Source organism: Arachis stenosperma, chromosome 4 (genome assembly GCF_014773155.1).
Source record: "Arachis stenosperma cultivar V10309 chromosome 4, arast.V10309.gnm1.PFL2, whole genome shotgun sequence".
NCBI lineage: Eukaryota > Viridiplantae > Streptophyta > Magnoliopsida > Fabales > Fabaceae > Arachis > Arachis stenosperma.
The window spans coordinates 44232268-44304356 of NC_080380.1; the positions used below are offsets into that span (position 1 = coordinate 44232268).

The 72089-nt window shown below is 35.0% G+C and overlaps 5 protein-coding genes and 2 non-coding genes across 7 annotated transcripts; 6 read left to right on the forward strand and 1 right to left on the reverse strand.

The window, feature by feature from the left end:
* The first annotated feature begins 2589 nt into the window (after positions 1-2589).
* Positions 2590-3057, forward strand: LOC130974930 (extensin-like). Its single transcript, XM_057899769.1, has one exon. The coding sequence runs from the start codon at positions 2590-2592 to the stop codon at positions 3055-3057; it is 468 nt and encodes a 155-aa protein (XP_057755752.1).
* A 5944-nt stretch (positions 3058-9001) lies between these two features.
* LOC130978864 (small nucleolar RNA R71) lies at positions 9002-9105 on the forward strand. The gene has a single exon (XR_009086473.1). It is a non-coding gene; the product is annotated as a small nucleolar RNA R71 (small nucleolar RNA).
* An 11737-nt stretch (positions 9106-20842) lies between these two features.
* LOC130977619 (small nucleolar RNA R71) lies at positions 20843-20946 on the forward strand. The gene has a single exon (XR_009085305.1). It is a non-coding gene; the product is annotated as a small nucleolar RNA R71 (small nucleolar RNA).
* Positions 20947-32545: 11599 nt separating this feature from the next.
* Positions 32546-35211, forward strand: LOC130973607 (succinate dehydrogenase subunit 6, mitochondrial-like). Its single transcript, XM_057898225.1, has 4 exons — positions 32546-32697; positions 33146-33329; positions 34548-34650; positions 34840-35211. The coding sequence occupies exons 2-4, from the start codon at positions 33171-33173 to the stop codon at positions 34983-34985; spliced, it is 408 nt and encodes a 135-aa protein (XP_057754208.1). The 5' UTR covers positions 32546-32697; positions 33146-33170; the 3' UTR covers positions 34986-35211.
* Positions 35212-38544: 3333 nt separating this feature from the next.
* LOC130974931 (protein FAR-RED IMPAIRED RESPONSE 1-like) lies at positions 38545-40377 on the forward strand. The gene is made up of 3 exons (XM_057899770.1): positions 38545-38607; positions 39323-40068; positions 40155-40377. The coding sequence occupies exons 1-3, from the start codon at positions 38545-38547 to the stop codon at positions 40375-40377; spliced, it is 1032 nt and encodes a 343-aa protein (XP_057755753.1).
* Positions 40378-40392: 15 nt separating this feature from the next.
* LOC130974932 (protein FAR1-RELATED SEQUENCE 5-like) lies at positions 40393-41966 on the forward strand. Its single transcript, XM_057899771.1, has 4 exons — positions 40393-40555; positions 40834-41138; positions 41185-41796; positions 41892-41966. Exons 1-4 carry the CDS (start codon positions 40393-40395, stop codon positions 41964-41966), a joined length of 1155 nt encoding a protein of 384 aa, XP_057755754.1.
* Positions 41967-61032: 19066 nt separating this feature from the next.
* Positions 61033-63500, reverse strand: LOC130973160 (glucan endo-1,3-beta-glucosidase 14-like). Its single transcript, XM_057897587.1, has 3 exons — positions 63212-63500; positions 61873-62927; positions 61033-61764 (listed from the first exon to the last, which is right to left on the reverse strand). The coding sequence occupies exons 1-3, from the start codon at positions 63273-63275 to the stop codon at positions 61681-61683; spliced, it is 1203 nt and encodes a 400-aa protein (XP_057753570.1). The 5' UTR covers positions 63276-63500; the 3' UTR covers positions 61033-61680.
* Between the last annotated feature and the right edge of the window lie 8589 nt (positions 63501-72089).

Consider the following 72089-nt stretch of genomic DNA (forward strand, 5'->3'; position numbering starts at 1 on the left):
AATAACAAAAAAAATTTGGGTAAATTTGATCCAAAGGCTTATGAGTGTTTGTTTGTAGGATATTCCACAACTAGTAAAGCATATAGGGTTTATCATCAAGATGCTAGAATTATTGAGGAGTCCATACATGTTACATTTTGTGATACTAACTTGGTGCAAAGCATTTTGGAAGATTGTGATGCAGGAAATCAAGCTCAAAAGGAGGATGAAACTGCTCAAAATCATGGAAAAGAAAATTCTGGACAAGCTGAACCAGAAACTGTAAATGTTGAAAATCAAGAGACAATTCCATTTTGTCTCATGAATCTGAAGGAAATCCTGCAGCCAGCAGCGCTCAGAATCCCTTGGTGACTGAATCTGCCTCCAAGTCCACCAGACCTCGTGAGTGGAGATTCTTGAAGAATTATCCTGAGGAATTTGTCATTGGGGACGTCTCTCATGGAGTGCAAACAAGGTCTTCCACTAGAAAGGCAAATGAAGGATCCAACATTGCCTTTCTATCACAAATAGAGCCTCAAAACATCAAGGAAGCACTTAGTGACCCTTTTTGGGTTAAAGCTATGGAGGATGAGCTTCTTGAATTTGAAAAGAACCAAGTATGGACTTTGGTTCTAAGGCCAAGTGGAAAGAAAGTGACCGGCACCAAGTGGATATTTCGGAACAAGTTGGGAGAGGATGGTAGCATTGCAAGAAACAAGGCAAGGCTAGTGGCTCAAGGATATGACCAAGAAGAAGGAATAGACTTTGATGAATCCTTCGCCCCTGTTGCCCGAATGGAAGCCATAAGACTTCTCTTAGCTTATGCTGTATTTTGTGGTTTTAAATTATATCAAATGGATGTGAAATGTGCATTTTTGAATGGTGTGATAGATAGAGAAGTGTATGTGGAGCAGCCTCCTGGTTTTGAAAATAAAGAACATTCTAATCATGTTTTCAAATTGTCTAAAGCTCTCTATGGTTTAAGACAAGCTCCTAGAGCTTGGTATGAGAGACTTAGCTCTTTTCTTTTGAAAAATGGTTTTCAAAGAAGCACCACTGACACAACTCTATTCATCAAGAACTCTAATGATTCTTTTATTCTAGTCCAAATATATGTTGATGACATTATTTTTGGATCAGCAAATGAATCCCTTTGTTCTGAATTTGGAAAACTCATGACAAGTGAATTTGACATGAGTATAATGGGTGAACTTAATTTCTTCCTTGGGCTGCAAATTAAACAAACTGAAAAAGGTATTTTCATTCATCAAGAAAAGTATGCCAAGGAATTAGTTAAGAAATTTGGTATGGAAAATGCCAAACCCATGGGAACACCCATGCATCCTAGTTCTAAATTAGATAAGGGAGAAACTGAGAAAGATGTTGATGAGACTAGGTATAGAGGAATGATTGGTTTACTTATGTACTTAACTTCCTCTAGACCCGATATTGTGCAAAGTGTTGGATTGTGTTCTAGGTTCCAATCCAAACCTAAAGAGTCACATCTTTTTGCAGTTAAAATGATCATTAGATACGTTCATGGCACATCTAATTTTGGTCTTTGGTTTTTTAAGATTGATGATTTTTCTGCAGTTGGTTATTGTGATGCAGATTTTGCTGGTGATAGAGTTGATAGAAGGAGCACTTCTGGTTTATGTTGCTTCCTTGGAAAGTCCTTAAATGTTTGGTCAAGTAAGAAGCAACCAACAGTGGCCTTATCCACTGCAGAGGCTGAGTATATAGCTGCTTCTTCTTGTTGTTCTCAGCTCTTATGGTTAAAAACACAGCTTGCTGATTACAAATTAAAGGCTAAAAATATTCCCTTGATATGTGATAATATGAGTGCCATTAATATTTCTAAAAATCCAGTTTTGCACTCAAGGACGAAGCATATTGAAGTGAAATTTCACTCAATAAGAGAACATGTCCAAAAAGGGGATATTAGTATTCAATTTGTTAAATCTGAGGAGCAATTGGCAGATATTTTTACAAAACCATTAGCTGAGAATAGATTCTGTATGCTTAGGACTTGTCTAGGAATTTTGAGTTATGATTCTTTATTTGAAAATTGCTGATGTATTTGCTGGAGATTTTTGTCTCATAAACAGGTATGAGACAATTCTGGGCAGGTGATGAACGTCTCCATCAAGCCAGCGTGTTCTGAACTTGTTTCAAATGAAAGATAATCTGGGCCAATCTCAAAATCAGATCTAGAGTGGTCCATTGTGTTTCCTTAAATCCAACTTTCTCTGGGCCCATATGTGAATGTTACATTTTTTTTGGGTGATGGGCTGTGTGTTTATTTTTTAATAATTTTTCATTTAATGTTTATAATCCAAAAAGATTTTCAGTTTATCTTTTGGTTTTTTTTCAAAATTTAAAATTCATTTCCTGTTTTTATTTTCAAATCAAATCAAATCTTAAATTTATGAGGTCAGGTCTTTTCATGTCATTTTAAAAAGTGATGCAGTTGCATGGTTTTGAAAAACCACTTTTGGGTACGGTTACCAACACTCCCTCTCTTCCCTCCATAACTTCTCCTCAACCCTTCGGTTTCTTCCCTCTCACTCCACTGTCTCTCTTCCATCAAAAGCCTAAATCTAACTAAAAATGGGGAAGAAAGTTATTGCCAAAAGAGCACCGCGTGAGAAAATTCATAAACTTCCAGGATATCCTAGACCATCAACTCGTTCTCAAGACACCACTTTTACTCCATCACCTTCTCCTCCTACCTCTCCTCCTCGCACTTCTCCCATGGCACAGACCAAGACTACACCGAGGTACCCTGCTCCTGCCAAGCCGACACCACCACCAAAGGCCACAACTTCCAAGCCAGGCTCCTCAAAACCTGGTTCTGCGAAGCCTAGCTCCTCCAAGGGCAAACATCCAGTGCCTGAGGAACCTGTTCCCGAACCAACACAACCCAAATCCAGGTCGGTTCCTGTGCTCTCTCAACGAGGTAACCCTCATCTCCCTCTTAAATCTGTTAGAGAACCCGACATTAACCCTTTTGCTCACAAATCACACTTCATGACATCTCACTCAGACTATAACCCCATCATTTCAAATCTGCCATGAACCATGACTTTTATGGGGGAGTTATTTAGTACCGTAATCTATGTCCCTCTTTTCTTGCTGATTTACCTGATTTGAAAAAGAAAGGTTTTCCTTTTGTTGAAAATCTGGAATTTTTCGACTGGAATCACCTTTTCAAAATCAAAAAACCTGTTTATCCTCAGTTAGTCAAAGAATTTTATGCAAACATGACTTACCATGAAGGAAGTGTGCATTCTTATGTTAAGGACAGAGACATTATCTTGAATAATGAAACTATCAGTGCTTCCTTGAAGTACACTAATGTTGGACCGTGTGCTTATACATCTGTGAAGTGGGATGAAGGTGTTGGTATCTCTTACCATGATTCTCTGGCTCACATTTGTGAACATGTTTCTTTAATTGATGGCATCACACCCACTCACAAAGCCCTAGGATATGAACGTGCTCAGTTGCATCGTATTATCAACCACATCTTAATTCCTCAAAGTGGTTCATATCAAAGGGTTTCTTACATGGACACACTTGTTTTGTATGCCCTAATCACTAAAACAGAAATCTCTTTTGCCTATTTGATGGCTAGATACATGTTTGATTCTGTTAGAAGTGTGAAAGATAAAGTGGTGCACGAAATTGTGATCAATACTTTTCACAGCTCAAATAATCCCTAGTAATGGCTCCAAAGACTTGGTGCTCAATACCATGGCATAAACACAACTTCGCACAACTAACCAGCAAGTGCACTGGGTCGTCCAAGTAATACCTTACGTGAGTAAGGGTCGATCCCACGGAGATTGTTGCTATGAAGCAAGCTATGGTCACCTTGTAGATCTCAGTCAGGCAGACTCAATTGGGTATAGTGATAAACGAATAAAGCATAAAGATAAAGATAGAGATACTTATGTATATCATTGGTGAGAGCTTCAGATAAGCGTATGAAGATGCCTTCCCTTCCGTCTCTCTGCTTTCCTACAGTCTTCATCCAATCCTTCTTACTCCTTTCCATGGCAAGCTCGTGTAGGGTTTCACCGTTGTCAGTGGCTACCTCCCATCCTCTCATTGAAAGCGATTGCATATGCCCTGTCACGGTCATAGTGGAATTCATCTGTCGGTTCTCAATCAGACCGGAATAGAATCCAGTGATTCTTTTGCGTCTGTCACTAATGCCCCGCCCTCAGGAGTTTGAAGCACGTCACAGTCATTCAATCATTGAATCCTACTCAGAATACCACAGACAAGGTTAGACCTTCCGGATTCTCTTGAATGCCGCCATCAGTTCTCGCCTATACCACGAAGATTCCGATTAAAGAATCCAAGAGATATTCACTAGAGCCTCGAATGCTTGTAGAACAAGAGTGGTTGTCAGTCACTTTGTTCATGAGTGAGAATGATGATGAGTGTCAATCATCACCTTCATCAAGTTGAAGAACAAGTGATATCTTGGACAAAGAACAAGCGGAATTGAATAGAAGAACAATAGTAATTGCATTAATACTCGAGGTACAGCAGAGCTCCACACCTTAATCTATGGTGTGTAGAAACTCCACCGTTGAAAATACATAAGAACAAAGTCTAGGCATGGCCGAATGGCCAGCCTCCCAAAGAGGGTTCAATCATAAAAACATGATCAAAAGATGAAAATACAATAGTAAAAGGTCCTATATATAGAGAACTAGTAGTCTAGGGTGTACAGAGATAAGTAAATGACATAAAAATCCACTTCCGGGCCCACTTGGTGTGTGCTTGGGCTGAGCAATGAAGCATTTTCGTGTAGAGACTCTCCTTGGAGTTAAACGCCAGCTTTTATGCCAGTTTGGGCGTTTAACTCCCATTTAGGTGCCAGTTCCGGCGTTTAACGCTGGAATTTCTGTAGGTGACTTTGAACGCCGGTTTGGGCCATCAAATCTTGGGCAAAGTATGGACTATCATATATTGCTGGAAAACCCAAGATGTCTACTTTCCAACGCCGTTGAGAGCGCGCCAATTGGGCTTCTGTAGCTCCAGAAAATCCACTTCGAGTGCAGGGAGGTCAGAATCCAACAGCATCTGCAGTCCTTTTGAGTCTCTGGATCAGATTTTTGCTCAGATCCCTCAATTTCAGCCAGAAAATACCTGAAATCACAGAAAAACACACAAACTCATAGTAAAGTCCAGAAAAGTGAATTTTAACTAAAAACTAATAAAAATATACTAAAAACTCAACTAAAACTACTAAAAACATACTAAAAACAATGCCGAAAAGCGTACAAATTATCCGCTCATCACAACACCAAACTTAAATTGTTGCTTGTCCTCAAGCAACTGAAAATCAAATAAGATAAAAAGAAGAGAATATACTATAGATTCCAAATTATCAATGAAACTTAGCTCCAAATTAGATGAGCGGGACTAGTAGCTTTTTGCCTCCGAACAGTTTTGGCATCTCACTTTATCCTTTGAAATTCAGAATGATTGGCTTCTTTAGGAACTCAGAATCCAGATAGTGTTATTGATTCTCCTAGTTAAGTATGATGATTCTTGAACACAGCTACTTATTGAGTCTTGGCTGTGGCCCAAAGCACTCTGTCTTCCAGTATTACCACCGGATACATACATGCCACAGACACATAATTGGGTGAACCTTTTCAGATTGTGACTCAGCTTTGCTAGAGTCCCCAATTAGAGGTGTCCAGGGTTCTTAAGCACACTCTTTTTGCCTTGGATCACAACTTTATTTTTTTCTTTTTCTTTCTTTTTCTTTTTCTCCCCCTTTTTTTTCGTTTTTCTCCTTTCTCTTCTTCTTTTTTTTTTTTGTATTCACTGCTTTTTCTTGCTTCAAGAATCATTTTTATGATTTTTCAGATCCTCAGTAACATGTCTCCTTTTTCATCATTCTTTCAAGAGCCAACAATTTTTAACATTCATGAACAACAAATTCAAAAGACATATGCACTGTTCAAGCATACATTCAGAGAACAAAAGTGTTGCCACCACATCAAACTAATTAAGCTAGTTTTAAAGATAAATTTGAAATCCTGTACTTCTTGTTCTTTTGTAATAAAAACAGTTTTCATTTAAGAAAGGTGATGGGTTCATATTCATAGCTTTAAGGCATAGACACTAAGACACTAATGATCATAAGACACAAACATGGATAAACATAAGCACTAAAAATTCGAAAAACAGAAGAATAAAGAACAAGGAGATTAAAGAACGGGTCCACCTTAGTGATGGCGGCTTGTTCTTGCTCTTGAAGGTCTTATGGAGTGCTTGAGCTCCTCAATGTCTCTTCCTTGTCTTTGTTGCTCCTCTCTCATGATTCTTTGATCTTCTCTAGTTTCATGGAGGAGGATGGAATGCTCTTGGTGCTCCACCCTTAGTTGTCCCATGTTGGAACTCAATTCTCCTTGGGAGGTGTTTAGTTGCTCCCAATAGTCTTGTGGAGGAAAGTGCATCCCTTGAGGTATCTCAGGGATCTCTTGATGAGAGGGGTCTCTTGTTTGCTCCATCCTTTTCTTAGTGATGGGCTTGAGGTCATGCCTTCTCAGTTGAACTGGCTTTGGATGCCATAAATGGTTATGGAAAAACAAAAAGCAATGCTTTTACCACACCAAACTTAGAAGGTTTGCTCGTCCTCGAGCAAAAGAAGAAAGAAGAGAGTAGAAGAAGAAGAAATGGGGAGAGGGAGATGGCTTTGTGTTCGGCCAAAGAGGGGGAGAAGTGGTGTTTAGTTTGTGTGAAAATGAAGGAGTGAAGAAGGGTTTATGGGGATGAGGTGTTGAGGTGATTGGTGATTGGGTGAAGAAGAAAGAGGGTGGTGGGGTTGGTGGGGATCCTGTGGGGTCCACAGATCCTGAAGTGTCAAGGAAAAGTCATCCCTGCACCAAATGGCACTCAAAATCACGTTTTGAGCCATTTCTGGCGTTAAACACCGGGCTGATGCCCATTCCTGGCATTTAACGCCAGGTTCTTGCCCTTTTCTGGCGTTTAACGCCAGTCTGGTGCCCCTTTCTGGCGTTAAACGCCCAGAATGGTGCCAGACTGGGCGTTAAACGCCCAACTGCTAGCCTCACTGGCGTTTAAACGCCAGTGGGTTCTTCCTCCAGGGTGTGCTGTTTTTCTTCCTGTTTTTCATTCTGTTTTTGCTTTTTCAATGGATTTTGTGACTTCTTATGATCATCAACCTACAAAAAACATAAAATAACAAAGAGAAATATATAAAATATAATCATTGGGTTGCCTCCCAACAAGCGCTTCTTTAATGTCAGTAGCTTGACAGAGGGCTCTCATGGAGCCTCACAGATGCTCAGAGCAATGTTGGAACCTCCCAACACCAAACTTAGAGTTTGAATGTGGGGGTTCAACACCAAACTTAGAGTTTGGTTGTGGCCTCCCAACACCAAACTTAGAGTTTGACTGTGGGGGCTCTGTTTGACTCTGATTTGAGAGAAGCTCTTCATGCTTCCTCTCCATGATGACAGAGGGGTATCCTTGAGCCTTAAACACAAAGGATTCTTCATTCACTTGAATGACCAGTTCACCTCTATCAACATCAATCACAGCCTTTGCTGTGGCTAGGAAGGGTCTGCCAAGGATGATGGATTCATCCATGCACTTCCCAGTCTCTAGGATTATGAAATCAGTAGGGATGTAATGGCCTTCAATCTTTACCAAGACATCCTCTACAAGTCCATGAGCTTGTTTTCTTGAGTTGTCTGCCATCTCTAATGAGATTCTTGCAGCTTGTACCTCAAAGATCCTTAGCTTCTCCATTACAGAGAGAGGCATGAGGTTTACACTTGACCCTAAGTCACACAGAGCCTTTTTGAAGGTCATGGTGCCTATGGTACAAGGTATTGAAAACTTCCCAGGATCTTGTCTCTTTTGAGGTAATTTCTGCCTAGACAAGTCATCCAGTTCTTTGGTGAGCAAAGGAGGTTCAATCTCCCAAGTCTCATTTCCAAATAACTTGTCATTTAGCTTCATGATTGCTCCAAGGTATTTAGCAACTTGCTCTTCAGTGACATACTCATCCTCTTCAGAGGAAGAATACTCATCAGAGCTCATGAAAGGCAGAAGTAAGTCCAATGGAATCTCTATGGTCTCATTTTGAGCCTCAGATTCCCATGGTTCCTCATTGGGGAACTCAGTGGAGGCTAGTGCACGCCCATTGAGGTCTTCCTCAGTGGCGTTCACTTCCTCTCCTTCCTCTCCAAATTCGGCCATGTTGATGGCCTTGCACTCCACTTTTGGATTTTCTTCTGTATTGCTTGGAAGAGTACTAGGAGGGAGTTCAGTAATTTTCTTACTCAGCTGTCCCACTTGTGCCTCCAAATTCCTAATGGAGGATCTTGTTTCAGTCATGAAACTTTGAGTGGTTTTGATTAGATCAGAGACCATGGTTGCTAAGTCAGAGGGGTTCTGCTTAGAATTCTCTGTCTGTTGCTGAGAAGATGATGGAAAAGGCTTGCCATTGCTAAACCTGTTTCTTCCACCATTATTGTTGTTGAAACCTTGTTGAGGTTTCTCTTGATTTTTCCATGAGAAATTTGGGTGATTTCTCCATGAAGAATTATAGGTGTTTCCATAGGGTTCTCCTAGGTAGTTCACCTCTTCCATTGAAGGGTTCTCAGGATCATAAGCTTCTTCCTCAGATGAAGCATCCTTAGTACTGCCAGGTGCATTTTGCATTCCAGACAGACTTTGAGAAATCAAATTGACTTGTTGAGTCAATATCTTGTTCTGAGCCAGTATGGCATTCAGAGTATCAATCTCAAGAACTCCTTTCTTCTGACTTGTCCCATTGTTCACAGGATTCCTTTCAGAAGTGTACATGAATTAGTTATTTGCAACCATTTCAATTAGCTCTTGAGCTTCTGTAGGCGTCTTCTTCAGATGAAGAGATCCTCCAGCAGAGCTATCCAAAGACATCTTAGATAGTTCAGAGAGACCATCATAGAAAATACCTATGATGCTCCATTCAGAAAGCATGTCAGATGGACATTTTCTGATCAATTGTTTGTATCTTTCCCAAGCTTCATAGAGGGATTCTCCATCCTTCTGTCTAAAGGTTTGGACTTCCACTCTAAGCTTACTCCATTTTTGAGGTGGAAAGAACTTTGCCAAGAAGGCATTGACTAGCTTTTCCCAAGAGTCCAGGCTATCCTTAGGTTGAGAGTCCAACCATATTCTAGCTCTGTCTCTTACAGCAAAAGGGAATAGCATCAGTCTGTAGACCTCAGGGTCAACCCCATTAGTCTTGACTGTGTCACAGATTTGCAAGAACTCAGCTAAAAACTGATGTGGATCTTCCATTGGAAGTCCATGGAACTTGCAATTCTGTTGCAGTAGAGAAACCAACTGAGGCTTAAGCTCAAATTTGTTTGCTCCAATGGCAGGGATAGAGATGCTTCTCCCATAGAAGTCGGGAGTAGGTGCAGTAAAGTCACCCAGCACCTTCCTTGCATTTTTGGCATTGTTGTTATTTTCGGCTGCCATGAGTTCTTCTTCTTTGAAGAATTCGGTCAGATCCTCTAAAGAGAGTTGTGCTTTGGCTTCTCTTAGCTTTCTCTTCAAGGTCCTTTCAGGTTCAGGGTCAGCTTCAACAAGAATACCTTTGTCTCTGCTCCTGCTCATATGAAAGAGAAGAGAACAAGAAGATATGGAATCCTCTATGTCACAGTATAGAGATTCCTTGAGGTGTCAGAGGAAAAGAAAAATAGAAGAAAGAAGAAGGGGAAGAATTCGAACTTTAATTGGATGAAGTTCGAATTGTGCATTAAGAAGGAGTAGTACTCCATAAATAGAAGGATGTGGGAAGAGGGGAAGGTAATTTTCGAAAATTAAATTAAAAATATTTTGAAAACATTTTGGAAAACACTTAATTGATTTTCGAAAATAAAAGTGAGAAAGAAATCAAGTGATTTTTGAAAAAAAGATTTTGAAATTAGAAGTTAAAAAGATTTGATTGAAAACTATTTTGAAAAAAAATGTGGTTAAGAAGATATGATTGGTTTTAAAAAGATGTGATTGAGAAGATATGATTTGAAAACAATTTTAAAAAGATATGATTTGAAAAACATTTTAAAAAGATTTGATTTTAAAAATTAATGACTTGCCTAACAAGAAAAGATATGATTCAAACATTAAACCTTCCTCAACAGAAAAGGCAACATACTTGAAATGTTTAATCAAATCATTAATTGTTAGTAAGTATCTTTGAAAAAGGAAAGAAATTAATTTTGAAAAAGATTTGATTGAAAAGATTTGATTTGAAAAAGATTTGATTTTGAAAAACTTTGAAAACTTGAAAAAATTGATTTTGAAAACAAAATCTTCCCCCTTGTGCCATCCTGGCGTTAAACGCCCAGAATGGTGCACATTCTGGCGTTTAACGCCCAAACTACTACCCTTTTGGGCGTTAAACGCCCAGCCAGGCACCCTGGCTGGCGTTTAAACGCCAGTCTGTCTTCTTCACTGGGCATTTTTGAATGCCCAGCTTTTTCTGTATAGTTCCTCTGCAGTATGTTCTGAATCTTCAATTCTTTGTATCATTGACTTGAAAAGACACAAATTAAAAATATTTTTGGATTTTTAATAATGAGGAATAATCAAAATGCAACTAAAATCAAATAACAATGCATGCAAGACACCAAACTTAGCAGTTTGTATACTACTGACACTAACAAATTGAGAATGCATATGACAAACAACAGAAATACTCAAGTCAATAGAATTCAAAGATCAAAACAAGGAAATCATCAAGAACAACTTGAAGATTAATGAGGACACATGCATAAATTTGAAAAATGCAAGAGGAACAGAAACATGCAATTGACACTAAACTTAAGATGAGACTCTAGACTCAAACAAGAAATATTTTTGGATTATATGATTTTGTAATTTTTTTTGGATTTTTCGAAAATTAAGTGGAGAAGAAAATAAAGGTATCAAAATTCTTAATGAGAATTCCAGGAATCATGCAATGTTAGTCTAAAGCTTTAGTCTAAAGGAATTAGACATAGCTAGCTAAGCTTCAGCAGGACATTGCATTCAAGAGCTAAATTGATGATGATCAATCAGCTTTGGTGATGATAAGAACATCACCTTGAAACACTAGAATTCATTCTTAAGAACTCTGAAGAAAAATAATACCTAATCTAAGCAACAAGATGAACCGTCAGTTGTCCATACACAAACAATCCCCGACAACGGCGCCAAAAACTTGGTGCACGAAATTGTGATCAATACTTTTCACAGCTCAAATAATCCCTAGTAATGGCTCCAAAGACTTGGTGCTCAATACCATGGCATAAACACAACTTCGCACAACTAACCAGCAAGTGCACTGGGTCGTCCAAGTAATACCTTACGTGAGTAAGGGTCGATCCCACGGAGATTGTTGCTATGAAGCAAGCTATGGTCACCTTGTAGATCTCAGTCAGGCAGACTCAATTGGGTATAGTGATAAACGAATAAAGCATAAAGATAAAGATAGAGATACTTATGTATATCATTGGTGAGAGCTTCAGATAAGCGTATGAAGATGCCTTCCCTTCCGTCTCTCTGCTTTCCTACAGTCTTCATCCAATCCTTCTTACTCCTTTCCATGGCAAGCTCGTGTAGGGTTTCACCGTTGTCAGTGGCTACCTCCCATCCTCTCATTGAAAGCGATTGCATATGCCCTGTCACGGTCATAGCGGAATTCATCTGTCGGTTCTCAATCAGGCCGGAATAGAATCCAGTGATTCTTTTGCGTCTGTCACTAACGCCCCGCCCTCAGGAGTTTGAAGCACGTCACAGTCATTCAATCATTGAATCCTACTCAGAATACCACAGACAAGGTTAGACCTTCCGGATTCTCTTGAATGCCGCCATCAGTTCTCGCCTATACCACGAAGATTCCGATTAAAGAATCCAAGAGATATTCACTAGAGCCTCGAATGCTTGTAGAACAAGAGTGGTTGTCAGTCACTTTGTTCATGAGTGAGAATGATGATGAGTGTCAATCATCACCTTCATCAAGTTAAAGAACAAGTGATATCTTGGACAAAGAACAAGCGGAATTGAATAGAAGAACAATAGTAATTGCATTAATACTCGAGGTACAGCAGAGCTCCACACCTTAATCTATGGTGTGTAGAAACTCCACCGTTGAAAATACATAAGAATAAAGTCTAGGCATGGCCGAATGGCCAGCCTCCCAAAGAGGGTTCAATCATAAAAACATGATCAAAAGATGAAAATACAATAGTAAAAGGTCCTATATATAGAGAACTAGTAGTCTAGGGTGTACAGAGATAAGTAAATGACATAAAAATCCACTTCCGGGCCCACATGGTGTGTGCTTGGGCTGAGCAATGAAGCATTTTCGTGTAGAGACTCTCCTTGGAGTTAAACGCCAGCTTTTATGCCAGTTTGGGCGTTTAACTCCCATTTAGGTGCCAGTTCCGGCGTTTAACGCTGGAATTTCTATAGGTAACTTTGAACGCCGGTTTGGGCCATCAAATCTTGGGCAAAGTATGGACTATCATATATTGCTGGAAAGCCCAAGATGTCTACTTTCCAACGCCGTTGAGAGCGCGCCAATTGGGCTTCTGTAGCTCCAGAAAATCCACTTCGAGTGCAGGGAGGTCAGAATCCAACAGCATCTGCAGTCCTTTTGAGTCTCTGGATCAGATTTTTGCTCAGATCCCTCAATTTCAGCCAGAAAATACCTGAAATCACAGAAAAACACACAAACTCATAGTAAAGTCCAGAAAAGTGAATTTTAACTAAAAACTAATAAAAATATACTAAAAACTCAACTAAAACTACTAAAAACATACTAAAAACAATGCCGAAAAGCGTACAAATTATCCGCTCATCATAAAGCACCACCTTATGGCATGTTTTTAACTTGCATATTTGAAAATTTTTGTGTTGACCTGTCAAATGAGGATTATGAAAACAGACATTCATACCTAAAAGCGGGTGGTTCAGTGAAACAGCAAAAAGGGCCAACTAGATCTGAGAGAGTGGTTCTAGATGATGATGATGATGAGTACCTCCCAGATAACTCTCCTCCTCCTTCCACTGAGGGTACTTCCATTTCTACTGGGAAGAAATCCGCTTTGCTGAATGTGGTCAAGGATGTCACTCAAGAGTTTGTATCACAATCAAATCACATGATTGCCATAAGCAAGGAACAAAGGAAGCTAGCAAGCAAGCATGAGAACTTCCTAAAGAAATCAAGGGATAGGGTGGCTGTGCTCATGACCTTCATCGATAATCTTCAACATGATGAAGACATTGCCACTGATGTTGAGGAGGAAGATGCTTCGGAGGGAAATGGTTCTGATGCCTAGGATTTGTCTCATAAAAACTGATGTTGCTGCTCTCTTTTTGTCTCATGAATTCTGTTTCTTTAGTTACTTTTGAACTGTTTTATTTTGGATGACTGTAATAACTCTAGATATTGCTGCACCTTTGGTAGTTTAGTCAGTACTTTGCACTATGGACTAACTCTTTTCTGCAGGATGTAAGACTTAGTTTTTGTTGATCTTGCTTATTATCCACCCTTGATGACAAAAGGGGGAGTAATAGCAATAGGATAATAGATTCAAGTACTTCTTTTGGGATTTTTGCTGCATTAATACTTGATTTCACATGTTGAATCAGTTTGCTCTCTTTAAAATCAAAGAAAATTAGGAACCAAGAGGAAAGCACAAATTCAGGGGGAGCTAATCTTGAAAAGGAAAGGGGGAGCAAATAAGAGCAAATGACAAAAATCAAAGGGAGTTTCTAAACCTTACTCAAATATATTTCCTTTTGATTATTGCTTAAATTATGTTTGTCATCAAGGGGAGATTGTTGAGTTAAGAAATTAACTAAATTAATTAGTGATGACAAACATTATTTTTGGGCAAAATAAATAATTGGTGTTGATTAATTATATTTATTTTTTACTAATTTTTTATTGTTGCAGGCCAAAATATCAATAACCCAAATGAAATAAAAAGCAATTAGCAAGGATGATTGGGCTGAAAGCAAAAATCAGAAGCCCAAGAAAAAGCAAAAGATAGAAGCCAAAGAAATCAGATGGGCCAAACGGGTTACACGAACCAAACCGATCCAAGCCCGTATCCATCTGGTGGACGAAATTGTGACCATCTTTGTATTTGCATGAGATTTATTTAATGGCTATTGGCTATGTGTGGACACAACTCCGTTCAACTTAACCAGCAAGTGTACTGGGTCATCCAAGTAATACCTTACGTGAGTAAGGGTCGATCCCACAGAGATTGTTGGTATGAAGCAAGCTATGGTCACCTTGTAAATCTCAGTTAGGCAGATTAAATGGTTCATGATAGGTTCGAAAATTAATAATTAACAGAAAATAAAATAGGATAGAAATACTTGTGTAAATCAATAGTGGGAATTTCAGATAGGCGTATGGGGATGCTTTGCTCCTCTTGAATCTCTACTTTCTTATTAAATTCATCCAATCATTCTTACTCCTTTCCATGGCAAACTGTATGTAGGGCATCACCGTCGTCAATGGCTACTTTTCATCCTCTCGGGAAAATGGTCCTATGCGCTGTCACTGCATGGCTAATCGTCTGGAGGCATCACCCTTGTTGATGGCTACATCCCATCCTCTCAGTGAAAATGGTCCAAATGCTCTGTCACAGCACGGCTAATCATCTGTCAGTTCTCAATCAGGTTGGAATAGAATCCCTTGATTCTTTTGCGTTTGTCACTAACGCCCAGCCTTCAGGAGTTTGAAGCTCGTCACAGTCATTCAATACCGGAATCCTACTCGGAATACCACAGACAAGGTTAGACTTTCCGGATTCCCGGAATCCTACTCGGAATACCACAGACAAGGTTAGACTTTCCGGATTCCCTTGAATGCCGCCATCTATCTAGCTTATACCACGAAGATTCTGTTGGGAAATCTAAGAGATATGCGCCCGGCCTAAGGTAGAACGGAAGTGGTTGTCAGTCACGCGCGTTCATAGGTGAGAATGATGAGTGTCACGGATCATCACATTCATCAAGTTGAAGTGCAACGTATATCTTGGAATAAATAAAAGAGAATTGAATAGAAATAATGGTAATTGTATTGAAACTTGAGGTACAGCAGAGCTCCACACCCTTAATCTATGGTATGTAGAAACTCCACCGTTGAAAATACATAAGTGAAAGGTTCAGGCATGGCCGAATGGCCAGCCCCCTAAATGATCAAAAGACCGAATGGCCAAAAGATCCCTAATAAACTAGTAAAAAGTCCTATTTATAATAAACTAGCTACTAGGGTTTACATGAGTAAGTAATTGATGCATAAATCCACATCCGGGGCCCGCTTGGTGTATGCTTGGGCTGAGCTTGATCTATCCACGAGCTGAGGCTTTTCTTGGAGTTGAACGCCGAGTTATAGCGTGTTTCTGGCGTTTAACTCCAGACAGCAGCATGTACTTGGCGTTGAGCGCCACTTTACGTCGTCAATTCCCGAATAAAGTATGGATTATTATATATTGCTGGAAAGCCCTGGATGTCTACTTTCCAACGCCGTTGAGAGCGCGCCATTTGGAGTTCTGTAGCTCCAGAAAATCCATTTTGATTGCAAGGAGGTTAGAATCCAACAACATCAGCAGTCCTTTCGTCAGCCTTTTTCAGAGTTTTGTTCAAGTCCCTCAATTTCAGCCAGAAATTACCTAAAATTACAGAAAAACACACAAACTCATAGTAAAGTCCAGAAATGTGAATTTAACATAAAAACTAATGAAAACATCCCTAAAAGTAGCTTGAACTTACTAAAAACTACCTAAAAATAATGCCAAAAAGCGTATAAATTATCCGCTCATCACAACACCAAACTTAAATTGTTGCTTGGCCCCAAGCAACTGAAAATCAAATAGGATAAAAAGAAGAGAATATACTATAAATTCCAAAATATCAATGAATATTAATTATAATTAGATGAGCGGGACTTGTAGCTTTTTGCTTCTGAATAGTTTTGGCATCTCACTTTGTCCTTTGAAGTTCAGAATGATTGGCTTCTCTAGGAACTTAGAATTTCGGATAGTGTTATTGACTTCCCTAGTTAAGTATGTTGATTCTTGAACACAGCTACTTATGAGTCTTGGTCGTGGCCCTAAGCATTTTGTTTTCCAGTATTACCACCGGATACATAAATGCCACAGACACATGACTGGGTGAACCTTTTCAGATTGTGACTCAGCTTTACTAGAGTCCCCAGTTAGTGGTGTCCAGATCTCTTAAGCACACTATTTTGCTTTGGATCACGACTTTAACCACTCAGTCTCAAGTTTTTCACTTGGACCAGCATGATACAAGCACATGGTTAGGGACAGCTTGATTTAGCTGCTTAGGCCTGGATTTTATTTTCTTGGGCCCTCCTATCCATTGATGCTCAAAGCCTTGGATCCTTTTTACCCTTGCCTTTTGGTTTTAAGGGCTATTGGCTTTTTCTGCTTGCTTTTTCTTTTTCTTTCTATTTTTTTCGCCATTTTTTTTGCAAGCTTTTCTTTTTCACTGCTTTTTCTTACTTCAAGAATCAATTTCATGATTTTTCAGATCATCAATAACATTTCTCTTTGTTCATCATTCTTTCAAGAGCCAACAATTTTAACATTCATAAACAACAAGATCAAAAATATGCACTGTTAAGCATTCATTCAGAAAACAAAAAGTATTGTCACCACATCAATATAATTAAACTAAATTCAAAGATAAATTCGAAATTCATGTACTTCTTGTTCTTTTGAATTAAAATATTTTTTCATTTAAGAGAGGTGAAGGATTCATAGAATTTATTCATAGCTTTAAGACATAGTTACTACATACTAATGATCATGAAGTAGAGACACAAAATATAGATAAACATAACATAGAAACCGAAAAATAGAAAGAAATAAGAACAAGGAATGAATCCACCTTAGTGGCATCTTCTTCTTGAAGGACCAACAATGTCCTTAAGCTCTTCTATGTCCCTTCCTTGCCTTTGTTGCTCCTCCCTCATTGCTCTTTGATCTTCTCTTATTTCATGGAGAATGATGGAGTGCTCATGATGTTCCACCCTTAATTGTTCCACATTGTAGCTCAAATCTTCTAAGGAAGTGTTGAGTTGTTCTCAATAGTTGTTGGGAGGAAAGTGCATCCCTTGAGGCATCTCAGGGATTTCTTGATGATGAGCTTCCTCATGCATCTCTTGAGATCCGTGGAGGGTCTCTCTTGCTTGCTCCATCCTCTTCTTGGTGATGGACTTATCCTCTTCAATGGGGATGTCTCCTTTTATGATAACTCCAGCTGAGTAACATAGATGGCAAATAAGGTGAGGAAAAGCTAGCCTTGCCATGGTGGAGGGCTTTTCGGCTATTTTGTAGATTTCATTGGAGATGACTTCATGAACTTCTACTTCCTCTCCAATCATGATGCTATGAATCATGATGGCCCGATCCACAGTAACTTCAGATCGGTTGCAGTGGGAATGATGGAGCGTTGAATGAACTCCTGCCATCCTCTAGCCACAGGCTTGAGGTCCAGTCTTCTTAGTTAAACTGGCTTGCCTTTGGAGTCTCTTTTCCATTGAGCTCCTTCCACACATATGTCCATTAGGACTTGGTCCAACCTTTGTTTAAAGTTGACCCTTCTAGTGTAGGGGCGTACATCTTCTTGCATCATGGGCAAGTGGAACGCCAACCTTACATTTTCCGGACTAAAATCTAAGTATTTCCCCCGAACCATTGTGAGATAATTCTTTGGACTCGGGTTCATACTTTGATCATGGTTCCTAGTGATCCATGCATTGGCATAGAACTCTTGAACCATTAAGATTCCGACTTGTTGCATGGGGTTGGTTAGGACTTCCCAACCTCTTCTTCGGATCTCCGAATACTCATTTTTCTTGAGCTTGAAAGGGACCTCAGGGATCACCTTCTTCTTTGCCACAACATCATAGAAGTGGTCTTGATGGCTTTTGGAGATGAATCTTTCCATCTCCCATGACTCGGAGGTGGAAGCTTTTGTCTTCCCTTTTCCTTTTCTAGAGGATTCTCCGGCCTTAGGTGCCATTGATGGTAATGGAAAAACAAAAAGCTTATGCTTTTACCACACCAAACTTAGAATATTGCTCGCCCTCGAGCAAGAGAAGAAAGAAGAGAAGAAGAAGAAGAAGAAAATATTGAGGAGAAGGGGGAGTGTGGGTTTCGGCCAAGGTATAGAAGAGGGGGTTGTGTTGTGTGAAAATGAAGTGGAATGGAGGGGTTTATATAGGGAAAGGGGAGAGGGTAGGTTCGGCCATTTTAGGGTGGGTTTGGGTGGGAAAGTGTTTTGGAATTTTGAAGGTAGGTGGGGTTTATGGGGAAGAGTGGATGGATGTGAGTGGTGAAGAGGTGATGGGGAAGAGAGATTGAGGTGATTGGTGAAGGGATTTGGGAAAGAGTGTTTATTGGGAGGAGAGATTCAGAGGTTGTTGGGAAGTGTGACATGGGGAAGAGTGTTATAGGATTAGGAGGTAAGGTGGGAATATGTTAGGTGGGGATCCTGTGGGGTCCACAGATCCTGAGGTGATCCTGTGGGGTCCACAGATCCTGAGGTGTCAAGGAATTCCATCCCTGCACCAAATAGGCATGTAAAATGCCTTTGCATACCATTCTGGCATTTAAACGCCGAGGTGATGCATGTTCTGGGCGTTCAACGCCCATGTGAAGCATTTTCTGGGCGTTCAGCGCCCATATGTAGCATGTTTCTGGCGTTGAACGCCAGTTCATTGCTTGTTACTGGCGTTCAGCGCCAGCTTTTCTCAAGGCACATTCCTGGCGTTCAAACGCCAGAATGTTGCTTGTTTTCTGGCGTTCAGCGCCAGATGCTCTGTTCTGGCGTTGAACCAGCCAGATGCTCCTTACTGGCGTTGAACGCCAGTCTGTCCTTCCTCCAGGGTGTGATTTTTCTTCTGCTGTTTTTTATTCTGTTTTTAATTTTTATATTTTTTTCGTGACTCCACATGATCATGTACCTAATAAAACAAAATAACAATAATAAAATAAATAAAAATTAGATAAATAAAATTGGGTTACCTCCCAACAAGCTCTTTTAATGTCATTAGCTTGACAGTGGGCTCTCATGGAGCCTCAAAGGTGATCAGGTCAATGTTGTATAGTCCCAACACCAAACTTAGAGTTTGGATATGGAGTCTTAACACCAAACTTAGTGTTTGGTTGTGGCCTCCCAACACCAAACTTAGAGTTTGACTGTGGGGGCTCTTCTTGACTCTGAACTGAGAGAAGCTCTTTATGCTTACTCTCTTTTGTCACAGAGGGATGGCCATGTGCCTTAAACACAAGGTAGTCCCCATTCAATTGAAGGACTAATTCACCTCTGTTGACATCTATCACAGCTCCTGCTGTAGCTAGGAAAGGTCTTCCAAGGATGATGCATTCATCCTCTTCCTTCCTAGTGTCTAAGATTATGAAATCAGCAGGGATGTAAAGGCCTTCAACCTTTACTAACACGTCATCTACTATTCCATAAGCTTATCTCAATGACTTGTCTGCCAATTGTAGTGAAAACAAAGCAGGTTGTACCTCAATGATCCCTAGCTTTTCCATTACAGAGAGTGGCATAAGATTTATCCCTGACCCTAGATCACATAGAGCTTTTTCAAAGATCATGGTGCCTATGGTACAAGGTATTAAGAACTTGCCATGATCTTGTTTCTTTTTGAGGTAAAATTTGCTGAATCCAGGTATCTAGTTCATTAATGAGCAAGGGAGGTTCACTTTCCCAAGTCTCATTACCAAACAACTTGGCATTCAGCTTCATGATAGCTCCTAAATATTGAGCAACTTGCTCTCCAGTCACATCTTCATCCTCTTCAGAGGAAGAATAGTCTTCAGAGCTCATGAATGGCAGAAGGAGATTTAATGGAATCTCTATGGTCTCTATATGAGCCTCAGATTCCTTTGGATCCTTAATAGGAAACTCCTTCTTGCTTGAGAGACGTCCCAGGAGGTCTACCTCACCAGGATTTCCGTCCTTTTCCTCCCTTATGAATTTGGCCATAGTGATTACATCAATGGCTTTACACTCTCCTTTTGGATTCCCTTCTGTATTGCTTGGGAGAATACTGGGAGGAGTTTCAATGACTTTCTTACTCAACTGGCCCACTTGTGCCTCCAGATTTCTGATGGAGGATCTTGTTTCACTCATGAAACTGAAAGTGGCTTTTGACAGATCAGAGACTAGATTGGCTAAATTAGAAGTGCTTTGTTCAGAATTCTCTGTCTGTTGCTGAGAAGATGATGGAAAAGGCTTGCTATTGCTCAGCCTATTGCGTCCACCATTGTTAAAGCCTTGTTGAGGCTTTTGTTGATCCTTCCATGAGAAATTTGGATGATTTCTCCATGATGAATTATAGGTGTTTCCATAAGGTTCAACTATGTAATTTACCTCTGCTATTGCAGGGTTCTCAGGATCATAAGCTTCTTCAGAAGCTGCCTCTTTAATACTGTTGGATGCGTTTTGCCATCCATTCAGACTTTGAGAGATCATGTTGACTTGCTGAGTCAACACTTTGTTCTGAGCCAATATGGTATTCAGAGCATCAATTTCAAGAACTCCCTTCCTCTGAGGTGTCCCATTATTCACGGAATTCCTCTCAAAAGTGTACATGAATTGGTTGTTTGCAACCATGTCAATGAGTTCTTGAGCTTCTGCAGGTGTTTTCTTTAGGTAGATGGATCCACCTGCAGAATAGTCCAATGACATTTTCGAAAACACAGATAGACCATAATAGAATATATCTAATATGGTCCATTCTGAAAACATGTCAGATGGACACCTTTTGGTCAACTGCTTGTATCTTTCCCAAGCTTCATAGAGGGATTCACCATCTTTTTGTTTGAAGGTCTGAACATCCACTCTAAGCTTGCTCAGCTTTTGAGGAGGAAAGAATTTATCCAAGAAGGCCGTGACCAGCTTATCCCAGGAGTCCAGGCTATCCTTAGGTTGTGAATCCAACCATATTCTAGCTCTGTCTCTTACAGCAAAAGGGAAAAGCATGAGTCTGTAGACTTCAGGATCAACTCCATTCGTCTTTACTGGTAAGGATCTTCAGATGGAAGTCCATAAAACTTGCAGTTCTATTGCATTAAAGCAACTAGTTGAGGCTTAAGCTCAAAATTGTTAGCTCCAATGGCAGGAATGGAGATGCTTCTTCCATCAAATTTGGACGTGGGTTTGGTAAAGTCACCAAGCATCCTTCTTGCATTATCATTATTGGGTTTGGCTGCCATCTCCTTCTCTTGTTCGAAAATTTCTGAAAGGTTACTTCTGGATTGTTGTAATTTAGCTTCTCTTAGTTTCCTCTTCAAAGTCCTTTCAGGTTCAGGATCAGCTTCAACAAGAGTGTTTTTGTCCTTGTTCCTGCTCATATGAAGGAGAAGAAAACAAGAAAAGAAAGAGGAATCCTCTATGTCACAGTATAGAGATTCCTTTATGTTAGTAGAAAAAGAAAGGGGAGAAGAGTGAAGAAGAATGAATAGTCTGTATAAAGAGTAAGGATAGGGGAGGTGAAGAGAAGTGTTAGTAAATAAATAATTAAATAGAATAAGAAAAGAGAGGAAAAATTTCGAAAATAATTTTGAAAAAGAGGTTAGTATTTTCGAAAATTAAAGATAAGATAAGATTAAAATTATAATTTAAAACAGAAAAAAAAAAAGAATTTTTGAACAAGAGATGAGATATTTTCGAAAATTAGAGAGGGAAAAGTAGTTAGGTGGTTTTGAAAAAGATAAGAAACAAACACAAAGTCAAAGAGTTAGTTGAAAAAGATATTAAAATCAAATTTGAAAAGATAAGAAGATAAGAAGTTAGATAAGATATTTTAAAATCAAATTTTGAAAAGATAAAATTTTGAAAAGATATGATAAAAAGATAAGATAAGAAGATGTGATAAAAAGATATATTTGAAAAAGATTTAATTTTTAAAATTAAAATTAATTACTTAACTAACAAGTAACTACAAGATATGATTCTAGAATTTAAAGATTGAACCTTTCTTAACAAGAAAGTAACAAACTTCAAATTTTTGAATCAATCACATTAATTGTTAGCTAATTTTCAAAAATATGATATAAAGATAAGAAAAAGATTTTGAAAATATTTTGAAAAAGATTTTTGAAATTTTCGAAAAATAGAAAAAAAATGAAAAAGATATGATTTTTGAAAAAGATTTTGAAAAGATAAGATTTTTAAAATTGAAATTTTGACTTGACTTGTAAGAAACAACTAATTTTGAAAATTTTTTGACCAAGTCAACTCAAATTTTCGAAAATTATGAGAAAAATAAGGAAAAGATATTTTTTTTATTTTTGAATATTTTAATTGTGAAATAGAAAAACACAATTATGACCCAAAACATAAAAATTTTGGATCAAAACACATGATGCATGCAAGAACACTATGAATGTCAAGATGAACACCAAGAACACTTTGAAGATCATGATGAACATCAAGAACATAATTTTGAAAAAATTTTTATGCAAAGAAAACATGCAAGACACCAAACTTAGAAATCTTTAATGCATGGACTCTAACAAACAAAAAATGCATATGAAAAACAACAAACAACACAAAATAAGAAAACATCAAGATCAAACAAGAGGACTTACCAAGAACAACTTGAAGATCATGAAGAACACTATGAATGCATGAATTTATTCGAAAAATGCAAGAAAAATTTTTAAAGCATGCAATTGACACCAAACTTAAAGATTGACTCAAGACTCAAACAAGAAACACAAAATAAATTTTTTTATTTTTATGATTTTATTAATTTTTTGGATTTTTATTAATTTTTTTCGAAAATAAAGTTTGGAGAAACGAAAAATAAAAGAAAAATTTTGAAAAAGATTTTTGAAAAATTTTTGAAAAGAAAATTACCTAATCTGAGAAACAAGATGAACCGTCAGTTGTCCATACTCGAACAATCCCCGGCAACGGCGCCAAAAACTTGGTGGACGAAATTGTGACCCTCTTTGTATTTGCATGAGATTTATTTAATGGCTATTGGCTATGTGTGGACACAACTCCGTTCAACTTAACCAGCAAGTGTACTGGGTCATCCAAGTAATACCTTACGTGAGTAAGGGTCGATCCCACAGAGATTGTTGGTATGAAGCAAGCTATGGTCACCTTGTAAATCTCAGTTAGGCAGATTAAATGGTTCATGATAGGTTCAAAAATTAATAATAAACAGAAAATAAAATAGGATAGAAATACTTATGTAAATCAATAGTGGGAATTTCAGATAGGCGTATGGGGATGCTGTGCTCCTCTTGAATCTCTACTTTCTTATTACATTCATCCAATCCTTCTTACTCCTTTCCATGGCAAGCTGTATGTAGGGCATCACCATCGTCAATGGCTACTTTTCATCCTCTCGGAAAAATGGTCCTATGCGCTGTCACTGCATGGCTAATCGTCTGGAGGCATCACCCTTGTTGATGGCTACATCCCATCCTCACAGTGAAAATGGTCCAAATGCTCTGTCACAGCACGGCTAATCATCTGTCGGTTCTCAATCAGGTTGGAATAGAATCCCTTGATTCTTTTGCGTCTGTCACTAACGCCCAGCCTTCAGGAGTTTGAAACTCGTCACAGTCATTCAATACCGGAATCCTACTCGGAATACCACAGACAACGTTAGACTTTCCGGATTCTCGGAATACCACAGACAAGGTTAGACTTTCCGGATTCCCTTGAATGCCGCCATCTATCTAGCTTATACCACGAAGATTCTGTTGGGAAATCTAAGAGATATGCGCCCGGCCTAAGGTAGAACGGAAGTGGTTGTCAGTCACGCGCGTTCATAGGTGAGAATGATGATGAGTGTCACGGATCATCACATTCATCAAGTTGAAGTGCAACGTATATCTTGGAATAAGAATAAAAGAGAATTGAATAGAAAATAATGGTAATTGTATTGAAACTTGAGGTACAGCAGAGCTCCACACCCTTAATCTATGGTATGTAGAAACTCCACCGTTGAAAATACATAAGTGAAAGGTTCAGGCATGGCCGAATGGCCAGCCCCCTAAATGATCAAAAGACCGAATGGCCAAAAGATCCCTAATACACTAGTAAAAAGTCCTATTTATAATAAACTAGCTACTAGGGTTTACATGAGTAAGTAATTGATGCATAAATCCACTTCCGGGGCCCACTTGGTGTATGCTTGGGCTGAGCTTGATCTATCCACGAGCTGAGGCTTTTCTTGGAGTTGAACGCCGAGTTATAGCGTGTTTTTGGCGTTCAACTCCGGGTTATGACGTGTTTCTGGCGTTTAACTCCAGACAGCAGCATGTACTTGGCGTTGAGCGCCACTTTACGTCATTAATTCCCAAATAAAGTATGGATTATTATATATTGCTGGAAAGCCCTGGATGTCTACTTTCCAACACCGTTGAGAGCGCGCCATTTGGAGTTCTGTAGCTCCAGAAAATCTATTTCGATTGCAGGGAGGTCAGAATCCAACAGCATCAGCAGTCCTTTCGTCAGCCTTTTTCAGAGTTTTGCTCAAGTCCCTCAATTTCAGCCAGAAATTACCTGAAATTACAGAAAAACACACAAACTCATAGTAAAGTCCAGAAATGTGAATTTAACATAAAAACTAATGAAAACATCCCTAAAAGTAGCTTGAACTTACTAAAAACTACCTAAAAATAATGCCAAAAAGCGTATAAATTATCCGCTCATCACAACACCAAACTTAAATTGTTGCTTGGCCCCAAGCAACTGAAAATCAAATAGGATAAAAAGAAGAGAATATACTATAAATTCCAAAATATCAATGAATATTAATTATAATTAGATGAGCGGGACTTGTAGCTTTTTGCTTCTGAATACTTTTGGCATCTCACTTTGTCCTTTGAAGTTCAGAATGATTGGCTTCTCTAGGAACTTAGAATTTCGGATAGTGTTATTGACTTTCCTAGTTAAGTATGTTGATTCTTGAACACAGCTACTTATGAGTCTTGGCTGTGGCCCTAAGCATTTTGTTTTCCAGTATTACCACCGGATACATAAATGCCACAGACACATGACTGGGTGAACCTTTTCAGATTGTGACTCAGCTTTGCTAGAGTCCCCAGTTAGTGGTGTCCAGATCTCTTAAGCACACATGACTCGGTCTCATCTCTTCTTCCCAACTCTCTGCTCTATCCGATCCGAAAATGGCATTCAAGGGAAAGTTGTGCTCTGCCCTATTCTGCTTCACATCTACGGTCACAAGTGATACTTGGGGACCAAGTAGTTTTTCAATGTCTAAGATCAAGTTGACCATGAGAAGATTTCTATGGTTACTGCTTTGTGGCTTTCGGTCAAGATGAGGAAGTCAGAGGGAAAGTTTATACTCTGGGAATTAAGGTGAAAAAGTGAATCTGTGGGTTGGTGAAGCTCAAGGCTCAAGGTGTTGACCTTGGAAGAAGATCCAAGCAACATGCAAGGAGAATAAAAGAAGACTTCTTGTTCATTCAGAACCAAGGAGAGAAAACCAGAGAGTGAGAACAGTGTTCTGTTAAGAAGTTCCTCTACTTGGATAATGCTTTCTTTCAAAGAAGCATTCGGCCAATACTGAAGAACTGCATCTGAGGTTTGCGAATCTGGTTTTGCACATAGCAAAGAGGCTGCTGATGAAATTAATCTCCTTCATGTTTTACTGATTGTAATGTACTTTTCCAAGTTTATCTTTCTGTAATTTCTTATGAGAAAAGGCATTGTGAGAAAGCTCAAGTAAAAGCCATGAGTGAAAAAAGGCTGAGTGATACACTTGAGAGAAAAGCCTAGAGTTAATTTTCTGATTTTTTTAGGTTGGCTAAATGTCTTGTATCTTGTACCTGTTTAGTATCCCTTTCTTAGTTGGGTTAGCACTAAGAGTGAATAGTTAGGAGTTAGCATAGCCAATGTCAAGTTAGGATAGAACTTGAGTGTGAAATTGGTATATGTAATTATGTTAACTATAGTGAAATTCTTCCATTATTGTGGAGGAGACTGGATGTAGGTTGCATGGCACAAGGCAACCGAACCAGGATACATGCTGGTGTTCGCTTTTCTCTTCTCTGCTGAGTTCTGTTTTCTGATATTCATGAAACAAAAATAAATTGTCTCATAAATTTCCGTTGCTGAGTTCAAATAGAATCAGAAGTGTAATTTTATTTAAAAAGGTCATAACAGCAACTTAAAAAGAAAGGCATAGATTCAACCCCCCTTCTCTAAGCCTACCACAACCTTCATTTAGTACTCTTTCTGTATTTAAATATATCTTTTCTAATAAAATTTAAATTAAAAAATATCTTATAAAAAGATAAGTATTAATAAAAAATGATTAAAAAATTTATATAGATAAGAAATATTAAAAATTCTATCTAAAAAATTACAATAATATACATGAGTGAACCTTTAAAAAAAAACTCTAATTTATTATTTATGGTGAATGAGTTTAAATCCAACCTGATGTATGCGTTAAAAGAAAAATAGTCAACTAGACAAAAAAAACTAAAAAAAACTATGCCCTTTCAAAAAAATTAATTGTGTTTTTTATTTTTTTAACGCAGTTGTCAAAAACGTCCTGATTTTACTTTTTTCAAACAATTTTACTCATTATTCAACTAACCTTGTTTAAAACCTAAAAAATAACTTTAAATTAATTAAAAATCTAAATTCACTCAACTCTAGAATCTTCCTGTGAAAGTCTCTTCACATCATGGCCTAAGCCTCAATAAACCTATCTTTCAGAACCATCATCACATCTCTCATATACTCACCCAAACAACAACAAACCACTCCATGCCCATGTTGATTTAGACCAATCTTCTCCTAAACAATATCAGAACAACCGACCTGCTTGGGACCTGGAACATAAAACACCTTGCCAGACTGCCAACAACGATGGAGGTTGAATTGAGAAAATTCAACTACTTCGTCATCAACAAAGGAAGGAACATGACACTATTCACTTCCTTCGACGAGGCCAGTGCTCAGGTCGTGGACTATCCAAATGCCACATACCAGGCCTTCAACTGTCAGGCCCTAGCCCTTGGTTCCTACACGGCGCGATTAAAGGCAATCGAGAAAGACAAGGAGGCGCTTGATGAGATGACGCATCAAATGGGCCAACTGGATGAGTCACCACCAAAAAGCCCTCCAACTGTCGTCACCGAAAATGGCCGTCGGGCCCCTCTTTGTCGGTGTAAGTCTTTCTTCACCTCAATACATACCATAGTCTGTTAAATTTACACCCTTTTCCAAGACATGCCTAACGCATAACTTTTCAACTTTCACACAGGGATTAACTGCATCCCACCTAGCGAGGTTGCCTCCGGTGCCTATGCCGTCAACCTCGGGATGGAAGAATTGCTCCATAAGGTTTGCTACGGCTCCTCCTTGCCACCACTTTCCTACTTTCGTATTGAGCTGGGTGTTCGTGACACAGGAGTCGTGTATGCTTTCTCGGTCGTTCTACTTGGGAGCCGACGTCCACACCAAGGGAAGGTACAACCCTCTCGAGACGGATGCTAAGAAAGATGCTGCTTACCACATGCTTCAAAAGGTCCTTAACACCACGGATCAAGAAATACGAGACTTCAACTACTTGAAAGCAAAGATGCTAGAGAGGGCCAACAATGCACTTTCTGAAGAGGTTCAACGCCTTGAGGAGAAGTTTCGTCTCCACGGCTACAACAGCAGTCTGGACGATGTATCACGATAGTACTCTTCCCCCCTTTATCCAATTCAGCTGCATTCCACAGATCAATCGTCACATTATTAGCAAGGCTTTTAATTAGTAACGTTACCAGAAATATATTTCTATATTGCATACTGATGTCGCTAATTGTTATGGTAAGCTTCCATGATCAATCCAACTTGTGTAATCCACTTTATTATGAATGAATTCTATTATGATCCAAACACTAATTTGCTCAACACTCAAAATCAAGTTATAAAAATTTCACCCACATGATACACCGATAATGACCCACGCCAAAGTTCATGTCTCAATATGCCACACATCCACAAACTTTTATTTACAATTCTAACTTTCAACACCTTCTATTTTCGGCTATCACCTGTAATTTCGACCACTAAATCTCATTTTATCTTTTATTATAATTTTACAACTATTTTTATTATTAAATTGGCACAACCCCAAACCATGAATAAAAAACTTTGGGATAAAAAATTAACACAATAACGTTTATTCATTTATTTGAAAAATATCACTTTACATTTTCTCAAATTACCTTAAAGTTTGTAAATTCCGATTAATTAGTAGATAATTAGTTACTAAATTAGTTTTTAATAAAAAAGATTAGAAATGCAAATATTATATCAAATTAGGATAGAGCTCATCGAAACGAAAATTTTGACACTAATTTCGAAGAAAACGGTCCAAGATTGGACCGAACGGACGCGAACCGATTGAACCGGATCCGAACTGGACCGTCGGTCCAACCGGACCAACTCATTAATTGAAGCCAAACTCCTTTCTCTCCCTCATTTGGCTGCAGCAGCATGAAACGCTTCTAGGGAGGGGAGAAAGCTTCCGAAACCCTACGGTAACATTCCGATCCCCGTAACTTCTTCGTCCGAGATCCAATCGCCGCACCGTTTGTGGCCACGCGTTCACCGCGTTGAGCTCTATATTTTTACCGGAAAAATTTTACTGGTAACTTGTTTAATTACTCTTGACCCTCTTTTCCCCCAATTTTCAAATTTTTAATGGAAAGGTTGAATTTCTTTGATTTCTGATGTTTTAGGATCCAATTAGCTTGAGAAAAATATTCACTCTTGCTTATGTAAAGTCTGGGTAAGGTGAGGATATGATAATTTTGGTTTAATTTCATTAAATTTGAGCTTAGAGTATTAAATTGGATATATATGTGTTATGAATGTGTATTAGGTTGTGAATAAATAATTGGAGCTTGAAATTGTGAATATTGGAACTTGGAGGAAGCTGATTAGTTGAATTTTGAAGGGGCTGCCTTGGTTTTAAATAATTTGCTTTGGTCGTTACATGGAAATTGGCCAAGGTATGGTTTAGATTTCTTGCATTTAATATATAATATTTTGTGAAAACTTAGGCTAGATGACCACAAGATAAGTTGGAATACAGGTGTATGTTAATGTTTAGTAATTTGTTGTCAAATATATTTGGTTGGTTCTTGTGGATTAACTGGTGATTTGGTGAATTATTGATTTAAGGTATAACTATTGTGGAGGTTGTTGTGATAATGAGGTATTTTGTATTAAAAGCCTAGAATTTGTGAACTATGATTCTTAGTTGAATTTTGGTTGTTAGATTTGAATATTGTATGAGTATAATTGTTGATCTGAGGAAGATTTATTGTGGTGATTGTTATGATGATGAGGAAGGGTGTGTTGAATTGAAAAGAATGCAGGTTTGGACCCGAAAAGGGTAGCAAAGTCCGAGTTTTAGACGAGATGCTGCCAAAATTTTATAAAAAAATTAGAGATTTTGTTTATATGATTATTTAAAAAGATTTAGATTCAAAGCTTATATGGTTTGATTTTGAGTAATTAAGAAAATGAGTATGTTTTAAGTTTGATTCATTTAGAAAATAATGAATTAAGTTTTGAATTGGAACTATTGATGGACGGAATGGGAGGTGTGATAATGAAGGATAAGGATTGAATATGATTGATGTATGATGATGAATGAGATGCAATTGAGAATGATGTGGATGTTGATGAATTATAATTGAATTATTTATATGGCTTATGAATTTGAATAATCTAATATATGAGATTTCCTGGATTAAGTGCTGTGGCTTGCCACCACGTGTACCAAGTTGAAAACTCGATACTCTGTTGACCCTACGACGTAAGTGTGACCGGGCACTATATAAATTCCCGGGAATGTTACCCCATTGAGCAATATTGATTATTTGATAAAAATCTATGCATAGACTCTTGGGGATGCACGTTGGGGGACAGTCTAAGTACAATTCAGACTTGTCGGGTTGGCTGGATAACCGACAGATGAGCCTCATCAGCCATAGGACAGGCATGCATCATATGCATATTACTGGGGCTACTTGCTTGTGCTTTAATTGGGTATGCCTATATGTACTTGCCATGCTAAATGTGTATTTGTTACCTACAGTAATTGTAACCTTCTTGTGTTTGCCTTTATCTATTTATTTGTCTGTAAAAATGCATGATGGAACTGGAGGTATGGAGGAATGGCAGTATGGGACTTAGAATTAAGGTTAAGTTAAGTTAGGTTTAAATATTCTTAGAAAACCACCTTTTATGACTTCTGTTTAATACTTTAAGCTCTATAATCTGAGAGTCGACGTTCTAGGATTGCCTCTGGCATTTCCAGGACCTTATATATTATGTGTGTGGTACCTTTACCATACTGAGAACCTTTGGTTTTCATTCCATACTATGTTGTTATTTTTCAGATGCAGGTTGGGAGCCATCTCGCTAGGCGTCTGGACTCTTAAAGCGGAGAGGTTACTGGATAGTATTGTTGTATAGTTTTGTTGTACAGTGATGTATATATATATGTATTTAGCTTTCTCTCTGCATAACTTGTCCTTTTTTATCCTCTTAGAGGTTTATGGAGAGGCAGGATTGTGTATATGTACTTTTGGGTTTTGGATATGTATGTATATATGTGTAAATATTCTCCGGCCAGTCTTGACTTCGCAGGCTGAGTTAGGAGCTTGTTATTTTGTATCTTTGGCACTCTATTCCTACTTCTGTTATCATATGTTTAATAGTTATGGTTTTCTTAACACGCAAGTTAACTCGTTCCTTGAGCGTTGCGCTTTTATTTTGCGATTTTTATTTTCTCTATTTTTCAAGGCTCCTAGCATATTATAATTCTTCTTCTATTATATGTACAAATTTTATTTTAGAGGTCGTAATACCACACCACCTCTGTTTTATGACTTAAGCGTAAAGTTTAGTGTGGTATGGTGTTACAAAGTTTAATTAACAACGAAAAAATCATAACAGGAATTCAAAAGGAACCAATTTGTATCAAACTTCTTCTTTTTTTGGAAACAATTACTATAAAAAACCGTTAACAAGATTTAATTATTAAAAAGGATGTTTAGTAGTGAAATTATTAACGGGTAAATCTTTTTATAGTATTTATAATATTTAAGAAAAAGAACCAGCTCTTTTTATAAAGAAACAAATATATCTTTAATTATTTTTTTATTTTTATTTTCTTTATTTCTTCTAAAATTTTAATAATTTTAATTAATTATCTATTTCTTATTTATTTTTAGTTTTTATGATCTTTTGTCTTCTTTTGTCAACGGATAAACATCACAAGAACAAAAAATAAATGAAATTAAATAAATAATAAAAAATTACTAAAATTTTAGAAAAAATATATATCAATATCAAAATTATAACACATAAATAAAAGATAATTAAAGATATATTTATCTTTTTATAAAAAAAATTATTTTTTTTAATATTATAAACAAATTTTGTCTTTATTAATGATTTTGATATTAATTAAATATCCTTTTTAATAATTAAATCTTTTTAACGGTCTTTTAGAAATTTTTTTTGGATTATACATCAAACTCTACTTAAATATATTCACCCATAATAACAGAAATAATATTCTTTAATTGTGTTTTTTCGTATGTACTTACTCTTCTTTTAATTGGCATTTTAAATAAATTTTCAGTTCACCTCCATCAACTTCAAAAAAAAAAATTATAACCACCTAAGTTACCTAACCCAAACTGAATCATTTAAAAAAAATACTCTTAAGCCAAAACTTAGATAAACTAAATTTTATTCATGGACATAAGTTTTATTTTTCGTTTTCATTCATATAGATAAATTATTTTCCCTTACTCATGGACATAATTAACTAGTCCATTTTCCATGGTTTCCACCCAAAACTTTAGAGATGGCCCATTGAATCGGATTGGCTCCCCCTCTCTTCATTCAACTCCGCTCGAAGCAATTGTGCTATGCCCCTTTTTTTTCAATGTTACCCATAATGGATATTTTCACATAACCTTACTCCACAAAGTCCTAGCCGGTGGAAAGTGCAACATACACCCTCCTACCTTAATATTCACAACAGTCACCTTACCTAGGATTTGAACCATTTGAATATTTAACAATAAATCAATCTCAAAAAATTATAACCAGCATTTTAATTTTCAATCAATTTTAATTATGGAAACATTTTTTACATTTTTATTTTATTAGACAAATTAATGTTAAAATTTATAAAAAAGTTTTAGTAGGAAAATAAGTCTTTATTCTTATTTATTAAAAATATAAAAATATTTTAAATTTTTAGATAAATTCCTCTATATAGAAAAGGATTTGATACAAAAACTGATTTGTTTACGAAATAAAAATTTGTTAAAAACAAAAAACATAAAAAATAATATATTTCGATAAACATTCTTCAGAAATAAGTTGAATTTTCTTTTAAAAAATGCCACTTAGATCTTTATTAAAAAAAAAAAGTACAAGACGCAATGAATGGATCTGCGTCTGGGATTCCATTTACAAAACCTAAACAGTAGCACACGACCCAAGCTGAAGAAAACGACTGTCCCATTCACCATTCACGTTTGTCAGCGTTACTTTCGCTCCTGCTACGCTTAGGTAACACTCTTCTGTTCTTCTCCGTATTCACCTGTATTCGCTTTTCTTTGATTCAAGCTCTGATTTCTCAACTCATGATTATGAATTGACTCCGTAATTGGATTAAATGCCTTCACCACATTTCATTTCTTTATTATTATTATCATAAGTATTCGGATTCACAGTCATCGATTTTGTTGAAATCATTATCAATTTGTGTGTCCACGCTATTACTTGGATTCCTGCTTCATTTCTATCCTCTACACCTGAAAATAAAGAGGCATGGATGTAACAACGAAATATTACAATGAGTAGTTTGCATCAACTTTAGTTAAACTGTGAATACCGATTTTTCTCTTTTTTTTTTTTTTGGCTGCTTATGATTATTTTCAATACTTGATTAAGTGCAAATATTTTTGTTATAGAATTGACTGAACCATTGGATTTGATTGGTTTCTTGTAATTGCAGAGGGAAACAAGAGAAATTGGGGGTGATGGCATCTTTCTGGGATAGCTACAAGGAATTTTGGTCGGAGAGGTTCTCCTTCCTTAGCAACTATTCCAACGCTATCCAACGCGATAGGCCACTCCATCCTTGGACTGATTCTGATGTTCATCAGTTCATTGCTTTGGATCCTGTTCATGGACCTGCTGTAATGATTCTATCACTTTATTTATCCGTATATATGTAATTTGATTTTGTTTTGGTTTTGATGTTTTCTGCTTTGATTGATGGGGCAATGTGATATTGTGCATATCTTTAGAGGACCCAAGTCGATATACTTTTCAATTGGAAGAAAAAAACTCCCTCTTTTCTTGGTTAATTTTGAACTCAAAGAACATTAAGTTGTGTTTGGCAAGTGTATCATGACAGGAAATATGGTGACAAGATAGAAAAGTTAGATCCCTATTCCTTGTCCTTAGTTTTTGGATGGTTAGAAAATCACGCAAATTGTCGGACACAGAGAAATGTTGCTTGTTTCTGTCTTTATTTCGTTGTCCAAATAAGTTTGTGTCTCCTATTGTTTAACCTGAAACAGTTACCAAACAAGCTTATTAATTTTTCAGTTCATATTACTGTAATTAATGTATTGTAAATTATTGGAAATTCAGATATGTCATGTTTCCTTCTGTGTCAATTATTAGATGCTATGGTGAGTTGGTGAGTATCTTGTGGAAAACTGGTTCTTTCTTTTCCTTCAGGCAACTCTTAGTATTCAATAAGAATCCGTTTCTATGTTTGTTGAATTAAAATTAGAATATTCACGTTGTCTCTTCTTTGTATTTGTATGTTGTATGACACTTCTTTCACGTTTGCGTCACACCATCTTTTGGGAGGCTCTATTTATAGTTTATTTGATATTCAGTTGTACTTGAATTATTTTTTTCCAAATGTTTTCTCTCTTGCACATATGTTTATGTTGGCCTCCTTTTCCATCATTAACTCTAAACAGCATTGTTGTCATCACATAGTATAGAAGAGACCTTAATCTAAGGGTGATCATTTTTTCTATGATCCAAGTGAACCAAAGAACTGAACCTGTTTCCAATGCCAAAGATGATTGTTGATCCTGTTGAAATGTCCTTTTGCTCTTCCAAGAAGAGGAAAAAGAACATTGTGTAATGCTAAGTAGCTCATGTCAAAGCTTAGTTTCTTAGTAGATAGCCAATAACATGAAATGATAGTTGCTGATCCCCCACCCCTTTTTTCACAATAATTCTTTATGGTTGTCGAATTCTACGATATAGTTTACTAAATTGTCTTTCTGTGTTCGATAATTCATGAGCTGAAATATATAGTCGGTCTTATGCTTTTACCTCCGTTAGCTGTCATCTGAAGCACCAGAGTGTTTTTCTTTTTTCCATCTCAGTTGAAAAGTGCTAGAGATGCAGTACAATTTGGCATCACTGGAAGTGCTTTGGGAGCAGCATTCACTGCAGGCTACGCATGGAAATATTCCAGAAGTTTGCATGGTAATCCCCTACTTTTCATAGCATTGAAACATTTTTTCTATAACATACTATGCTTTTGATTGATCTTAATTTGATCATCTTATTGTAAGCAAAGCTGTCATCATCCTGGCTTGTTTAGATACTTGTCTTGGTTGAGTCTAAATTAGTTCTATAATATTTTACTTTTATTTTCCTGATTGTGTTGCACAGGTGCTGCACTTTCTTTTCTAGCTGGAGGTGTATTTGGGTGGACGTTTGGGCATGAAATTGCAAATCATGCACTTCAACTCTACAGGTTAGATACACTGGCTGCAGAGGCAAAGTTTTTGGAGTGGTGGAAAAATAAGAGCGAATGAGGCTATTAGATCTATTAGCTGCTGGTGTGTCAGAGTGCAACTTCTGTTCTCCTTTCAGGGAGTTTAATCTCAGTGTTTGCTGTGCAAATTTATTTTAATTGAATAAATGCTTCTTTGTGACATAGGTCAAGCTTTTCAACTAGTTTGATGCATCACCATAAAACAAATTGTGACTTTAAGTGCCAATTCCGCCCTATTCTATTCTTAGTTATTTGCATTATCATCAGATCTGTCTGGTCTTTTTAATAGTTTGTCTAGAAACCAATAGACCATAGCAGTTGGCATATTAAATTTTGGCGAGCACTCTGGTGTAGATTGATACAAATTTCTACACATGTAGAAATGTGTTGGCGAAGGGCAGAATGCGACAGGTGGCAGGGACAGTTGAAATCAGTTAGGATGACATGGTTGATTTGTTGGGCGAGGACGTTTTCAGGCTTCAGGTTGTCGTAGCTGATGCTGATGGAGTGAAGATGCTCGAGAGCGCAAAGGATCTTGGTAACGTAGAAGCGGATGACGACTAGGGAGAAGAGGTGGTCGATTTGGCAGTGGCAGTCTGGCAGAGGACGTTGAGGTCGCCATCATGGCAGTAAGAGATGATATGGCCAAGCAAGTGGTCTGCTTCGAAGGTGCCGAGGAGCAAGGGGTGGGTTGGCGGGGATGGTGTGAGATAGGGATGTTCGCGATGCGGTTTGGATTGGTTTTGAGTTAAAAGCTCATCTGAACACTAATTTTACTTGCGATGTGGTTTTGGATTGGATGATTTTTTGTTAAGAAATTCGATTTAATTTCAAGCGGTTTGGATTCGATTGCATTTACGGTTTTGTAAATTAACAAAATTAAATATACATAACAAGTCTCAATATTAAATTTTAAAAATCAATAATGACATAACAAATTTTAATAATATTTTTAAAAACTAATAATAATATTATAGAAGTAAAATTATAGATTATTAAAAATAAATAAATAAATTTTATTTTTAACATAAAATATTTATTAAATAATAATAATATATGAATAATATAACAATGTATAACAAATTAAATATATTATAAATAAAATTGTCCACTATTTCGATTGCTTTTTTCAACTTTTTTTCCGAACCAATGTTCAGTAATCACTTCAGTTTTTATATGAGCGGCAACAGCGACATTGTTCGTTGTACTGATAGCTTGGATGCGAGGTCGAAGGTGTCTGCCAACTTGGACTCCGAAAAAGAAGGAATGAAGCACTCAGTGTATATTTCAAATGAGAATTTGCATATGATGTCGAAAGAGAATCTTATCATGATGTCCTAATGTTCAACAATCTATATTGCTTGACGGAGAATGGAGAAAGACGTGCCATTGGGATAGTTGTGGAACTTGGTCTTGAGGATGTCGTGAATGTTGTCGGGGTTAGAGGTGATGTTATTGAAGACGGAGGAGTGGATGCTTCTGGTGGGTGAAGTGCAGAGGAAGTAGATGTACCAGTCACAAAGATTTAGGAAGTGTGTGGTCTATTTTGTCCTTTGGTAGAATTGTCAGGGATCATTTTGTCCCATGTTAGAGTTGTCAGTGACTATTTTGTCTTCCTTTAGAGTTGACGGAGACAAAGACCTAAGTGACTGACGGAATTAATTGTTAAAAACTAATCGAATAATTAATTTTAGTTGGAAACTAAAGTGTGATTTAAAATTTTTTAAAGACAAAAATAAATATATACTCTTATAAAAATTATTATCATATTATGTATATTTTATTCCACTCATAAAATTTTTTAGATTCGTCACGTCTTAAATTTTAGTTATAAATATTTAATGTTCTTGGGCATTTTTCTAAACCCTATTAAAACTCTTTTTGGTCGTCGGACCCTATTAAAACTCTCTCAGGTAATTTAGTAGGGTTCACATTTTGAAACTCTAAATCGTGATGAGGACTTGGATTTTAATAAGATTTGACGTGTTCTATGTTAAATTGTTGGGAGCATTTCGGTTTTGGTTGGTGTGTGGGCTAAATCATATTGAATGCTTGGACACATGCAGGTTTTAGTATGCCTATTTTTCTCTGACTAAATTGTGGGAGTTTTTTCATTTTGATAATGTTAAGTTGACAAAAAAAATCAATCTAAATTTATCTTATTTAATATTTATTAATTATTATAATAATTAATGAATGTTAAATAGATAAATTACGATTATTTTTGACTAATTTTTTTTAATTATAAAAATTTTTGTTTTATTTTATGTTAAAATGTGATATTCATATATCCCCACGATTTACCGATAAAAAATAAGGACAAATATATAGAAAATGTTCGATTAAGGACAAACGTGTAATATAGATTGTAATTTATTTTATTTATGTAACTTTTCTTAAATTAAAATTAAAATGAATATAGTTATAAATATTAAACTGTTACATTTTTTATTTTTAGAAATAATTTTACCAAAGGTTCTTATTACATGAGTTAAGTTTACAGTCACGTCTAAAATTTGATAGTATTGTTAGCAACTTGTTAAAAGGTACTAGAAATACAAATTATAACTGCTAATTTAAATTGTGTTTGTTTATAGGAATGAGACATTAAGATAAAAAAAAAAAGATAAAAAATTGTGTTTGCCAGAAAAGATATGGACAGAAATATTATGTCCAAAAATATTAAATTAATTGAAAAAGTATATGGAATCAAGAGGTGACTAACCAAAAAATAAACAAAACCACATTAATTTAGATTTCAATCTTAATTAATTTAATTTTTTTTTAATTTACAAGATTTGTTATTAATTACTATTTAATTAAAATCACATTTTGACTAATATGTTTCAAAAATTGCTCCTGAGATCACAGAGGCAGAAAATCAAGCCCGATTCAAACTTCCTTTTTCCTTTGACGCAGTGCATGGTTCTCTCTACAGATCATTGACGGCGCCGACCTCCTCCATTGGTCCATCCAAGCACCGCTCGATTCTCAAGTGAAGTATACGCTTCCGATTATTCATCCTATCTCCCTCTCGGCGGTTACAGTGATTGGTTCGCTCTTGGTTACATCAGCGGCGCCAACCTCCTCCAACGGACCATCCAAGAGAAGGGTGCGGTGCAACACTTCCGAAAGAGAGCTTATTCCATGACGTTTTCAACCTCGGAAGGCGGATCGATTAGTACATTGATCAATCCAACACAAGGCGATGAACAATTCAGTGTGGGTGAAGTAGTTATTCAAAAACAAGAAGGGTCAAAGGTATGTTGTATAAGCTTCTCCTTCGTTGTAAGAAATTTCATAACAATGTGTTATTTGAATGTTTATTATTCATGCTAATTATATGTTTTTTCAGTTCAAAAAGTATATTCATTTGAAAAATTCTGGCACAGTGATATATTTAGTTGAGCAAAGTATGCTTAAAATCGCTATTAAATACTTACCCAGCATGTTCGAATCATAAGAATTGCCATCATTAAAGTCTGATTGAATCCCAGATTTGTTTTGCAATATTTTTTTATAGTTTTTATTGGACTCATTCATTATATAGTAAGAAAGGATCTTAACTTGATAATGGTTTTTTCCGGTGTCTTTAATTGATGGTCGACGAAATAATCGACATCGTTGTGACTAGAAAGGATGAGTTGAACTACGGACACGAGGTTTGAATGTGCTATGTGAATGTTTCTAATTCATGCTAATTAGATATTTTTTAAGTCACATTACGTCTTTCACCGTGTTAATTTTGTATTATTGACTAAGAAAGAATATATGCTCTTTTTGGTAGTATTTATGCCTTTGCAAGGTTTTGATGAGAATATGCTTTAATTTTACTTTTCATTTACTTTCTTAGGGTAGTTTACATCAATTCGGTATATGCTTTCAATATAGTATAACTATATTAGTGAGTGCTATATGAATCCTGAAGTGGTATCAGACCATTTAATGATATAAAAGAAAAACAAAAATAGAGTAATGATTGTACACTTTCCTAAAGTTCAAATATCATTTCTATATTTATAATAATAGGATTTTACTAAAAATCTTCGCAGGTTACTATATAAAGGTGTTTTGTGATTTGTGAACCTATCAAATATATTGGTTCCTTATGTGATCAACTCGTTAACCTATAAATTCAAACCAATCCAACATTCAATATATTGGATTGGGCTAAAATTTTGGTGAGTATTTATAGTGAGACAAATCTGTATAATATAGATATTTTTAAAATTCAAAAAGCTCATTTTTTTGAAAAATTTGGGTACAGTTAAATATTTATTTGAGATATTATTAAAGTATGCTAAGAATTGGTATTAAATACATACTGTGTTAGGGCTAGTTTTAATTCGTATCTAATTTTGTGTATTGACGTTACAGTTACCGGATCATAGTGGCGTCGGTGAAGAGAAAATTCCAGTCATAGGAATGAGTTTTGGTTCGTTGCCTCTCGCACAGCAATTTTATGCAAACTATGCAAAGAAAGTTGGGTTCGTTACTAAAATCAGGAACACGAATTTCGACAAGACGCGGAAGAAATCAAAGATACCGGTTAATCAATCTATTTACTGCACGCGAGAAGGTTATCGAGAGTTTAGGGTGAACGCAGCAACTCGAGCAAACAGAATTACAGTCACGAGATGCAGAGCAAGGATGTATGTTGTGCTGGACAAGGAGAAAGAAAGTTGGGTTGTGTCTAGATTAGAATTGAGGCATTCTCACCCATGTTCGGCTAAGAAAGCTGTCTACTATCATGAGTACCGGAAGCTGACCATTCATGCTAAGTGTGTCATTACGGATAACGACAAGGCTGGAATAAGACCTAACAAGACGTATCTAGCACTGACAAACGAGGTTGGTTGGTCCTCAAACCTGGGTTTTTCAGAAAAGGATGTCAGAAATTATATCACACGCAATCTCCGATGCTCCGATAACAATGAGGACTTCCAAGGGATGATGAATTATTTCGTTCGAATGAAGGAGATCAATCCCAACTTCTTTTATGCCATAGATGTTGACGATGCTAATAAATTTAGGAGCGCACTATGGGTAAATGCAAGGTGTAGGGCTTCGTATGAATATTACAGAGATGTGGTGTCGTTTGACACCACTTACAGAAGAAACATGTCTCTATACTTATTGGTGAGTTGCAAGAGCAGTTATTTATTAAATTTGTCTTGTTGCCTCACAGTTATTTTTGCTCTTTTCACAGACATGGTCTGCTGTTTGCATCATTTGTCGGTGTAAACCACCATGGAAAGTCTACTCTTCTTGACTGTGCTTTACTTGGGAGCGAGGAGATCCCTAGTTTTGAGTGGGTGTTCACGCAATGGGTGAGATGCGTCGGGACTGTGCCAAGGGAGATTATCACTGACCAGTGCAAGGCAATGGCTGGTATTATTAGGAAGGTCCTACCTGATACTGTCCACCGATAGTGCATCTGACACATAATGAAGAAATCACAATTCAAGCTCGGTGGCTACGCTAAGTACGGAGAATTGAATGCAATAATGAATCACATTGTGTGGAATTCTCCTTCGACTGAATCATTCGAGGTTGATTGGGCTGTTTTCGTCAAACAATTTAAGTTAGGCCAGAACAGATGGTTAACAAGTATGTGGTTGTTAAATTAAATCCCGTCTGTTGGTTTCTAGTTGCCTATTTATTCACTTCATATGATTTTTGCCGGCTTGATTCCGTTCTTATATTTTTGCTAAGAATTGTAGCTGAGTTTTCTACTCCTATAGTCAGTGGATGTTCTTTTCAATACATAAATAGATATTTTTTCTCGTAGTGTGTCTGGATGTTTTTTTCTAATTTATTTTATAATTGCTTTGGAGGCTGTCATCACGTTGTTTATAAGCGGCATTCTTATGCATTTTTTTGGGCAGACCTTTATGCGAATCGGCGGAAGTGGGTTCCAATATTCTTCAAGAGTGAATTTTGGGCAGGGATGAGGAGTACACAGCGTAGTGAAAGTATGCATGCATTTTATGGTGGATACCTGCATTGCAAGAGTGGGTTGGTTCAGTTCATCCATGAATACGATAATGTGCTTGAAAACAATGAGCAAAAGGAGCTGGAAGATGATGCTACGAACTCGAAAGGAGTCATCCCATGTATAGGGAGCACGGGCATTGAGAGACAGTTTCAGCAGGAATACACCAGTAATATGTTCAGGACCCTTCAGCTGGAGGTAAGAAAAAAAAAACGACTGCGTGGTTCGATCAATTGAACAAAAGGGAGATACAATTTCTATTAAAGTGGACGAGCATAAGGTATTCTGGGGGAAGCCTGTCTACCATACTTTCATAGTCGAGTTTGACCCTTTGAGTCGAAAGGGTCAGTGCGAGTGCAACAAGTTTGAATCCGCTTGTATATTGTGTTGCCACACCCTTGCGGTGTGGTCATACTACAGAGTTGACACAGTACCAAGCTGCTATGTTCTTCCTCGATGGAGTAAAAATATTATCCGCAAGCACACTTACATCAAGAGTAGCCATGACGTGGCTCGGAGTGATGAAAGCAACAACTTGTTCAGGCATCTGTGTTCAGAGTTCTATAACGTTGCTAAAAAATTTGTTGCTTGTGATGAGGAAGCAGTCATCTTGCGAGCTGCCCTTTGGGATGCAAAGTCCAAGCTGACTGATTATTATGCCAACGTGCATTCCACTACTGTTGCTGTGACTCAGAATACCATGCCCACACAGAGCACAGGCGGTGCTATTGTACATGACATACAAGGACCCTCAAGAGTCAAAACCAAAGGATGGCCGAAGAGTAAGAGACTTGGAGCAGAGTTGGACAAGTCAATTAAGAAGTTGTTGCAAAAAAGAAAGGGAAAATCACATCCGGTATGTGTTAGAAGCGACGTATATTTTAACCTTTTCTTATGGAATGGTGTTCTTGATTAATGTATGTTGTTCTGTTTGTGTTGTGCATCTTGTAGGATGATGTTGACCTTAAGTCAGATAATGATCACCATGGTTCTGTAAATAAAAGATTTGAGGATTCTACTATATAATTCATCGGATGGTGGCGGATTCACGCACCTGTTGAATTCTTTTAGGCATATATAGTGAGGTTTCTTGGCGTGAGTTTGGTGTCATTCGTTACATACAACTTAATAAACTATTCCCATTTCTATTTTGTCACTTGCATTTATCCTGTTTTGAAGTATTCATTCAAAGAAACAAAAGCGCAACTATTGTTATCCTTTCCCCATTTATATTTTATTAAGGTTTTAAAGGAACGAATTGCCGCATATTTGTTTGCAAAAAACATATGGATTAAATCTGACTGAAAATGGTTGAAGAGTATAAAAAAAACACAAAAAGAAAGGCAGCGAGTGGAATATTAAATCCGCAAGCACACTCACATCTCAATGAAGTGCACACATTAGCTAATGCTTAACACATGAAACAAAGAAATCATATACCAAACAATCCATTTTACAATGAGAAGAAACATCCGAGTGCCTACCAGAGACACCATCCACTTAAAATCCTACTTTGTGTATACTGATCACCACCATAGGCCGTGCAATGGTTTAATGGAAAGAATTGCCACTTAAGCATAGACATGAACAAAAGGGTTATATACACCGATCAGAGTTGACTCAATATTATAAATATGCAATGCATTGCTTAATGAACTAGTGACATCACTAACTTGGAAACTTGTTGCTTGAGAATCCTGAAACACCTAATATATGAAACCTGCTGAGGAGTATCTAATAAAACATTAGCCACTCACTCTTCAATGAAGTACTAACAAGTTCAAATGCCTTAAACATGATAATTCAAAAAATAGATCCAGAATCATCTAATTTACAAATAAAAGAAACATCATAGTGTTTAGCGTAAGCACCATCCACTCAGAGGTTTTGGATTGATTGTCACCATCAACTTGACAAAATCAGAAACATAAAATCATAAACCTGCAGTGAAACAGGATTTATCAGACTCACACGAAACGAGTTTAAGCCGTAAAATGCCATATTAAGCTATATAAGTTTACCACAAGGAAACCATAGATGTAGTAAGGTAGATGTCTATATTGATATTTTCTTACCTAGTCAAGAAGTCTTCTTATGTTGTCTTCTCCCCTTGTTTGGCTTTCTAGTGGGTAACCCCACACGCTGCAGCATGCTCTTCGTGCTCGGTGCCATGAACGGTGATCTCACAGCCTTAGTCTTTTTCCTTGGCTGGTTGCGGCGAACAGGAATGCTGTCCAATGTCTGCAGTGCCTTCCCAATTTGTGAATTATGAGGACCCATCACTATGTCTAGTATGATCTCCTTCCTAAACTCCTGTACAACGTCCTACATGGCAATTACGTGTGGGAGGGTAATTTTAAAACCGAGAAAGAAATTGACTAGAAAAAAGTTCAACTTAATTGTTATAACATATTTAACATCACCTTGTCCTAAAACTGCAAGGGTTTATCTAAACTCCAAAACTGCATGAACTTGATGATGAATACACCACAATCACAGCTATATGTACAAAAAGAGAATATTATATCCAACCATGATATCATTATCAAGTAAAGTGCTGTTAAGAGTATTGTTAGGTGTCTTTTTAATTGACCCATTATCTTGTTTGGGGACGCTAGGATAGAAACGAGGAAGGCCGTTCTCTATGTGCTCATATCTAGGCATAGAAACTTTCGCCATGTCTTCAATGATTATCCCCTGGAAAGCAGCAACACGTTAGCAATGATACATTTTCAATAAATAAGGCTAACCGTGAACTAATTGGTTCACGTATACTTATCGCATAAGCATGTATTTTTAATCTTTCATTATTAGGCTCTCTTGTATACATACTATCCAGCACCCATAGCTTTTTCTGAGCAATCTCAAAGGTATATAGCCACCAATGACGGTCGATACAGACTGGGGCAAACCACTGCGATAGAAACAGAAATATCAAAGCAGTTACATGATCAAGTTAGTCACCAAATATAGATAGTTGCGAAATTTCTAAAACATTTAACGTGTTGCGGAACATATAATGAAACGAAAGCCAATCACATCTCAATTAAGTACATGCAGATTCAAGTGCCTAAGACGTGAAAACTAAAAACCAAATTCAGAACCATCCAATTGGCGATGATAAAGAAACATCCTATTGCCTCTCACAAGCAACATCCAAGTAATAAATACGGGGTTGTAAGCATTTAAACCAAAACATTAATTTTCAAGCATTAGCTCATACAAGAACCATACAATTTTTTTCAACTAGCGCATTAACTTACCCATTTTCACATGGAAGCTGCTATCTTGTCAAAAAATCTAGAATCATCACCAAAGTGAGGACCCAGCCCAATGAAAAAAAATGAAACATTCATCTGTTTAACAAAAGAACCATCCAATCTATAATAAAAAAAATCCGATCCAAGATAAAAGAACCGTACAGTTGTCCAACTAGATAATGGTCTCATAACTACCAATAGATCACGTTAAAACTCCAATAAATCTGCACAAAAAATCACTTTTTGATGCTACAATTTTAAATGGCCACATTCAAACCAAGTTACAACTAACTTTTTTTTACCAAAACTCCCAAACCACAAGAAAGAACATCAGCTATTGTATACAACAAAAATCCAGCAAAACACACGTAATTAGTAACATGAAAAATTAATTTCAATTCATACACTCAAATATCCAAGATTATTTAACGACAACGTCCAGTAATTTAGCAAAATCAAAGAACATCTCATACAAACACCATTCTTAGTATTTAAACACTAGAGCAGACCAGAAACATCTAATCTCTAACAACTACAATTACAATATGAGACCCAGATAAAAGCAAAATTCAATCTCTAACAACTGTAACATCCAATCATAATTTCAACACCATTCGATATCTAATTACAGCAATTCAGCAGCATATAGCAAATTAGCAAAATTAAATCAACTTGATTATCACAGAAGTTCCTCAATCCTAGCACAGATTAGGAAAAAAAACATACTTACCCATGATTCCCCAAGATTAAATTACCTGAGCTGTACAACATATAAAAAACACCCATTCAACTAACATGAAAAATTAATTTCAATTCATACACTCTGATGAGTTTGGAAAACTCTAAAATAATATTTGTGATGACTAAACATTATTAAAATAAATAATTGCAAAATTATTAATCTGATTTTCATTTAACATATTTTGATTAATAATTTTGTTGCAGATTTTATGTTTGGGCCGAGAAATGAGTTTCTGACTTAAGCCCAACAATTAGCCTTGTTGCATGCATTATATAATGAGGCTGAAATTTTATATTAATGGGCCAGAATATATAATAATGTTGCAAGCCCAATGCTAGCTTTCCATGCTTGGTCCGTTACACAATTTCATCAGGAAAGCAAATGCTTACCAATTGGGCCAGATTTTATTTCAACACTACAAGCCCAAGTTTCACAAGTGATGAAAGCTTCCACCCTTGGTCCGAAACAAAAGGAAAATGAAAGCTTAATGCTTCCAACGGAACCAAGCTTTAACAAGTGATGGATTTCAAAATCTATTACATTGTTAATTAATGCATGGGGAACATGAGAGAGAAAATACAGCTGAATTGATTGATGGGTGTTATGTCAAACACGCCACTCTATGCTAAGGGAAGTAAAAGCAAGCTATGCCTAATTAATTTGTTTAACTTCTTAGCATTGCTTTTCTTTTCTCCAGATTTCTTTCATTCTCTCTCATCTCTTTCTTCTTCTCTATTCGGTTCTTGTCCAGGAAATAATGGAACCAATGTTCCTCAATACCGAAAGGGAGAAGCTGCATGCGCCTAAGACCATCGAGCAAATGATGGCAAGAAAACATACCAAAAGAAAGATGAGCTGTGGCTAGGATGCTTACCAAATATGGTTAGATTTGGTGAAGCAATCTTGAGCCTTTCATGCTCAAAATGGAAGAAGAAGATTCGGCCAGAAGGGAGATTCTTGAAGCATGGCTTGTCTTCGAATCTGACCAACCACCACAGGGAGTAGCTAGAGTGGCGAAGTGATGGCTGGAGGCAGAGTTTGAAGCAGATGAAGTCATCATCATCATGAGGCATCAAGGGCCAGAAATCCATCTTGGAGAGGAAGCCAAGGATGGAGAGCCCGGATTGATGAAGGTTGATAATCAAGAAAAGACTAGAGGTAATTGCATGTTGGTTAATGCATGGTTATCTCTTCTCTCTCTGTGTGGCCGAACCGGTTTGTTGAAGGAGGAAGAAAGTTGGTTCGTTTTTGGCTTCAAGTGTGGAGGCTTTCCTGTTTCTTTAAAAAGGGGAAACAACCACTGTTTGAAGCAAGGAGTGAAAAGGAGAAAATTTGAGAGTGCAAGGCACAGAGTTCTCAGAGCTACCTGAGCTAACAGATTTCTCTTCTCCTTCAATGTATTCTGTTTAGTGTTTTCTGTTTAATTTTGTCATGTCTTGAGTCTCTTGGTAAAAGGCAAACAAGTGAGGTTTGTAATGAAAAAGCCATAGAGCGGAAAAAGGCAGAGAGTGCAAAATTAAGAGAAAAAGCCATAGATGTCTTAGAGGTCCTTTGTTCATCTATGTTGTGTATCATGATTCTGTTGGAATCCCCTTGTAAGTTGGGTTAGCACTTTACAAGTTGTAATCTGGTTGATTATAGTGAAATTCCATCATGTTTGTGATGGAGACTGGATGTAGGTTGCACTGCACTTAGCAACCGAACCAGGATATATCTGGGTGCAAGTTCTTTCTCTTTCTACTCCATTTCTGTTTTCTACCACACACGAGCAAAAGCTAGAATTATCTCGTGCCAAGTGACGAGACAAAACAAAAAGTCTCGTGGCAAGGGACGAGACAAAACTGAGTTGCTCGTATCCAGTGACGAGCAAGAAACAGAAAAGTCTCTTCTGAAGGACAGCAAGTGTTAGCTTCAAAAAGGGGGCTAAGATTCAACCCCCCCTTCTCTTAGCCACTGAAACCATCAATTGGTATCAGAGCTTGGTCTCAAAGAGATCAAGCTTTGCAGCTTGGAGTAAAGATCCTCATGGGAGAAAACAGTGGCACAAATGTGTTATCATACAATCTGTCTGAAGGTCAATCAAGCAACAGACCTCCCCTCTTCAATGGGAAAAATTATACCTATTGGAAGGAGAGGATGAAGATATTTGTACAAGCTGTGGATTACAGACTTTGGAAGATCATCCTGGAGGGCCCTAAATTTCCAACTACCACAAATGCTCAAGGAGTGGTCTCTCTTAAACCAGAAGCAAGCTGGACCGAGGAAGATAGGAAGACGGTGGAGTTAAATGCCAAGGCAACCAATCTGCTCAATTGTGCGATCAGCTTTGAGGAGTACCGACGAGTATCACGGTGCACAACAGCAAAGGAAATCTGGGACAAGTTGCAAATCACTCATGAAGGAACTACCATTGTAAAGAAGTCTCGGACAGACATGTTAAACAGGGAATATGAAATGTTTGCAATGAAGGAAGGAGAGTCCATTAATGAACTGTTCGAACGGTTCAACATCATCACTGTTGGCTTAGATGCTCTTGGAATCACACATTCAGAATCTGTGCTAGTGAGAAGAGTGTTGAGATGTCTCACAAAAGAGTGGGAAACAAAAGCCTTAATAATTTCCGAGAGTAGTAACTTAGATTCTATGACCCTTGATGATTTGAGAGGAAACCTACTTGCTTTTGAAAACTCCTATTTGAAAAGAGATTCAAAAAAGAAAGGAATTGCCTTTTCTTCTGTGACTAACCCTCTGGATGATGAATCCAGTGATAACTCTTCTGAAAATGAGTTTGTGTTGTTTGCAAAAAAATTCAGGAAAATGGCAAAGCTCAAAAGCAAAGGCAGTAGCTCCAGGAGGACAAAGAAAGATCTCAGCAAAATAACCTGTTTCAATTGCAAGGAAACGGGTCATTTCAAATCTGACTGTCCCAAGTTGAAAAAGGAAGAGAAGCCGAAAAAGATAAAGAAGAAGGGACTGATGGCCACATGGGAAGATTTGGAAAATGACTCAGAAAATGATGATGAAGAGTCTGAGACTAAATCACAGCATTGTCTCATGGCAAATGAGATAGATCAGGTATCATTTCAGAACTCTAACATTGAAGACCTTCATCTCATGATAGATCACCTTTCTGAAAAAATTAGATGTTTTCTAGCAGAAAATCAAGATCTTGAACAGCATAATTTCATTCTTAAAGCTGAAAATGATTTTCTCAAAGAAAAACTAAGAGAGGCCGAAACTGCTTGTGATCTTGTGGAAGAAAACAAGCAGTTAAAAGCCCAAGTTAGAAGCTGTGAAAGTGATCATTCCGTTCTTGCATATGTGAACTGTTTTAAGCAAAATGAAGAGTTGGTCAAAGAGGTTAAAAGACTTAAAGATGACCTAGCCAAGTTCACCCAAAGTTCTGAAAATTTGAACCAAATCTTGGCTAGTCAAAAACCTCTTTATGATAAAGCTGGGTTGGGTTATTATAAATCTGAAAAATCACATCTTGAAAATATTGCCTCATCTTCAAATGATGTAACATATCAAGACCCAACTCACTTTAATAAAACTACAACTCCAAGATTTTGTAGAATGTGCAACCGAAGTGGTCATTTTCCAGTTCAATGCTTCTTTGGTGAAAGAATGATTGGTGACAAAGTTCACAAAGTTGTCTTTGATTACAATGATTTGGGTCATAAGAGATGGTTTAACGTGAAAGGATCCAAGAAAATTTGGATACCTAAGGTCACTTGAGTTTATTTTGTAGGTTTGCCTAGCATCCAAGAAAAAGGAAAATATGTGGTACATGGATAGCGGATGCTCTAGGCATATGACCGGGAAGACAACCTTCTTCATAAAGCTTGATGAATATGATGGAGGACTTGTTACCTTTGGTGATGATGCAAAAGGAAAAATAGTGGCTGTTGGGAAAGTTGGTAAAAACTTTTCTTCTTGTATAAATGATGTGCTTCTTGTAAATGGTTTGAAACATAACTTACTTAGTGTTAGTCAATTGTGTGATTTAGGTTTTGATGTTATCTTTAAGAAGTTTGTGTGCTTGGTTGTTTGTGAGAAAACTGGGGATGTTTTATTTGAAGCTAAAAGATGCAATAATGTGTATGGATTAACTCTTGAGGATTTAAAGGAACAAAATGTAACATGCTTCACCTCTCTTGAATCTGAAAAATGGCTTTGGCATAGAAAGTTGGGACATGCTAGCATGTACCAAATTTCTAAGTTAGTCAAAAGGAATTTGGTTAGAGGAATTCCAAACATCAAGTTTGATAAGGACCTTACTTGTGATGCTTGCCAATTGGGCAAACAAGTAAAATCCTCCTTTAAGTTAAAAGATGGAATCTCAACCAAAAGGCCATTGGAAATGTTACATATTGATCTCTTTGGTCCTACTAGAACTCAAAGTTTGGGAGGTAAACATTATGGTCTTGTTGTGGTTGATGATTACTCTAGATTCGGTTGGGTACTTTTCCTTGCTCATAAGAATGATGCGTTTTATGCTTTTTCCACCCTTTGCAAGAAAATTCAAAATGAAAAGGATTTGAAAATTGCCCATTTGAGAAGTGATCATGGAAGAGAATTTGAAAATCAAGACTTTGAAAAATTCTGTGATGACTTAGGGATTTCTCATAATTTCTCATGCCCTAGAACACCCCAACAAAATGGGGTGGTTGAAAGAAGGAATCGAAGCCTTCAAGAAATGACTAGGGCCATGCTATGTGAGAATGAAATTCCTAAATTTTTGTGGGCTGAAGCTGTGAACACAGCATGTTATATTTTGAATAGAACAATCATTAGAAAAGGGTTAAAGAAAACTCCCTATGAGCTATGGAAAGGAACCCCACCAAATCTTAAGTATTTTCATGTTTTTGGATGTAAATGCTTTGTGCTTAATAATAAAGAAAACCTTGGAAAGTTTGATCCAAAATCCTATGAAGGAATGTTTGTTGGATATTCCATCACAAGCAAGGCTTATAGAGTTTATCTCAAAGAACATAGGACAATAGAGGAATCCATACATGTTACTTTTTGTGATTCTAACTTAATTTCCAGTACTGTGATAGATAATAATTCAGATGGAGAAGGAGCTGGAACAAGCAAAGAAAATCCCAAATCTGTCCAGAATGAAGAATCTGCCAGTCGCATTTTGTCTCGTCAGATTGAAGGAGAAAGTTCCGATCTGTCTCCTGAACAGGGACGAGAAACTGAAACAGTGAGACCATCAGAAGTTCATCAAAGCTCAACACCTGTCCGAAAGCCTAGAGAATGGAAGTCTATGAAGGGTTATCCCCATGACTTCATCATTGGTGATCCCTCACAAGGAGTAACAACAAGATCATCCACCAAAAGGCCAACCGAACCTAGCAATCTTGCTCTCTTGTCACAAATAGAGCCCAACAATGTCAAACAAGCTCTTGAGGATCCATCATGGGTCAAAGCAATGCAAGAGGAGCTTGCTCAATTTGACAAGAATAAGGTTTGGACATTAGTACCTCATCCGGATGGTAAGAAGGTAACGGGTACTAAGTGGGTTTTTAAAAATAAACTTGGTGAGGATGGACAAGTTGTTCGTAACAAGGCTAGATTAGTGGCCCAAGGTTACGATCAAGAAGAGGGTATTGATTTTGATGAGTCTTTTGCTCCGGTAGCTAGAATGGAAGCAATTAGGTTGCTTCTTGCCTATGCTGCCCATAAGGGTTTCAAAATGTTTCAAATGGATGTTAAGTGTGCTTTTCTTAATGGTTTTATTGATAGGGAAGTATATGTGGCTCAACCCCCCGGTTTTGAACATAAAGAATTTCCAAATCATGTTTTTAAATTAACTAAGGCTCTTTATGGTCTTAGACAAGCTCCAAGAGCTTGGTATGAGAGGCTTAGTGCCTTTTTGTTGGAAAATCATTTTCAAAGGGGAACCACCGATACTACCTTATTCATTAAGACATCTAATGATGATATCCTTCTTGTTCAAGTTTATGTTGATGACATTGTATTTGGGTCGGCCAATATCTCCTTGTGTGAAGAGTTTGGAAAACTCATGACTAGTGAGTTTGAGATGAGTTTAATGGGAGAGCTTACTTTCTTTCTTGGCCTCCAAATTAAGCAAACTCCTAGTGGTACTTTTATTCACCAAGGAAAATATGCAAAAGAACTTATTAAAAAATTTGGCCTAGAAAATTCCAAATCAATGGGAACTCCTATGCATCCCAATAATAAACATGAAAAGGATGATGATGGCCAAGATGTGGATGAAACAAGGTATAGAGGAATGATAGGTTCACTCATGTACCTTACCTCCTCTAGACCGGATATAGTCCAAAGTGTGGGTGTATGTTCAAGGTTTCAATCACATCCAAAAGAATCCCACCTTACGGCTGTTAAACGCATCATTAGATACATTAAGGGAACTTGTAATTATGGATTATGGTATCCTAAATCTGATGACTTTTGTGCAGTAGGGTTTTGTGATGCAGATTATGCGGGAGATCGGGTGGATAGGAGGAGCACCTCCGGCATGTGTTGCTTTCTTGGAAGCTCACTCAACATGTGGTCAAGCAAGAAACAAGCCACAGTGGCTTTATCCACTGCTGAAGCCGAATATATTTCCGCATCTGCTTGTTGCTCTCAATTAATTTGGTTGAAAACACAATTGGAAGATTACAAATTAAAAATCAATAGTATACCCTTATTTTGTGATAATATGAGTGCTATAAACATTTCAAAAAATCCTGTTCTGCACTCAAGAACTAAGCACATTGAGATAAAATATCATTTTATTAGGGAACATGTGCAAAAGGGTACTATTGATATTCAATTTGTAAAATCTGAAGACCAAATTGCTGATATTTTTACAAAACCTCTTTGTGAAGACAGATTCTGTACATTGAGAAAAAGTTTAGGAATGTTTGATTTAAGTTTTATTGAAAATATGTGAAGTTGTGACTCTGTTCTGTTTTGCTCGTAGGTTTGGACGAGATAAAAATAAATGGAACAATGGAAGAGCTGTGGTCAAGGGGGAGGCAACGCAGAATTCAAAATTTTATGGGCCCCACCAAAATTTCCATAACCCCACAGTAACAGTTTTTTTGTTAACTTCCTTCACATACAAATAAAGAATCTTCTTCATTGTGTCACCATATCCTCTTGGAAGTAGTTAGTGTCAAATCAAATCCTACTCTCCATCTAATCCCTTGATTCAAGGCAACCACTTTTCAGTTTTTGATTTCAAAAGTTAAAAGGAAAATCATCTTTTTGGGCAATAACCGCCCATAATGGTCATTAACCGCCCACTAATGATCATTATTTCCTTCCCTCTCTCTCTCCACGGCACATTAAATGTGTCACCCACCTTACTTCTCTCCCACTCCACTCGGTTGTCAACCTCACCTTCTTATTCCTCCATTAATATGAAAAAGAAAACCGCGCCAAGAAAGAGTGAGAGAATTCTTCTGTCTCAGAAACCTCCAACACCTCAAACCCACACCCATATCCACATTCACTCAACCTCATCATCTTCTCCTTCACCACCATCTAAGCGAACCACCACCATGAGAAAGAAAGTTATCGCTCACAAGAGCTCAGGCCGAGGAAAGAACAAACAACCGGCAGTCGAAGAAGAAGAGCAAGAGTCTCATACCTCTCCTACTCCTTCACCTCCTCCCTCATCACCAAAGAAGGCAACCCCCGGAAAAGACTCAAAGAAAGATCAAGGGTTTGTACTAAATGACACAACCGAACCTGCGAACTTGGAATCCATGGAATTCCGAGACAAGTTTCGCAAGACTCACTCCCACTATGATCCAAGCAGGTTTAACTCATGCACCTCATATGAGTTCCATAAAGAGGTCGTGGAGAAACGCCATCTGTGCACTACATATCTTGTCAGTCTCGACAATCTCAAGAACACCAACATTCCCTCTCTGTTTGAACTTCTCAACTGGAAACCTCTGCTCCTTATCAAAAAGCCAGTATACCCAGGTCTTGTTAGAGAATTTTATGCTAACATGCGGCTCATCGATGGCACCCTTCATTCCTATGTCAAAAGGGTTCAAATAGCCCTTGATGCTGAGACTATTGGAGCGGCCCTGGGCTTCAAGGATGAAGGACCGAAAGCTTACATGGTGGAAAAATGGGACACACAAGTCGGCATTTCTCACAAAACTGTTCTTCAGCACATTTGCACAAATCTTTCCGGATTGCATGGAACCAACCCAACTCACAAAGCGCTTGGACCGGTCAATTCCTTGCTTCATCGCATCATCACTCATACTCTGACTCCCCAAAGCGGCTCACACAACCGAGTAACATTTTCTGACTGTCTCATTTTGTTTGCTTTGGTTACCTCTACTCCTATCTCTTTTGGTTATATTATGATTAGACACATGTGGGATTCTGTTAGAAGCACCAGAAAGGCTAATCTGCCTTATGGTATGTTCTTAACTGGAATCTTTGAGTACTTTAAAGTTGATCTGTTGAATGAGAAGGTAGAAAATGAAGTGTCTATGATCCGTGGTGGAGGCGTGACTAAAGAAACCAAAGGGAGAAAATCGGATAGTGAGCATGAAGGAAGGCCAGAATCTTCCAAAACTATCAGGTCCTTTCAACAGATCTTGGGAGAATTCTCAAACATGGCTGATATGATGTTTCGCTCTCATAAAGAAGCCCGGAAACAGGCCTATGAAAATGAGAAAGCTTGGAAAAACTGCAAAGAAAGGGTCACTTTGATGCTGGAACATCTTAACAAGGACTTGGGAGACGAGAGTGAAGAAGGCGCTGAAGAAGAGGACATGCATCTTTCTGATGATTAGTGATTTTTTTTCTTGTTTGATATTGGCTCCACTAGGCTCAATCTTTTTTTGTATAAGCATGACTTGATACTCCCTGCTTTAGGATGCTTTGATACACTTTTGCTATTGCATCTTGTTGCTTTTTGTTATATTAATCATGCATTGTGCAGGTGCCCCTTTGATGACAAAAGGGGGAGGAATTTATGTTCCAAAATTGAAATTGGAACGAAACAGGGGCTGGAAGGAATAACAGGGGTTGAAATTTTCATTTTTGAAAATTCATGATTACCCTTGTTCAAAGAATGCATGTTGATTGCATATGATCATTGCTGTTTGAAAGACACTTGTTTATTATGATTATGCATGTTGATTGTATATGATCATAGCTGCTTGAACTATATTTGTTTATCATGATTAGTCAATTTTAGCATTTGGTTGATAATGATGATGCATGGCTGATTGATTCTTCATAGATAAACTGGTTGGTTTAAAAATTTATTTTTGGCAGTTCCTTTAATTGAGTAACATATCAAAACTGCCTTGTTTTTGTATTCAAATATCTTTCATTATGTTGTTTTGCTCTGATAGGAAAATATTTGAAAAATATTTGGATATCTTTTTGTATGAAAAGTTTGAGCAGTAAATCAGTTATGATATCAAATGAGTTTTGATTATCAATTAAAACTGCTCATAAATCAAGCAATTTAGCATTATAAAATCGGCTAAATAACATTGTTACTTGAAGCTTGATTTAAATGTTACAGGTTTATGCTTCCCTTGGTAAAATAGCATATATTGAGGGGGAGCCATGTGACATTTTGAAAGGGGGAGAAATTCAAATCAAAGGGAGTATTACCTACTCAATTTTTAATTTCTTTCCATTTCAATTTTAATAATGTTTGTCATCAAAGGGGAGATTGATGAGTTTGGAAAACTCTAAAATAACATTTGTGATGACTAAACATTATTAAAATAAATAATTGCAAAATTATTAATCTGATTTTCATTTAACATATTTTGATTAATAATTTTGTTGCAGATTTTATGTTTGGGCCGAGAAATGAGTTTCTGACTTAAGCCCAACAATTAGCCTTGTTGCATGCATTATATAATGAGGCTGAAATTTTATATTAATGGGCCAGAATATATAATAATGTTGCAAGCCCAATGCTAGCTTTCCATGCTTGGTCCGTTACACAATTTCATCAGGAAAGCAAATGCTTACCAATTGGGCCAGATTTTATTTCAACACTACAAGCCCAAGTTTCACAAGTGATGAAAGCTTCCACCCTTGGTCCGAAACAAAAGGAAAATGAAAGCTTAATGCTTCCAACGGAACCAAGCTTTAACAAGTGATGGATTTCAAAATCTATTACATTGTTAATTAATGCATGGGGAACATGAGAGAGAAAATACAGCTGAATTGATTGATGGGTGTTATGTCAAACACGCCACTCTATGCTAAGGGAAGTAAAAGCAAGCTATGCCTAATTAATTTGTTTAACTTCTTAGCATTGCTTTTCTTTTCTCCAGATTTCTTTCATTCTCTCTCATCTCTTTCTTCTTCTCTATTCGGTTCTTGTCCAGGAAATAATGGAACCAATGTTCCTCAATACCGAAAGGGAGAAGCTGCATGCGCCTAAGACCATCGAGCAAATGATGGCAAGAAAACATACCAAAAGAAAGATGAGCTGTGGCTAGGATGCTTACCAAATATGGTTAGATTTGGTGAAGCTATCTTGAGCCTTTCATGCTCAAAATGGAAGAAGAAGATTCGGCCAGAAGGGAGATTCTTGAAGCATGGCTTGTCTTCGAATCTGACCAACCACCACAGGGAGTAGCTAGAGTGGCGAAGTGATGGTTGGAGGCAGAGTTTGAAGCAGATGAAGTCATCATCATCATGAGGCATCAAGGGCCAGAAATCCATCTTGGAGAGGAAGCCAAGGATGGAGAGCCCGGATTGATGAAGGTTGATGATCAAGAAAAGACTAGAGGTAATTGCATGTTGGTTAATGCATGGTTATCTCTTCTCTCTCTGTGTGGCCGAACCGGTCTGTTGAAGGAGGAAGAAAGTTGGTTCGGTTTTTGGCTTCAAGTGTGGAGGCTTTCCTGTTTCTTTAAAAAGGGGAAACAACCACTGTTTGAAGCAAGGAGTGAAAAGGAGAAAATTTGAGAGTGCAAGGCACAGAGTTCTCAGAGCTACCTGAGCTAACAGATTTCTCTTCTCCTTCAATGTATTCTGTTTAGTGTTTTCTGTTTAATTTTGTCATGTCTTGAGTCTCTTGGTAAAAGGCAAACAAGTGAGGTTTGTAATGAAAAAGCCATAGAGCGGAAAAAGGCAGAGAGTGCAAAATTAAGAGTAAAAGCCATAGATGTCTTAGAGGTCCTTTGTTCATCTATGTTGTGTATCATGATTCTGTTGGAATCCCCTTGTAAGTTGGGTTAGCACTTTACAAGTTGTAATCTGGTTGATTATAGTGAAATTACATCATGTTTGTGATGGAGACTGGATGTAGGTTGCACTGCACTTAGCAACCGAACCAGGATATATCTGGGTGCAAGTTCTTTCTCTTTCTACTCCATTTCTGTTTTCTACCACACACGAGCAAAAGCTAGAATTATCTCGTGCCAAGTGACGAGACAAAACAAAAAGTCTCGTGGCAAGGGACGAGACAAAACTGAGTTGCTCGTATCCAGTGACGAGCAAGAAACAGAAAAGTCTCTTCTGAAGGACAGCAAGTGTTAGCTTCAAAAAGGGGGCTAAGATTCAACCCCCCCTTCTCTTAGCCACTGAAACCATCACACTCAAATATCCAAAATTATTTAACGAAAACGTCCAGTAATTTAGCAAAATCAAAGAACATCTCATATAAACACCATTTCTAGTATATAAACACTAGAGCAGACCAGAAACATCTAATCTCTAACAACTACAATTACAATATGAGACCCAGATAAAGCAAAATCCAATCTCTAATAACTACAACATCCGATCATAATTTCAACACAATTCGATATCTAATTACAGTAATTCAGCAGCATATAGCGAATTAGCAAAATTAAATCAACTTGAATACCACAACAGTTCCTCAATCCTAGCACAGATTAGGAAAAAAAACTTACTTACCCATGATTTTCCAAGATTAAATTACCTGAGCTGTACAACATATAAAAAACACCCATTCAATTAACATGAAAAATTAATTTCAATTCATACACTCAAATATACAAAATTATTTAACAAAAACGTCCAGTAATTTAGCAAAAATAAAAAACATCTCATATAAACACCATTCCTAGTATCTAAACACTAGAGCAGACTAGAAACATCTAATCTCTAATAACTACAATTACAATATAAGACCTAGATAAAAGCAAAATCCAATCTCTAACAACTGCAACATCCGATCATAATTTTAACACCATTCGATATCTAATTACAGCTATTCAGCAGCATATAACAAATTAACAAAATTAAATCAATTTGATTACCATAGTAGTTCCTCAATTCTATCACATATTAGAAAAGAAAAAGCATGCTTACCCATGATTCCCCAAGATTAAATTACCTGACCTGTACAACATATAAAAAATACTCATTCAACTAACATGAAAAATTAATTTCAATTGATACACTCAAATATCCAAAATTATTTAACGAAAACGTCCATTAATTTAGCAAAATCAAAGAACATCTCATATAAACACCATTCCTAGTATCTAAACACTAGAGCAGACTAGAAACATCTAATCTCTAACAACTACAATTACAATATGAGACCCAGATAAAAGCAAAATCCAATCTCGAGCAACTGCAGCATCCGATCATAATTTAATCACCATTCGATATCTAATTACAGCAATTCAACAACATATAGCAAATTAGTAAAATTAAATCAACTTGATTACCACAGCAGTTCCTCAATCCTAGCACAGATTAGGAAAAAAAAATATACTTATCCATGATTCCCCAAGATTAAATTACTTGAGCTATACAACATATAAAAAAACACCTATTCAACTAACGTTCACCGAACCACTAAAACAAAACCATCTCCAAATCTCTCTTCAAAATATGCATACAAAATCAAAGGAAAGATCTGCCATACTTACCAATTAGTGAGACGAAGTGAAGATTCCAGGCTGGAGAAGTAAAGATCCACTGTCGGACGGCGCAGCTGTACCAAGAAGTTTCAGAGCCACCGGTAAAATCCGCATACAACAGCAGAGTGGCGTCGCTCTGGTTCCGTGTGTGGAAGCGCGATGAGAGGAGAGGCTACAAGCGACGTCGCAGCGTCGGGAGAGGAGACGAAAGAGGGTTGCACGAGTTTTCCAGAGGCGTGGCGCGGGTGTGGATGATTTTCAAATTTCTGTGTGGTAAAATGGTGAAAGCAAGGATAGGATTTTTGGGGAGGGTGAATGTGGTTTACCCTGGATCAATTTTGGATGGTACTGAAGTGTATTGGACTTTTAGGTCCCAGTCCAGATACATTTTGACTGGTTTTTGGTTGATATGCTCTTGATTCCCTAGCATTATTGTAAATTAATATATTTTGTGTTTATTCTGACAAGAAGAACATAAAGATACTAATAACAGAATACAAATTATTTTTTATTTTTTTATTATTTTTGTTAATTTTTATAATTATATTTTTTATTATATATTTTTTTCTCTAATTTTTTTGAATGAAAAAAGAAGAAAGATAAATTAAATTTTTATAATTTATTCTAATTTATCACCAAATAAAATACAAAAATACAAAATTTTATATTTCTATTTTTTGTATCTTCTTCTCAATGTTTGTCTAATTCTATTCTAAAAAATAAATACAGCCTTAAAGAATTAGTAAATTAAAGTTTAGTAATCACTGTATATGTATAGTTGTACCTGTAATTAGTGGCTAGTGTTTTTATTTTCTTCAAAAATGTAAAATACAAGAATCAGTTTTTCTTTTCACATTTTTTTAACTTTTTTTCTCTCTTCTTTTCTCGTTTAAGCTTTTCTTTTACTTTACTTCACCTCAATTTTTCTTCTTTTTATATCCAAATTCATACAATAAATATGATAAGGGCTACTTTGCTTCGTTTATAGTTCTTCATCAGTTCTTGTTGTAGTTTTGTACTTACTAAAAATAATTTTTATTTTATTTTACTAAATATAGTTACCACAATTTAAAAAACAATCTTTAAAAAATATAAAAGAATAAACAATTTGAAGAATAGAACTTTCACTAAATTCACCCATAATCGTATATTTAACTTTCATACCTTTCTCCGCACCACAATTGCTATTTTTGATAAAATTAAAGAAAACACAGACAAATATTTTGTTATTATTTTTAAATTAATTTAATGTATGCTTGTATTAAAAAAATATGATAATATATAAATGAAAATATTATTGAATATAAAATATAGTATGTATGTATAACAGTAAACCAAAGCTATATAATATGAAAATTTGAAACAAACTTTATTCTATTATTAAATCGTATTATTATATGCATCAAAACTAATTGATACGTGGAGATCCCTCATCGATCCATCTTGAACTGAAGAAACATCTTTCAGTTTCAAGGTTATCAAAGAGTCTTTAATTCTTCAGTATAATGCTCCCAAAAAATAATAATGTCAAATAAATAGATACCTTAAAATTTAGCCACGCGGATGCTTATTAAAACATGTTTGCATATAAAAGATTAGAATAAAAAGGCAACTTGACAACAAATTACGAAGATGTTAGATACAAATTTGAAACGTAGTGAACTCAGCAAGCTTTCAAATGATCATGACCATTTTTGTTTTTATCCAATTCTATTTGCCCCCTAAATTCCAGCAGGAGGGATGATCCATTTTGACCTAAACTTTATGGCTGCATGCATTTTTCACAAGAGACAAACGAGTAATACAAAAAATATTCAATCACCGAGACAAAACTAAGCTATATTAATTAAGGAAAATATATTTTCACCTTTTCTTTATCATGGCACTGTCTGATCTTTAATTTTTTATGTAGTTCTTGTTTTAAAGATTTTACTAATTAATTAGTTTACTATATATGCATGATAATAATATCATAAAGTATGGACAAATTCTTGCTAATAAGTATGTTAATAATACTTTTCAAAGATATTATAATTAAAAAAATTATATGGACAATATAAATCTAATATACACTTTTCAGGTTTCGTATAAATATATTGTAAAACTCAATTTTTTTATTGTTATCATTTTTGCCAAATTTTTTACTTAAATCCAAAAAAAAAGATTAGTAGAGTGTTAAATGCTCTTGAATGTTTTGGAGATTTTATGCAGAATAAAATTATTTATCTAAAGATACTTATTAAGATGTTGATTTTATATCTTTCTTTTTAAGTTGTTTCTGTTTCTAGCTATATTTCCATGTTAACAATAAAATCCAAATGTTAACCTAAATAACATGTACTCCTTTCGAAAGAAAAATTCCATTTGAACATTTCAACTACAAGTCTAAATGATTAATCTCCTCTTCTTTTTTTTTTCAAGTCTAAATGTCTAGATGATTAAAACCCAGAATTTTGCTACAACTCTTATCTGCAGAATGTAGGAAACATTTGAGAAGGTTCAGCTCCACAAAATGGTGATGACACAAAAGTTCTTTGGTGGGGATAGTCGTTTGCAAATTGCCCTAGTATTTTATACATTATATTATTATTCCTTCAAAGAATTTATCTTTTTTGTTTTTTGAATTCTATTGGTTGATTGGGTCAGCTTGAGAATTTGAGGGGTTCATGTGCAAAGATCTTAGGACTTGGACAATCCCTATCATGTCTTGATAAGGCTGAGGTTTTCAGTGTTCCCTTTAAAAGTTTAAAACACAAGGGAAAAAAAATTAGAAAAAGGGTTATGAAAAAGAAAAAAGAAAATTTTTGAAAGTTAAAAATAAAAAAAGTACCTTTTCTAAAAAGGGTCAACAAAAATGATCCTATGCTGACAGTTATTTGGCCAAGGAATAAAGCAAGACTGTCCTATTGTCCGCTAGAGGATAATATTAAACCAAACCAAACAATACCTTAAATTTCTGCACTTTAAATTAATAATTAGATTTTCACTTAGCTCAAATTATTTTTTCGAGACATTCATTCATTTTTTTTTTTATGAAGCATTACTTCGTAAAAAAAATATTAACTATTTATTTAAATGAAGTAAGAAAAGTGATTAATTTACACTATAAAATAAGTTATTTTTATCCTTTATTTTTATAAACTTTGTACTATATAAAAGTGCTAGAGGATAGGAAAAAGGGTATAAAAAATAAAGAGAAAAAAGAATAGTAAATTGAGAAATTACTTTAATATATTACAATAAGGAATAGTAATGGATTCCACGTCCTATAATAGAGGACTTTTCTTAGCTCAATACTCCCTCCCTCCCCCAAAGCAGCAATAATATAATATATATTTTTTCTTACTATATGAATGAATAATCAATCATCATTGTACAAAATCAGATGTACAAAATAAATAAATCACCTAGTTGAACTAAGAATATATTCTTTTTGTGCAACAATCTTGCACTAAAATAAAGGAATAATGAGGTGGAATTTTTGGCCCTTATCTGCCTAACATAAGCTTCAATCTGATGTCATTGCCACATGGTTGCTGCTGGAATGTGACTAATGGTGGGGTAAGTGGATCAAAGTATAAACCACTAAATCAAAGTTAAAATCTTCCTTCAAGTCTCCTTAAGCCTCTTTTTGCCATATAGATGATGATTTTGTTGCACCCCACAAAGTGTGTTGGTCCCTCCTAGCCTCTTCAAAATAGATAGGTGTATCTTTAATAGGGTTTTGGTATACTTGATTCTAGGGAGATTCTTTAAGGGGATCTTCATCATTTTTTGCATCTTGTGAAGGAAGTAATAAATCTCTAATATATGTGTATATACATAATCCATAGGAATGTAATAGTATTCTTCTAGACAAAGCCACAAAGTGTTGAAGTCAGCAAATACACAAACAGGCAGTAGAACAAGTTTTGGTATTTCTTTGGTGGTGTTGCCTGTTTCAATGAATTTTGATTTTAATCAAAATGGATAAAAGAAGATAACTAGTTTTTGCAATTAACATAGTTTAATTAAAGAATTAGAAAGGAGCAAATTTGATTTACCTTATTGTGAGTGGCAGAGGAGGTAAGAGAAATTGAAGTGGAGGGATTAGAAGTAGTTGCAAAAGCAGAAAGGCCAACATTATAAGCCATGGATTCATCAGGTTGAAACAATCCATAGTTTCTCTCAGAAGTTGGTCCTGGCTTCAAATCTTCATTGAACAATGCAAACAAATAAGCCTCCAATCTCATCCTTGGCTTCAATGGTGTTCCTTCATTTTCCATTTGTCTCCTAAACAAGTTCCTATTGTATGTTGCTGCATTCTGCACTGTTGCTCCTTCTTCATCACTGTCCCCCTTTGAAGGCCACCCTGTTTCTGAAACCCTAATTTCAATATCATTGAACCCTAACTTTGCAATTGCAAATGCAACTGCATCTACCTGAGCATATAGCATGTTGTCATAGTGTAATTTTGTGTTTGGATCAACCATTCCCCCACTTGGATTGAAGAGAACATAGTCTAATGGGATTTCATTTGGGTTGTCTTTGTATGCAAAGAAAGGGTATGCATTGATCCAAAATGGTGAATTTGTTTTTGATAAGAAGCTTAAGAATTGTGTCATGGTTTCAGTTATCTCATTCTTGAAGGTACCAGCTGAAGGAGGGTATGATTCTTGAAGAACTGCAAGGGAGCTTGGTGATGAGACTTGGATGTTCGATGAAATGCTTAGCTGAGATAATGCATTTTGGATGTTGATCACTGCTGGAACAAGGTACTGAAACATTGCTGGATTCTCATCTGTGTAAACTTCGTTGCCTACTTGGATTCCTGTGATTTTTGTGTCTGGTAGGTAGGGTTTGATGTTGTTGCTTACCCATTGAAGTGCTTGTTGTGGATCATTTAACTGGCTTAGTATTTGGTTCTCAACTGTTACAATGATTTCAATTTCTGAGTTGGCAAAAGCTTTCAGAATCTCAGGATTGGTGTCATAGATTCTTGTTCTTGTTATCTTTAGGGTGCCTAAGAGTTCAAGGACCTTGTCTGGTGTTGGTAAATTGTTGGCTACTTGGCCGTAGTTGATTCCGAACGACGCTACGCGTCGGAAAAGCATGATATCTGTGTCCATACAATCATCTAAATGTGTTAATTACATATTCACTTCACTTAGATTGCAGTCTAGAATCACATAACAGTTACAATTAAGGCCTGTTTTCTATGATTTCTGCATTGTAGTGCAACTGCAATTTCATTTCAATACAAAATACTAATACAAAACAAACTTCTTTACCCTTTTTTCCTTTGATTGATATCAAAGTTGGTGAAGCTAAAAATTTCACGAGACATGCAAAAGCAACAACAAAACATGCATAGAGAGAGCAGAGGAAAACAGAACAAAGTACCTGCAAAGAGAAGAAACAGCAGAAGAATATAGCTGCATGGCATTCTGCTGATAAATGTTGCCATTGTGAACAAAGATAGAGGAACCGCACTGATGTTTGAGAGTTCCAAAATGAGCACAGAAAGAAAGATAGATAGATATAGAGCTTTGGTTTGCCTTAGCAGTAAGGGCTCGTCAAATTTAAATGTATTTGGATAGTTGGATAGTTGGATAGTCCTTGTATTTATATTTTTTGTGACAAGGTTGTCTCTTTCCAACCCACTCCAACTTCCAAACCTCCTCCTTTTTTAAAAAAATAAAAAAGAAAGAAAAACTCGCACCCTTCAGCCTCTTTCTTAGACAAAAGGAAAGACCCTTCACTTGGTTGGTTGAATATAAGAGGGATATTATATAAATATCTAAAACTATGTCTTATTATTCAGTTGTAAGACTGTGAACCAAAATTTGGAATATTGAAGTAAGAGCCGTACACAAATTTAATGGTTGCACACAAAATAAAGTTTGGATGTTCATCAAATATTATTTTTATGTGAGTCAAACTATTGGATAACACCAAAATCGTATGTTGAAATTTAGTTGACGCCTTATGATGAAAAATACCACATGATTCATTTCTGTGTATATTATAGTTATAATATTATTTATTAGATTTTGCAACGAGAGCCGTGTGGCTGTGGTGAAATTTATTTTATTTTATTTTAATTTTTCTTTTGTGTGTAGTAGAATGGTAGGCTGCTTGACTAGGCAATACGATGTATAATCAAATTTTTGAGTCATGTTTGTGTATTTAATTTGACCATTTTTTTGGCTGTATATGGCCAGGTTAATATACCATTTAAGGCAACGCCGCCATCATAAATTATTAGAGAGTAATATTTGTCATTTTATATATAGCTGAGATAATTCAATTTTATGTATTCAATATTTTCATCATGAATTTTGCTAGGAAGTCAATTGAGTATTTATATAACGTGTATAATAAGTTATTTATTTGATTCAAGATGAATTAAAAAATAAATATCTAAAATAAAATACTATTAATTTCTCAAACACAATATACACATATTATCCAGAATAATCATTCGGATATTAGAGATAATAAACATCTAAATATCCTACTGAATCGAATATTCCTATACTCCTATTATATATATTGTATAGTATAGATACTCTATTGACTCTCTATACTTTCTCTTTAATCATTTATTAAATTCTTCTTAAATCTTTTTTCGCTTAATTGTCTTAATTTTCTGATTATCAACATCAATCTGACTTCAAACAACCCATATAGTTTAACTTGATTACAGATTCTTTGTTTATTACTTCGCATATGTTGACTTTTTTAGTTTCTATGATGGTGCGAAAATGTTTGGTTAAACATCATAATAATTGAATCTTGGCCAAACATGGTTTGCAGAATCCATTTGATGCAAGTGCTCCTCTGACTGGGATAATAATTACTTAATAATTTTTTAACTTATTCTTGCTTTGAATCTTCTCAACAGCTTCATTTTTTGTTCTTACAAAACTATATATAGAAAATGATTTCTATCATGACTTGAACCATACTAATAATATTTTGTTCAAATTTTTTGACGAGTGGAAAGCAAATTCCAATATCATATTTTTAGTTACCAATCAAACCAAACCATTACATCAATTGTCATTTCAAAAAATTGCTGTACCATTATTGACTATAGCATTTTCATGTGCATAATCAGATTTGGTGTTATTTGCTCGTTCAATTTTCTTGTCTTACTAATAATGAATACTTACGTCGGAGGTTAAACTTTTCGTGTAGATACAGTACTAACTATTAAAGCCGTGAAGCCAACATTAACTTTATGTAATTCTCCTTTAATTCCCCATTAAATATAGATAATATATAGCTAGTTTACCCTTATATAGTTTCGTTTTTGTTAGAAATATGCAAATATAATATTTTTTTTTCTTTCTCTACAACGTTTTTTTTTTCTTAATTTATTTTTTGAGTGACTGCATAAAAAAGAACTTAAATATCATTTATAAAGAAAGCACCATTTCTAGAGGTTTTTTTATGGTTCAGTATAAGCATCATTTCTAGGTTACATAAGAATTATCAATTTATCATGTAGAAAGAGTTATCAAAAAATATTACGTGATTTTTTTTTTTCCATTCGCATTGGCTTGAATATTGATAAAAAGATTCAGGTTGTTTAAAATTTATAAAAAATAAAAAATTATTAATTATATGAGTATTCCGTTTTAGAAAAAACAAAAAATAGCACGTGTGTCTTGTTTTAATTATATATACATAATTAAATATATAAATCGCACACATTAACTAGAGATTTAATTTATCATATGCACATAATATAAATCCTAGCAATATAACGTAGTTTATATAATTGGATCATGCTATAGTGCAAAGCACCTTTTAATGAAGAGTGTGAATTATCTTTTTTAAATAAAAAATATTATATATAAATATATAATGCACGATCTCTTGACAAGTTTAAAATTTTGTTATTATAATTTTCGCTCTTCAATCCATTCTTATTTTTAGCAAAACCTTTTAATTTAATTCAGTATGTACAACTGCTTTAGAAAGCAAACTGAAAAGCATATTTTTAATATGATATATCGATCTTCTTCTTTTCTTTTCTTTTTCTTTCGTCATTTGTTTGAAAAGCTTTATAAATAATATAAATTAAACATATAAAACACTTTTTCCTCCGGTGTCTAATGGTTTTGGTTCACACAGATTAAATATATCATATGATTTGATGAAGTGAGCTTCAATATATTATCCTCTCTCTCTCTCTCTCTCTCTCTCTCTCTCTCTCTCTCTCTCTCTCTCTCTCTCTCTCTCTCTCTCTCTCTCTCTCTCTCTCTCTCTCTCTCTCTCTCTCACACACACACACACACACACGCACATATGGCAGAAACACGGGTTGGTTTAATAATTATAAATTGGTATATATTAGAATAAGAGCCAATTCATCAGTCATAAAAAATTATGAGAATTAAAGAAAAGGAGTCATTAGGATCAATTAAGAATAAAGTTATTAGTGTGCTTTTGAGAGGAAGACAAAACAAATGTGCTACATTTGTAATTGGTTTGATTTCAAAAATGTTCTAATTAAGATAATAATTGTTAGAGATAAATTATGTGTAAGTTTTTTTATCTTCGTTTAAATTTTTAAGAAAAGTAATAATATGATATTATAATATCATATGATATTAAAATTTTTATAATAAAAAATTTAAATTTAACTTGTATTATTTTAAAAAATAAGATAAAATAAATAAAAAATTACATAAAAAATATTCAAACAAATTAAAAGTTATTGTTTAAAAAATATATTAAAATTATAATTATTTAAATATCTTTTATTAATTTAAATTTTTGATAGAAGTAATTTTATGATAATAATTAATTACTACGTAACATGGGTAAAGATGACACCAAAAGTCAGTGTTTGGTGAATGGATAAGGAATAGAATTAAGTGAGAAAGAGATTGAGACGTGCATGTTCTTATCTAATATATATCTCCTACTTTATTTTTTGTAATGCTTTTATTTCTTTCTATACAAATAGGAAGGATTGTAATTGAACATATACACAACAAAAGACTCCTATTTAGACTTGAGACACTACTGTTTGCCACAAAAATATATAAAAGAATAAACACTTCTTTTTAAAATATAATACACAAAGTGATAAAGCCACATATATATAAATATAGAGAGAGGATTTTCTGTGCTGTGCCGCTGAGCTTAAGTTTACTTTAATTTTCTTTTTTTGATAAGGTCTTATATTTAACAAATAATTATATATTTTTTATATATAATTTTTTTACATGAATTTTCTATATTATTGTTAACTTTATTTAAGGACATTTTTTAATAAGAACCGCAAAAGAGATCACAGAAGCAATTACAATCTTACATATAGGTTTCAACTTAATTAATTGGAAATATTAAATGTAACAACAGATCAGATGTGCCATGTTCTTATTTTGTTTTGTATTATACACTATACACTATACATAAGCACGCACGTGATGTTGAATTGCAATCCACAATTGTAATCATTATCATAATACTATTATTTTTTGCTATATTTAATTGATTATATATAGTAATTAATTACTACAACGAATAAAAATAAATAAATAAAGTAATAATACTTAAAGTTAAAGTACTCACAATCAACTGAATTACTATTATTTAGATTGACACCTCTCATATTCAACGTATAGAATAACAAAAATGAAGTCTATAATGTACTACTGTAAATTACTAAAGAAGAATAAGACCCTTATCTTAATTAATTAATAATTAATGTTATCATTAACTCATTTGTCAAATGAGTCAATATATATGTACCAGATCAGATAAGTTTTCTTAATCAACCCAAAAATAGTCAATGCAACTATGCAAGTAGCTAGGCAAGTAGCCAATTGGACTTGAATCAAAATTATGAATAGTTATTAACACATGCTGAAATTCTTGTACTAATAAGTTGACGACATTTATTAGTTTTTGCATTGGTTGTTAACGTTATTTTTTGATCTAGCCCTTAGCCCGGTAATTATATTGAAGTACAGAATTAATTAAAGATTATAGGGCACTCTTAATTTAATAAAAATATCTTTTTTAGTTTTATTTATATTATTCTATATACCCTTATATATTAATATATATTATTTTCATATTTATTTTTATATTTTTTACTATATTTATCTTACTAAATAATCTTATTTATATATTGTTATATTTAATATTTAGTTTAGAATATTTAATGTATATTTCATTTAAATGTATATTTAATGAATTTAAATATATATTTAATGTAATTAAATATTTATTGTCTATATCAATTCATCCAATAAAACTGAAAATTTAGAATAATATTCTATATATCTATTATATAAATATATTAGGCTATTTTATGTAAAAATTTATCATTCATCAATAAATTATTACATATATAAAATAAAATTTAAACTCTAATATTTATTTAAATAAATTTATAAATTAATTACTATTAGATTAATCTAAATTAATTTGACAACCTTTATTATTATTTAAGTTCATATAACACACATACATGCACACTTTGAATGATTGTGATTATTATTATTACTATTATTATATAAATAAATAATTAAATGACGGCATATATATAATAATATATTATATATACAGCTTCCTAGAAACTTTGAGAAGTGAAAAAGCAAGGGAGTGTGTGAAGTGTCTACCTGTGTCTGAGTTGGAAGGGTACTTTTTTCTGGTTGAAATGTCATCATATGTTGGATTTGTTTCAACAAAAATGAAAAGGTTTGGTGGGAAATATGCGTGTCAATTGCTAAGGAAGAACCATGATTTCAGCAATAGTTGCATTTATTTATATTCTGTTCTTAGTGGCTGCTTCTATATATAACAACTTTTCTTTTTCTCTATTCATATCCACAGTTTTATATTCATGCACTATATATCTATATGTTCAATTTCCCAAACATGGATTATTTATTTATTTGAATGAAAAATGTTAGAGGTCGATATTTTTTTATCAATATTAATTAATATATAGTTTAATATTTTATTTTTATATTATTAAAATTTAAAGTTCAATTTAAATTTAGAATTTAGTATAAAAATACTTTTAATTTGTTGACCAAATAATAAATTTTATTGTATATATATATATATATATATGGGGAATTCTATCCAATCCTCTCTAAATTAGAGAATAAGTTACCTCTAAAATAAAATTAATTAACTTATCATAATTAACTTTAGCTTTAATCTAACTTAAATTTTGTTAATTTAATTAATTAATAATGATGTAACTTTTTTGAAAATTATAAAAATTATTAAAAAATTTTAATTTTATAATTTTTTATTTTTTTTAATTATACATTTATTAATCAATTTCAATTGTAAAATAAGAAAATCTCAAAAGACAAAGAATAAATAAAAAAAATTCAAGAGACACAAATAATTTAAAATTTTCAAAATCTTCTCTCTCTTGCTTTCTTAAATTTTTTGAAAAAAATAATAAAATATAAAATAAAATTCTCTAATCATTTTTATAATTTGTAAAAAAGTTAATTATAACATAGTTAGTTGATTAGGTTAGCAAAATTTAGGTTAGATTAAGAAAAGTTATACCATAGTTAAAAATTATTAGAGAAATTTTATTTTATATTTTATTATTTTTTTTAATTTAAGAAAACAAAAGAGAAAAAATTTTGAAAATTTTAAATTTTGTGTGCTTCTTGAATTTTTTTTATTTATTCTGTCTTTCGAAATTTTTTATATTTTGTGATTAAAATTGATTAATAAATATATAATTTGAAAAAAATAAAAAATTACAAAATTAAACTTTTTTAAAATAATTTTTATAATTTGTAAAAAAATTACATCATGGTGAATTAATTAAATTAACAAAGTTTAGGCTAGATTAATCATAATAAATCAATTCATTTTATTTTATTTAATAATAAGAAGACATGTCACATAAGATAATTTATTCTCTAATTTAAAAAAATTAGATAGAATTCACCTATATATATATATATATATATAATGTGAGAAGTAAGGTATATATTTGCATGAAGTTATGATCAGACAAAAATAATAATGGAAAGTTATGACCATAAGGTTGTGGTTATGGTTGATTTATTCAAAGTTTCAGCGTCGGTTCCATGCAAAAAAAATTGAAAGGAGGATCCATATAGAAAGTGAAATCAATAGCTTACGCGTATATGTGAAACTCACAGTACTTAAAAGAATAATCTTTCTTTTTGTTGAATCGTTCGTGTCTGCACAATTTATATTTTAATTGTATATGGTTTGGGATACAACTTTATGTCATAAAATAATTTATTAAATTTTTGGGATAAAAGCTTTTTCTTTTTAAAGATAAAAGTTCATATGATTAAAAAATTTGGAGATAAAAGTTTTTATACTTAAAAAATAAAAAGATGCCTATAAAAAAAACTCTTGATAGAGGTGAAGTATCTGATGAGATGTTAGTAATAATAAAATAAAAATTCTTTCGATAGATTTTTTTTTTCTTTTGTCCAAGAAAATGCAGAGCTTGATTGAAACAATGGAGCGGTTAATTAGTATGCATGATGGTAAGAATAGTGTTTTTTTTTTCTTTTAAATAAATGTTAGAAGATTAATAAAATTTATTATTTTTAGTTATTAATTTAATTTTAAAATAGTTTAACCATAGTTAACATAACAACTAATTAAAGAGCAATATATTGTATAAGGTAATTTATATGTTATTATAAGAAGGGCACAGTAAAATTTACCTATATATATAGATAGATAGAGTTAGATTGCGATTAATTTGAATTAAATTCGATCTAATTTTCACTAGGTCTATTTTAAAGATTCAAAATCAATTTTAAATTAACCTTATATGAAATTGGGTTAGTTAAACCAAGTCGATACGATATATAATTGCTATATATAATTTTTTAAATTTTATAATAAATTAATAAAATTTTATTTTTAAAAAATGTTATATAATATTTATATCAAAATAAATTATTAAATGCTTTGTTTGGATAAGTAGAAAAAATAAGAGGAGAAAAAATAAAAAAATAAAAAATAAGAAGAAAAATTTTTAATTTTTTTTGTATTATTTTAATAAAAAGAAAATAAAAAAGAAAATAAAAAATAGAAAATTACCAATATATAAAATGAAATATTTATCTTTATTATAAAATAAAGTATAAATATCTCTATTTATTTATTTTTAATTACTCTTTGAAATATTATAGAATATTATAAACTATACATTAATATAAACTATTTATTTAATAAATGTAATGTTTAAAAGCTAAGTGAATTTATATTGTAATAATATGTTCAAACTTTTAAAACTAAGTGTATAATTAACAATTAATAATAACAACATACAGGTAAAGGTATTATTGAGAAAAAAATAGCATACTCCCTTATTTTTTTTTCCTAACGATGGAAAGAAAATTTTTGTGGTAGAACATACATAATTTTTTTTTTCTTGTTCTCTTTTCTATCCAAACAAAATAAAATGTGATTTTTTATTTATTTTATTTATTTATTTTCTTTTCACCTATTTTTCTTCAATTCAAACAACGCCTTAAAACAAAAATAACATCATATAATATAAAAAATATTAACTAAATTATAAAAATATAATATTTTATTATTAATTTCATCTTAAAATATATATTTTATTTTTAAAGTGCGATTTGGGTTGGACTACCCAAAACATGACCAGAATCAAATGAAAAATCACATCGGGTAAAAATAAAAAATTTGAACCCAACATAATATGCTTCAAGTTCGAATTAGATTTTAGCTTAGTTAAGTTTTGAGCACCTATACGTATAATAGCAGTACAGTAAGGTTATTACATTCCATAACACTACAAGAAAAACGTACGCGGAGCACCATTGAATTTATTGTCAAATTCATTAAATAAATCCTTTAGAAATAAAATTATTGTCGGATTTATCGTTGTCCTGCAAATAACAGTATAAACATCGTTAAAAACTACTTATCGACGGATTTTTTTTATCCGATACTAATTACCGGTGAATTTTTTGTCAATATTTTTAATGGATTTGTCAAGTCTGAGTTGATGATTACAGTGGGATTAATCCGACGGTAACTTTGACGCCATTTCACGTGTTTAGGCGTCAAATTCGAATGTAATATTTTTATTTTTTATTTATTTCTGGCACAGTTAAGCTATAATTAGTAATCAAATTAAAACTCTTGTTAACAAAATTATTAGCAGAAATAAAATTAGCTGAAATCAATAAATTATTTTATTAAAAATAAATGGTCTGGATACAATAAAATGTCGCAGAAGTAGAATACAATG

Coding starts and splice junctions, on each gene's coding strand:
- LOC130974930 (XM_057899769.1), top strand. CDS start 2,590: ATGGGGAAGAAAGTTATTGCCAAAAGAGCACCGCGTGAGAAAATTCAT.
- LOC130973607 (XM_057898225.1), top strand. CDS start 33,171: ATGGCATCTTTCTGGGATAGCTACAAGGAATTTTGGTCGGAGAGGTTC. Junction 33,330..34,547: donor ATCCTGTTCATGGACCTGCT/GTAATGATTCTA, acceptor TTTCCATCTCAG/TTGAAAAGTGCTAGAGATGC. Junction 34,651..34,839: donor ATATTCCAGAAGTTTGCATG/GTAATCCCCTAC, acceptor TGTGTTGCACAG/GTGCTGCACTTTCTTTTCTA.
- LOC130974931 (XM_057899770.1), top strand. CDS start 38,545: ATGGTCGACGAAATAATCGACATCGTTGTGACTAGAAAGGATGAGTTG. Junction 38,608..39,322: donor AGTTGAACTACGGACACGAG/GTTTGAATGTGC, acceptor TTGACGTTACAG/TTACCGGATCATAGTGGCGT. Junction 40,069..40,154: donor ACCACTTACAGAAGAAACAT/GTCTCTATACTT, acceptor CTCTTTTCACAG/ACATGGTCTGCTGTTTGCAT.
- LOC130974932 (XM_057899771.1), top strand. CDS start 40,393: ATGAAGAAATCACAATTCAAGCTCGGTGGCTACGCTAAGTACGGAGAA. Junction 40,556..40,833: donor CCAGAACAGATGGTTAACAA/GTATGTGGTTGT, acceptor TTTTTTGGGCAG/ACCTTTATGCGAATCGGCGG. Junction 41,797..41,891: donor GAAAGGGAAAATCACATCCG/GTATGTGTTAGA, acceptor TGCATCTTGTAG/GATGATGTTGACCTTAAGTC.
- LOC130973160 (XM_057897587.1), bottom strand. CDS start 63,275: ATGGCAACATTTATCAGCAGAATGCCATGCAGCTATATTCTTCTGCTG. Junction 62,928..63,211: donor GCTGTTTCTTCTCTTTGCAG/GTACTTTGTTCT, acceptor GTATGGACACAG/ATATCATGCTTTTCCGACGC. Junction 61,765..61,872: donor CCTCTGCCACTCACAATAAG/GTAAATCAAATT, acceptor TCATTGAAACAG/GCAACACCACCAAAGAAATA.